At 54.7% G+C, this 70,653-nt stretch overlaps 1 protein-coding gene and 1 pseudogene across 1 annotated transcript; both read right to left on the reverse strand.

The window, feature by feature from the left end:
* Window positions 1-25,568: 25,568 nt before the first annotated feature.
* LOC142823926 (endogenous retroviral envelope protein HEMO-like) lies at window positions 25,569-28,412 on the reverse strand (annotated as a pseudogene).
* A 3,403-nt stretch (window positions 28,413-31,815) lies between these two features.
* LOC142823927 (uncharacterized) lies at window positions 31,816-46,616 on the reverse strand. The gene is made up of 2 exons (XM_075915710.1): window positions 46,392-46,616; window positions 31,816-33,687 (listed from the first exon to the last, which is right to left on the reverse strand). Exon 2 carries the CDS (start codon window positions 33,679-33,681, stop codon window positions 31,930-31,932), a length of 1,752 nt encoding a protein of 583 aa, XP_075771825.1. The 5' UTR covers window positions 33,682-33,687; window positions 46,392-46,616; the 3' UTR covers window positions 31,816-31,929.
* Between the last annotated feature and the right edge of the window lie 24,037 nt (window positions 46,617-70,653).

The raw sequence follows: 70,653 nt of genomic DNA on the forward strand, positions 1-70,653 counted from the left end.
CCAGGTGCAAGCCTGCCAGCACCCAGCCAGCAGACCCTGCACCTGGCACGGATCGAGCCACCCACCCGATGCCCCCCAGCCCTCCCCCTCTTCCCGGGACCAGGCTGGCAGCTCCCGGGAGCTTGCCCGGGACCGCAAGAGGCGGGCACCCGCCTGGGCTAGTGCGGACATCGTGGACCTCGTCCACGATCTCCGCACTAGGCACAGGAACGTGGCCGGCTAGGGCAGGAGAGCTGCCAGCCTGGCCACCCAGGAGCAGGAGTGCATGAAAATCAAGGTGGTCCACTAAGACCCCCGACCCTGAGCCCTGAGCTTACAATGGCCGTCCTGGGTCAGACCAAAGGTCCATCTAGCCCAGTAGCCTGTCTGCCGACAGCGGCCAACACTAGGGACCCTGGAGGGGATGGACCAAAGACAGTGACCAAGCCATTTGTCTCGTGCCATCCCTCTCCAGCCTTCCACAAACCTTGGGCAGGGACACCACTCCTACCCCCTGGCTAATAGCACTCCATGGACCCAACCTCCATGACTTGATCTCACTTCCCTTTAAACTCTGTTCTAGTTGTAGCCTTCACAGCCTCCTGCAGCAAGGAGTTCCACAGGTTGACTCTGTGCTTTGTGAAGAACAACTTTCTGTTACTAGTTTGAAGCCTGTTACCCATTCCAGTCCTTTGGTGTCCTCTAGTCCTTCTTTAGGGGAACTAATGAAGAACATTTCTGTATGCACCGTCTCCACCCAACTCATGCTTTTAGAGACCTCTATCCTATCCCCCCTCCGTCTCCTCTTTTCTAAGCTGAAAAGTCCCAGTCTCTTTAGCCTCTCTTCATATGGGACCTGTTCCCAACCCCTGATCATGTTAGTTGCCCTCCCCTCTCCCAGCCTCTCTCTTCCCCTCTCCCACCTCCTTTTCCCAGTCTCCCCCAGTTTTGTTCAATAAAGACAGATTCAATTTTTGAACACAATTGTCCTTTATTTTGTACATCAAGAAAAGGGGCTAGGGAAGGGTAAGTGGAAGGAGGTGAGGAGGGAATGGGGTACATGCCCCCGATGGGGAGGACTGGGCTGGCTCTGTAGGCTTTTGGGGTGGAAGCTCTCCTGCAGCCCCCCGATTGCCCCCTCTCCCCAGATGGCAGCCTGTGGCAAGTGCAGCCGGTCTGATGGCTGAGTGGTGTGATGTGCCCAGTGTGGGTACTCTGGGCACTCCAAGCCAGGACTGCTTTTTGCAAGCGGGGCACCCCTGAGAACTGTCTGTCCGGGGTGGGGGTCGGGACCCTTTAAGCACAGCCCTTGGCTAGCCTGAGACAGCATCTCCACGCTCTTAAGTCTTCCTCTGATGCCCTGCCGGCACTGCTTCCGGCCATCCTTAAGCCCGGTTCAGGGTCCACTTAATGTGAACATGCTAGTTCGAATTAGCAAAACGCTAATTCGAACTAGTTTTTTAGTCTGGATCTGTTAGTTCGAATTAGCTTAGTTCGACTTAACTAATTCGAATTAAGTTAGTTTGAATTAACGTTGTAGTGTAGACGTACCCTAAGGTACCACAGGACTTCTCTATGATGAGTCTGGCTCAATAGGCTGTGACCCTTTGCCTCTAGAAAAATAAGAGGTCTTGTGGAGGGGCACAGTGTTTCACGAGGCATAAGGGAGCGGTTGACAAAGCGGTTGATATTTAAATCCCGGGCTTCATTTGCAAGTTCGATTGCCTACATTAGCCACCCTAGTTCGAACTAGGGTGGCAGTGTAGACATACCCTTGCTGATTAATCAAGTGGCCTCTGATCGAGCCCTCATCCATGAAGTGCTGGACCAACTAAAATCTCTTACCCTCTGGTCTCCTGAGCCTGAAGTAATGAAAACCCTGAGGGCTATGGGCTGTCTGCCAAAGATGATGTACAGAGATGATGTTGAGGCTTATCTCCTATCCTTTGAGAGAACCGCTCAGCAAGAGGCATGGTCCGAGGAGCAATGGGCCAACATACTTGCCCCATTTCTATTTTGAGAAGCCCAGAAGGCCTACTATGATTTGCTGGCCGAGGATGCAGCTAATTGTCCTCAGCTGAAGGAGGAGATTGTCAAGGCTGTCACTCTGAATGCAGAAGGTGGGGTCCCACAAGATAGCTTCAAAACCTCACCTCTACAGGCACTGGTTACAAGAACTTCCCCCCAGAATCACAATATGCAGATTTTGGGGAACTTGCTGCCACCATCAAGTGCTTTTTGATCCCTAAAAAAGCCAGGGGGTGAACACTTGAAATCACCCCCAGGGTTACTCTAAGCTCTTTTGCCCCCAAAAAGCATGAAAAACAAGCTGCAGTCTCTGGTAGCTGACCCCTCAGTCTGAGGCCTGCAGATACCCACAGACAGACCTTCCAGGACACAAGAATCAAATCATCACCTTAAAAGAAGTGGTTTTTATTACAAAACACAAGCTAAACTTGAGAAAGCAAACTTGGTTGCTAGATGTTACAGAGCAACTAAGGAAAACAAATTTAAAAAATAGAGAAAAGTCTCTGGGCCCAATGCTTAGATGGTAGTAAATGGGGAGGGGGAGACATAGAATCACACAAAGTAGTTCAAACCAAACCACAAAATAAAGAAAAAATACCCTGAATGCGACTGGACTCACATTTCCCTGGTCCTCACTTCTAATTTTCTCTTTGTTCAGTCAGATCCCATGCCCTGAATTTCATGGGGGGCAGGGGGCATGGCAGTGCTGCCTGGGTTTAAATTATTCTGTCTCTCTCAACTCCTGGTTTATTTCTCCCACACAAAGAAAGCAGGCAGGGAACCTATATCCAATTCAAATTTCAATGCTCTTTCTAGTGGCCCAATCCTCCAATTTGTCATTAATAAAGATATTGAACAAAACCGGTCCTAGAACTGAACCTTGGGGCACGCCGCTAGAAACCGACCACCAACTGACATCGAGCCATTGATCACTACCCGTTGGGCCCAGCCTTCTGGCCTTCTAGCCATCTTACCGTCCATTTATCCAATCCACATTCCCTTAACTTGCTGGCAAGAATATTGTGGGAGACCGTATCAAAAGCCTTGCTAAAGTCAAGGTATATCACATCCACTGACTTTCCCATATCCACAGAGCCAATTACCTCATCATAGAAGCTAATCAGATTGGTCAGGCACGACTTGCCCTTTGTGAATCCATGCTGACTATTCCAAATCACTTAAAGTCTCTCTTATCCCAATTAAATCATATTTCTTGGACTGGGCCAGGGCCTCCAGTTCTTCCTGTTTGTTGCCCAGGCTTCTCGCATTAGTGTCAAACACTTCAGGTAACCAGTTGATCGCCCTATCTTCTCCATTCGAATCAGGGGTCCTCCTTTCTTGCTCCTTCCTCTCTGCATTTCTTCCCGGTATCCGACTTTCCCACTTCCCTCAGGGTTTTGGTCACCGTCCCCCGACAAACCTAGTTTAAAGCCCTCCTCACTAGGTTTGCAAGCCTGCCCATGAAGATGCTCCTTCCTCTCTTCGTTAGGTGGATCCCATCTCTTCCTAACAATCCTTGTGCCCAGAACAGAGTCCCATGGTCGAAGAAACCAAAGCCCTCTCTCCGACACCACCTGCGCAACAACACATTTACGTCCTCAATTCGACGATCCCTGCCCAGTCCCTTCCCTTCAACAGGGAGGATGGACGAGAACACCACTTGCACTCTGAATTCTTGGATCTTTCTTCCCAGCGCTACATAATCCGCAGTAACCCGCTCAAGGTCATTCTTGGCCGTATCGTTAGTTCCCACGTGGAGAAGCAGGAAGGGGTAGCGATCCTAAGGTTTGATCAGCTTGGTAAGCCTCTCAGTCACATCCTGAATGCGAGCTCCCGGTAAGCAGCACACCTCTCGAGATTCCAGGTCCGGACGGCAGAGGGATGGCTCAGTCCCTCTTAGGAGGGAGTCCCCGACCACCACCACCTGTCGTTTTCTTTTGGGGGTGGTGGCCGTGGAACCCCCATCCCTAGGACTACGCATCCCATGCCTTCCAGTAGATGGTGTTCCCTTCTGGTTTCTTCCTTGTGAGGTCCCTTCCAAAGCTTTCAGCACTGCAGAGCCTGTGGCGAGAGCTTGAAAGCGATTACTTACCTCTATAGCATTGGGGGATTCCCATGTTGGCCTTTTTCCCTTCTAGAAGTTACATGCTGCCACTTCTCTTCTTGGTCACGTACTGCCCTCACTGGCTCCTCTGCCTGCCATGCTTGAAGGATTAAATGCTGCCTTCTATTGAGGAAGTCTTCATCCTCTCTGATTGAACGTTGGGTCGACACTTGGGCCTCCAGTCCTCTCATTTTTTCTTCCAAAACGTCGACCAGCTTGCACTTCGTGCAGATGAAATCCGTTCTTTCTTCCGGGAGGAAGACAGACATGGCACACGCTGTGCAGGTAACAGCAGCAGACCCATCACCATCCATTGCTGCTGTCCTGGAAAAGGGATTTAAAAAGAAAGGCAAGAGAACCTCCCGCCCTTCCCTCTCCCCTTCCCAACTCGCTCTCTAAACTCCCTGTTAGCACTCACCTGTTCACAAGCTCCTTGATCGCTTGCCCACTGCCTTATAAAGCCCTGGAGTGCCTGAAAGTCCCTCCCCCTACCAAGGCTCAGCCAATCAACAGAGTCTTCTAGAATTCAAACTTTATTTAGAAGCCAACAGTTTCCACCTGCCAATCACAGCACCTACCAATCATAGCCAATCACAGCACAAACTCCATCAAGGGGAGGGGGAGGGCAAAGGGGGGCAAAATGTTCCCATGAAGGTGATGCAGTTTGGCCTATTGATTAGCGAGTTTAATAAGTAAACAGGTAGGGACCATCAAATCGTGAAAGTAAATCCGTGGTTGCGCAGGTGTTATTTGGTTTCTTCAACCATGGGCCTCTGTTCCGGGCAGAAGGATTGCTAGGAAGAGCTGAAATCCACCTAACCAAGAGCGGAAACAGCATCTTTGCGAGCAGGCTTGCAAACTGAGGAGGGATTGAAACTAGGTTTGTTGCGGCATGGTGACCCCTGAGGTAAGTGGGGCAGTCGGACACCAGGAAGAAAGAAGGAAGGAGTAACAAAGGAGCCCCCCCCCCACATTCAACTGCAGAAGGTAGAGCAATCAAATGGTTCTCTAAGGTGCTTGTACACAAATGCAAGCAGCCTGGGTAGCATTAGCAGCCCAGTAAAAGAACTATGATTTAATTGGCATAATGGAGACTTAGTAGAATGACTCGAGCACTGTCATGGAAGGGTAGAACGAGGGGGTGGAGGCGTTGCATTGTATGTAAGTAAGCAGTATGCTTGCTCACAGCTCCAGTATATAGAGAGTCTGCATACAACATTATCCAACAATTATCATAGCTGTCAACACGTTGCATACAGGCAGTCCCCGGGTTACGTACAAGATAGGGACTGTAGGTTTGTTCTTAAGTTGAATCTGTATGTAAGTCGGAACTGGCGTCCAGATTCAGCCGCTGCTGAAACTGACCGCCAGTTCTGACTTACATACAGAATCAACTTAAGAACCCCAAGCGTCCCCAAGTCAGCTGCTGCTGAAACTGATCAGCAGCTGATTCCAGGAAGCCCGGGGCAGAGCAACTCTGCCTCAGGCTTCCTGTAGTCAGCGCAGGTCAGTTTCAGCAGCGGCTAAATCAGGACGCCTGGGGCAGAGCAGCTGGGGTGCTGCTGGGTTGCTCCAATAGCGCCGCTCCTCGGCACTACTGGACCAACCCAGCAGCACCCCATCTGCTCTGCCCCAGGCGTCCTGATTCAGCCGCTGCTGAAACTGACCAGCAGCGGCTGAATCAGGACCAGAGCAGCTGGGGTGCTCCTGGGTTGGACCAGTAGCGCCCAGAGCGGCACTGCGGGACCAACCAGCAGCACCCCAGCTGCTCTGCCACAGGCGTCCGGAGAAAAGCCTAGTCTGCTGGGGGGGGGAGGCGTACTAGCTGCGCCCCCCCCCACCCCAGCAGACCAGGAAGACACGGGCGGTGGACCGAGACGCACCGTGGTCCCACCGCCTGGGTCCTCCGCGGCTTTGCTCCCAGTCTCCCTGGTCTGCTGGAGACCAGCAGACCAGGGAGACGAGGACGCCGGCAGCGGGACAGCCGCGGGGCGTCTGGGCTGTCCCGCTGCCCGAGCCCCCCCCCCCCCTCGGCTTTGCAAAGCCGCGGGGAAGCCGGCAGCGGAGCCTCGCTGCCCGAGCCCCTCCGCAGCTTTGCTCTGCGTCTTCCTGGTCTGCAGACCAGGGAGACGCAGAGAAAGCCCCAGAGTACACGGGCGGCAGGACCGCGAGGTCCCGCAGTCCGTGTACTCTGGGGCAGCCCCATTCGTATCTGCGGATCCGACGTAAGTCGAATCCGCGTAAGTCAGGGACTGCCTGTACTTACTTAGCCGCCGCTTTTGCGCAAGAGACTCTTGCGAAAAAGGAGCTGTGTACACTGCTATGTATACTATTCTTATACTTATGTGATTTTTTTTGCATTTAAAGTTTATATGGGCTCTCTATGGATGCCCCTTGCTTCTAATATATTTATAGAATGTCTTATTGGTTCTGTTGGGATTTTGTGGTTCCCAGAGTGTCAGGTGCTGGGCAGAATCAAGGGTCTTCCATACTTCAATTCAATTCAATTCTTTATTCAATGTGCACAAGGGGAGAGCCCCTGGTACTAAAATCAGCCAGAGCCCCTCGAGCAAGGAGCCCCTCCCCTTGCTGTTTTATAGCACATGGCAGTTACATAACAAGTTATATAACACAAACTGAATATATAACAATCAACTGAAGACCTGTGGCCTAATTTTCAAACCGCCTGATCATCTTTCTTTCTCACGGCACTAAAAGGGAGTTACACATGTTCAACTGCACTGGAAAAAAAAAAAGGCTAGTGGAGTGATATATGAGGGTTGCATTCATAGGGATCTGTTACATGGGTGGGGGAAAAGCCTGCTCATTCATCATGGTGAAGAGCTTCAGAACGTTAAAGAGCCAAGAATGTATGTTAGTAGAAGAGAGGCGTTCAAGGAGTTAGTAAAGTGCAACATGTCATAATCAGAGGGTGCATCTTAGTTCAGGTGCAGAACATACATACTAGGAAAGAAATGGAAAGAAAAGCAACAAAGATTAGTTTGTTTAATTAAATTAAGAAATGTGTTAGTATCAGGTGAGCGAGAGCTCTGGTGACTTAAAAAGGAAATGAAAACCTTTTGTTAGTAAAGTCATTCTAGGATCCCTAGTCAGCAACAGAATCCAGATGCGGATTACAGTCAAAAACACCTCTGAAAAATCAGCCCGTCCTCTAGTTACCTGCCAAGACCAGCTGTCAAGGCTGTTCCCCACTTTGGTACGATGAATGCAGAAGTGGGGGCCCGCAAGAGCACTCCAAAGTCTTGTCTCTACAGGCTCTGGTACAAAAACTTCCCCCCAAAATCCTAATACACAGCTTTTGGGGAATCCGCTGCCACCATCAAGGGTTTCACGAGGCATACCTGCGCCAGTCGACAAAGGCTTCCTTGTCGACCGCGGCGCGTCCAGACTGCCCCGATCTGCCGACAAACAGCTGATCATCAGTTGGTCGGCAGAGCGCAGCAGCCATTTAAATTTAAACAAAGCCGCGAGTATTTAAATCGCAGCTTCATTTCTTTCTGCCAATCAGCCTAATCTACATGGCTCCATCGATGGAGCCATGTAGTTTAGACAGAGCCCAAGGGTATTGTATATTGTGCCTATGCTTAGGAATGTATGTGTTTTATGCAAAGCATCATTTAGCCGGTACGTATGTGTGGGGAAACCCGCTGAGCTCAGCGCCCCCCCCCCCCCCCCCCCCGGGTAGTTAATCAATTTCTGGAACATCTTCTATTTGTTCTCGGAGAGTGTCTGAGGGGAGGGTGAGCTCAGCAGATGGAGGGTCAAGGTACAGGTATGTGATAAACAGGTTTATCTATGGGAATGTTAAACATGATCGGTTAGGCTGAGTGTAAAGAATGTGACGAGACTGGACAAAGGTTCATGTGAAGCAACCACTCTATGCTATAAAATACTGAGGAGGGGACTTGCCCCTCGGAGAGAACCTGTCTGGTTTTGTACTGGGGTGGTCACCCTTTGTGCACATCAAATAAAGCTTTCGACTGAATGCCTCTTGAGTCTGGCAAACACCTGACTCATATGGTTGCCATTGGGTACCACAAAAATCCCCAAATGACCCAACACCTTTGGGACTATGCAAGGTGGTGGCTAGGGCCTGAACAAAGGTCTAGTGCACAAATAACTGAGGCGGTAGTAGTGGAACACTTCACTCACATCCTCCCAGCTGGAGGATGTCAGGTAGTGGGCAGGCCACACACTGTGTTTGGGCTGTGGGTGACCCCTACTGGCCTGTATCTGTAAGCACTGAACAGCAGGGGGCACTGCTTGAGGAGCCTAGGGTCACGTAGACAATGACCAAACCGGTTCTTACGTGTTGAGGGCAGAGACTGAACAAAGGCAGTGAGTGTATGGGAAGAGTCAGTTTTGGACTAGGGGAAACCATGAAGGAGCCAGACAAAGCAGGAGGTTGGGAGTCCAGGGGCCTAGGCACCCCCAGCTCAGGACATCCTGGCCCTGACGCCTGTAGCCACATCAGGTTTATGCTGTGTTCTACCCTGAAGACGCAATAAACCCTCTCTATTTTACTGGCTGGAGGAGACTGTTCTGGCTGCTACGGGGGTGCATGATCGGGGGGAACCCCGACACGCCATCACATAAGGAAAGAGTGGGTACGCAGACATCGGCCCACAACCCTTTTAGAAGCAGTGGACCTGATGGAGGATTTTATGGCAGTGGAACCTCTGGACCACCATTCCAGAAAGCCGGAGGAACCAGCAAGGAAGGCCCAGCTCCCCCAGATGCAGCCCCTACTGATTCCTCAAGGAGACTTGCAATTGAGGATTGTTCAGTGTAAGTCAAAAGATTTTTATTATAACTCTCCTACCTTTAGGGGTCCTGCATGGTGAGAGGAGGTTACCCCGCTCCCCCCCATGGGAGCTGAGCGACCTGACCACCAGTGGGGGACAGGATCGTTGTTTCGAGTGTGGTCAGGAAGGACATTTCCTCCAGGCTTGCCCATTTATGGACTGAAGGGGTGGGTAGCGGGATCTCGAGTGTGAAGGAGAGGCCCGGAGGCACTTAGAGTCCCGGTGGTCATGGGGGGGGTGGGGCGGTGTCACCATGACAGCACTCATAGATTCTGGGTGTAGTTAGCCCTTGATCCAGAGTGACTTGATACCTGATTCGACACAAAAAGGAACCCCATTTATGTGCAGTGCGTCCATGGGGACCTCCACTGCTAGGGTGAACTGTGTAATGGGGATCCAGCCAGCCTTTCCAGCGGAGTGGCACCCAGGCTGGCTTACCCAGTGACGTGGGGGGGGCGAGATTGGCCCTGGTTCGCTGAACTAGTGTAAAGGGCTGCCCAGGATTTTCAAGCCAGGGAAAGAGGGCAGGCAGTGCAATCAAGGCTGTTGAGGAAAGACCAACGGGCAGAAGACCATGGGGAGGGGACCGCCAGGACAACAGTAATCCCGCCAGACCCTTGGTAGAGGAAGCTCAAAGGGCACTTGAAGGAGAGGGAGGGACTGTGTACGGAAGCAGAGAGAAGAGCCTACCCTCAAACAAACACGCCTGGGAACAAGCCTCGGGGGGCAGGGGAAATCAGGCTGGAGGGAGTAATACTCCAACAACTCAGGGCCCCCACTTTGAAATTTGGAATGACCACCTTGTGGCGGCGCGTCGTAGTTCCCTCGCCTCCTGCACCCCCCCTCCCCCCGTAGTGGCACCAGCCAGTAGAATAGAGGAAGTTTATTGCTTCTCCAGGATACAGCACAGCACAGATGTCATCTGATTGCAGAGCAGGCCTAGGATGCCTCAGCCCCCTTGAGATGGGGGAGACTGGGCCCTTAAATCCTAGGCTGCTTCCTCCATGCTACCAGACAGAAACTAAACACGTCCCTTCCAGCCCTGCCCCCCAGCCAGGGGCTGACCTCCCCTCCTTCCTTTGTTTTGCTCCCTGGGAGGTAACCGGTCGAACAGGTTACCTCCCTGTCCCATCAGCTACTCTGCTGGGCCATGGTAAAGAAAGCAGCCAGTGGGGGGGGGGGGGGGGGGTGGTCACCCACAGCCCACTGCCCAGCATAGCAACCAGCAAGGTACCAACACTACATCACACACCTCTATTGGGGTACATCTACACTACAACGTTAATTCAAACTAACTTAGTTCGAATTAGTTAATTCGAACTAAGCTAATTCGAACTAACGGATCCAGACTAAAAAACTAGTTTGAATTAGCGTTTTGCTAATTCGAACTAGCGCGTCCACATTAAGTGGACCCTGAACCAGGCTTGAGGATGGCCGGAAGCAGTGCCGGCAGGGCATCAGAGGAGGACTTAGAGCGTGGAGATGCTGTCTCAGGCTAGCCGAGGGCTGTGCTTAAAGGGTCCCGACCCCCACCCCGGACAGACAGTTTTCAGGGGTGCCTCGCTTGCAAAGCAGTCCTGGCTTGGATTGCCCGGAGTACCCACACTGGGTACATCACAGCACTCGGCCCGGCTGCACTTGCCGCAGGCTGCCATCTGGGGAGAGGGGGCAATTGGGGGGCTGCAGGAGAGCTTCCACCCCCAGAAGCCCGCAGAGCCAGCCCAGTCCTCCCCATGGGGGCGCGTACCCCATTCCTCCCTCACCTCCTTCCACTTACCCTTCCCTAGCCCCTCTTCTTGATGTACAAAATAAAGGACAATTGTGTTCAAAAATGGAATCTGTCTTTATTGAACAAAACTGGGGGAGACTGGGAAAAGGAGGTGGGAGAGGGGAAGAGAGAGGGTGGGAGAGGGGAGGGCAACTAAAATGATCAGGGGTTTGGAACAGGTCCCATATGAAGAGAGGCTAAAGAGACTGGGACTTTTCAGCTTAGAAAAGAGGAGACAGAGGGGGGACAGGATAGAGGTCTCTAAAAGCAGGAGTGGGGTGGAGAGGGTGCATACAGAAAAGTTCTTCATGAGTTCCCATAAAGAAGGACTAGAGGACACCAAAGGAAAGGAATTGGTAGCAGGCTTCAAACTAGTAACAAAAAGTTGTTCTTCACAAAGGAAAGAGTCAACCTGTGGAACTCCTTGCTGCAGGAGGCTGTGAAGGCTAGAACTGGAACAGAGTTTAAAGGGAAGTGAGATCAAGTCATGGAGGTTGGGTCCATGGAGTGCTATTAGCCAGGGGGTAGGAGTGGTGTCCCTGCCCAAGGTTTGTGGAAGGCTGGAGAGGGATGGCACGAGACAAATGGCTTGGTCACTGTCTTTGGTCCATCCCCTCCAGGGTCCCTAGGGTTGGCCGCTGTCGGCAGACAGGCTAGTGGGCTAGATGGACCTTTGGTCTGACCCAGGACGGCCATTGTAAGCTCAGGGCTCAGGGTCGGGGGTCTCAGTGGACCACCTTGATTTTCATGCACACCTGCTCCTGGGTGGCCAGGCTGGCAGCTCTCCTGCCCTAGACGGCCACTTTCCTGTGCCTAGTGCGGAGGTCGTGGACGAGGTCCACGATGTCCGCACTAGCCCAGGCGGGTGCCCGCCTCTTGCGATCCCGGGGAAGCTCCCGGGAGCCGCCAGCCTGGTCCCGGGAAGAGGGGGAGGGCTGGGGGGCATCGGGTGGGTGGCTCGATCCGTGCCAGGTGCAGGGTCTGCTGGCTGGGTGCTGGCAGGCTTGCACCTGGCACAGGCACCGTAGCCAGCCCGTGCCCCTTTAAGGGGTCCGGGGCCAGGAGGGGGGCAGACGAGTTTCCCTGGTGTTGGCCAGAGTGGCCACCAGGGAAAGCTGGGGAGGGCTAGCCTCCCACTAGTTCGAATTAAGGGGCTACATAGCCCTTAATTCGAACTAGTAAATTCGAACTAGGCTTAATCCTCGTGGAATGATGGCCTGAAGCGTGGGTGGGAGGGAGCTGGCCCGCCACCCGTCCCCGACCACCAGGCCAGAGCTCTTGAACAAGTTGATCCGGGCGGAGGAGGTTGCCGAGCAGACGGCTTGGCAGGCCTCCACCTGCGCCAGGACGCCCGGGTCCTGGACCACGAGGAGCACATCATCGGCATACGCCGACAGGACCAGCCGCAGCTCCGGCTCCCGAAGCACCAACCCCGTCAACCTCCTACGGAGGAGACAGAGGAAGGGCTCGATCGCCAGAGCGTACAGCTGGCCCGACAGCGGACACCCCTGACGTACCCCCCGCCCGAAGCTGACCGGCTCGGTCAGGGTCCAGTTGAGCCTGACCAAACACTCCGCGAGGGCATACAGCACCCGGAGAAAACCCACAAACCGGGGCCCGAAGCCGAAGGCCTGCAGGGTGCCCAGGAGATACCCGTGGTCCATCCTGTCAAATGCCTTCTCCTGGTCCAGGGACAGGAGGGCCAACAACAAACCATCCCTACACCCATGCTCCAAGAGATCCCGGACCAAATACAAGTTATCGAAGATGCTATGGCACGGGACGGTGTAGGTCTAGTCGGGTTGGATCACGTCCGCCAGCACGGACCGCAGTTGCAGCAAGATGGCTTTTGCTACGACCTTGTAGTCTATGCTGAGGAGCGAGACGGGATGCCAGTTCCGAAGGTCGCGTAGGTCCCTCTTCTTCGGTAGCAAAGCGAGCACGGCTCCCCTGCACGACAGAGGGAGGACCCTGCTCTCCAAGGACTCGGCCCAGACGGTGACGAGGTCTGGGCCGCAGACATCCCAGAACACGCGGTAGAACTCCACGGTCAGCCCGTCCATGCCCGGGGTTTTATTGTTGGGCATGAGACGCAGGGCTTCCGAGAACTCGGCCAGAGTGAGAGGCAGCTCCAGCCGGTCCCGGTTGCCCGCGCTGACAGTCAGGAGCTCGGTCCAGAGCGCCCTGCAGGCGTCAGCTTCGGTCGGATCCGGGGAGAACAAACTGGCGTAGAAGGCCCTGGCCCTTCCACGCATCTCCGCCGGATCCGTGATGGGGGTGCCGTCCTCTGCCAAAAGGCGGGTGACGTGCTTTTTAGCCCCCCTCTTTTTTCCAGAGCATAGAAGAAGCGGGAGCCGTGATCCATCTCCCGAAGGAGGTGGATGCGAGATCGAACGAACACACCCCGGGCCCTGTAATCTTCCAGGGCCCAGAGCTCCTCCCGCCTCTCCCGGTACGCCTCGCGGAGGGGTGGATCCTCAGGGTCGGATACCAAGCTTCAAAACCTCCTGGTCCAGCTGTTCTATCGCCGCATCCCTCCGCCGGCTGGCGCCCTGTGAGTAGTCACGGCAGAAGAGCCGGGCGCGCACCTTCCCCACGTCCCACCATCGCCGCTGCCCCCGCCAGGCCTGCCAGAACTCCCGGAAAGATGCCACGAAGCCCACATCCTCCAGCAGGCTATTGTTAAAGTGCCAATAGGTCGGTCCCAGCCTCTCCGAAGTCAGAGAGGCTTTCACGGCCACCAGATGGTGGTCCGTGAATGGGGCCGGCCGGATGCTGGAGGAGTGGGCTCGTGCCAGATGGAAACGGGAGAGGTAGATGCAGTCCAACCGGGAGTGGCTCGACACCTTCGTCCAGGTGGAGGACGATAGGAAGGTGGTGTTGTCGTCCCGGTGGTGGTCTCGCCAGACGTCCACCAGGGAGTGATGTTCCACGATCTCCCTGAGGACGCCTGCTGCAGCCTGGCAGTTCGCGAGTCCTACACGGTCCCGGTCATCGAGGGTGGTGTTAAAGTCCTCGCCCAGGACCAGGCACTCGCGAGGATCCAGAGTGCCGAGGAAGGTGGCCGCCTGCCGATAAAAGGTGACCTGGTCCGGGCCCGCGTTCGGGGCTTAGACGTTGACCAGGTTCAACGTCAGCCCCTCCACGCCGGCCTGGACATGCAGCAGGCAGCTCGGGACAACCTCGGCGGTCCCCAGCACCTTGGGCCGTAGGGCAGGAGAGAACAGGGTGGCCACCCCGGCCGAGCGAGCGCCGAGGTGGCTGAAATGCACCCCGTCCCCCCATTCCAGCCGCCAGCCAGCCTCGACAGCTGGAGTCATGTGGGTCTCCTGCAGGAAAACCGAGTACCCCCCCCCCCGAAGGAAGGAGAGCACCCTGCTCCTGCGGAGACCCGCCCTACAGCCCCGGGCGTTCAACGTTGGTGTAATTCATGATGAGGAGTGGGGTGGTTCCTCACGGGCGGGGTGATCATCAGCCTCCCGCAGGCCCCGCAACAGGCCGCTCCCCGACCCGAAGGCGAGGAGAGCGTCACGGAATTTGCGGTCCCGCCGGTAGGCCGCGATGTCCTGCCTCTTGGTCCCTCTCCCCTCCTGCAAGAGGGCCCTTGTGGCCCCCAAGATGGAATGGCAGTCCCCCCAGCGCTGAAGGGCGAGCTCCACCTTCCCTTTAGCCCCGCGGGTTTCCACAAGGAATTGGCGGAGCTCGGTCCCCAGCGCTGAGGGGATACTGGGCGTTTCCTCCGTCTGGGCCCCCTGAAGGACCTCGCGGGCCACAGAGATGGGCAAACTGGGGTTCGAGCTCCGGCGCGGCGCCAAGAGCGACGGCGCTGCACTGCCCGCTCCTGACCCCGGCAGAGGAAGGGGTGGCGGAGGGAACAGAGCAGCCCCTATGGGACTGGGAATTGGGGACACAAATACCACCCCCTGAGAGGGAGATTGCGGGGGAGCGGCTTCCACAGCAGGGGCGGGAAGAAGGGCGGGCTCAGTGCCGGGCAGTGGGTCAGGGGTAGGAGAGAGAACACCAGTAACGGTTGGGGAAGGATCGGGAACGGTGTGACAGACCAGGCCGTGTCTGGGCACCGCTGAGGGCGTCCGCTCAGGGCGAATTGCTCAAATTCGGGGCTCCTTATAGCCCCCAGACTGGTGACCTCTCCAAACAGGCCACAAACCAGTCCCACAGAGCGCTTCAGCAGCCTGCCTGAAGCCTCATGAGCAAAACTCCTCCTACACCCCAGCAATATCCGTGCCCCAGATGGCCCCGGGCCTATACACAGGTGGGGGGTCCTAGCACCCAATCCCACCTACCCCGAACAAGTCCTGTCCGGTTCCAAGAAACCAGCCACAGATCCCTGGTCAATTTACCCTCTGGATCTTACCCACAAATCACGCTGGGCCAATCCTTTAGCATCTAACAACTAAAGGTTTATTATTCCAATAAAGAAAAGCATGAGAGTAAAGTTGTTAAAGAATAGTACGTTACATGCACCGAATCTCCCAGTTCTCGATGCAGGCTCTAGCAGAGATGTTGCAGCTGCTGGTTTAAAAGTTCTTGTTGCGCATCCTAGGATCAGGATGGGTCCACAGGTCTTTCGCGCTCTTCGATCCCTGCAATGCTGCCTCTGGGATGAAGTGCTGAGCCGAAGACAAGATGGAGACCACCACATGGCCTATTTATCCCTCCTTCCTCGTCTCTTCTTGGCTATCGCAGGTCACCTGGTCCCCGGCTTATTCCTGTGTTCACTGCTGGTAGCCCTTAGGTATGAGTCACCACTCCTTCTTTAGGTGTGTCCTTGGCCCATTGAGTGCCATTGTCCCACAGGGCCTTGCTGATTAGCATGTCCATAGGCCAGTCCCTGCCCAATGCTCAACCACATGCAGGGAAATATTCAGTATCCATACAAGTACATGCTTATAATTGCACACACAGACATTATACAAACACATAAACAGCGTACATAGGATTAGCAGACAGTGAGCTTCTATTCAACATCCCACATGGCCCCCCTTTTATACCATTTTCTGGGGCCAACACCCCCACCTATGGGTGCAGCAGCAATCTGGCTGTTCCCCTCAAAATCCAGTAACGTGACAAACGGGAAGAGACTCGGGGCTGGAAACAGGTTCATAGAGGGCAGTGTTGGGACCAAGGGTGTGAACGGGAGGGAGAGAAGGTTCAGGGCGGGAGGGGGAATGGGCACTTTGGACAGGGTCAGAGGGAAGGTCCCACGAGTGTGGGCCACCGATCTGCGGTGCCTCCCTAGTGGGAACCAGGGGGCCAGGAGCAGGAAAGGTGGATGGTCATCCTGCCCCATCCGCAGAGGAATGGGTGTCCCCAAGCTTCAGACCCGGCCGCTCGGCACCGGTCGGCACCCCTAAGGGCTCGGCGGTTTCGGCCCCGGTGCTCGAGTCGGCCGGGCTGGTAGGTAGCACCAGGGGCGCCCCGAGTGTGAGGACGGGGTCAACCACCTGGGGCTTAGGGTGAGGATCAGGGTCAGGGAGAGGAGGGGGCAGCACCACAGAGGCGCCGCCCAGACCGAGGCCCGCTGGCAGAGGGTCGTCATCCCCCTGGGTAAGCGGGGTCAGACCCAGGGCCTCGATTGCCTCGAAGATGGAGCTCAATTCCATCACCTCGGCCCAGGAGCCTTCCCCGCCAGCCGCCGAGGCAACACTTACCCCTGCGGTGACGGCGGGGGGCTCAGCTGGTACCAGGGCTGGGGGAGCTCCACCCGAGGCCTTCTCAGGAGCAGGCTCCGCAGGGGGGACGATGCCGTCCCCCCTCGCTGCCACGGCATCCTCGGCCGGCACCTCCTGCCAGCACTCGTCGGGGGCGATCTCGGCAGTGCTGGCCCCCTCGGGATCTTACAGAGGGGGGCCTTCCCACCCTCTGCACCTCTCCCCCAGCCCCCTCTTGGTGTCTCAGTCCACCACCACCCTGAGAGCAGATGAAAGGCTCAGTCCCAACAAACCAACCCCCTCCACAGTCCAACTAGCAGTCCTCGTCTCCCTTGGTGGGGTGCAGGTGGTAAGGCAGTAGCAGCAGCAGCGGGCGGGCAGCAGCCAGGTGGGGAAGCCTCCGGATGGTGGGTGCTGGTGGGGTCCTCCTTCTCCGGAGCAGAGGAAGGGGGGGGCAGCCGGCAGGCCCCCCCTCCCCTCAGACAGTAGGAGCAGCTGGTGGTGGCTGTAGGCGGCAGCAGCAGCGTTGTCCAGGGGGAGCAGCCTAGCAGCGTTGGGTTTTCAGCAGGCAGGCAGGGAGTGACTGGGTGGGGTGGGGTGGGGAGGACTCAGGAGCAAAGGGGAGAAGGAAGAGAGCAGCACCTGCTGCCTCTCCTCCTTCTCTGGAGTGGGCGCCCACTGATGTGGAGGTGGAGGAACCCCTCCGGGAGCCATTTTGGGCACAGAGGAGCCCCTCCTCGTCACCGGACCAGAAGTCAGTGGGCGGGGCTTGGACTATAAATAGCCATGCTGCGAGCTCAGTTGGGGCCCAATCTCTGGAGGAGCAAGAAACCTGCATAGAGCTCCCTGCCTAGGAGGCCGAGACCTGGTTGGGGCCTCCAAGTGCCTCTGACTCAGAGGCCTTCTCAGAACTCCCTGCCTGGGAGGCAGAGACTTGGCCCAGGCCTCCGAGAGCAGCTGCCCCGGAGGACTTCCCTGAAACCCGACTGCAGCCTGTATCCCGGAACCGTGGGAGCCCGCAAGGACAGCCAGCTGGACCGGAGCCTGAGGACCACCAGAGCCCGAGGATGAGCCCACACACCGCCACCTGCTGTGGTCAGAGCACTAGCTGGAGCCTCTGGACCTGAAAGAGTCTGAGAGCTGGGTAGGACTGCCGGGACCCCAGCTGGATGAGACTGACTTTGACTCCCCGAGTGACCTGCTGGAAGTCCAGGTACCTACTGAGGGGGAGAAGGGAAGTGGTCTGGGGGTAGTGAGGGCTGTTAAAGGCCTTAGGCCAGCGAGTTGCGGGCTGGAGCCCCTACTGAGCCTGCAGCTACTTTGCTGCTTCTAGGGCCCTAGGCTGGGGTGCAGTGGAGTGGGTGGGCCTGTGCCGCCCCCCCCCCCCCCACCTACCGGGTGGCAGTCTCCCCCTCCCCGCTACCACAGGCAAACAGCCTGCCACCCTCCTGAACAAGGAGGCCCCAAACCTGTGTCTGTTTGTTGCCTCGCCTTAACCTACGGCCGGGGCTCCCTAGACTGCTAAACTAGGGTATGTCTACACTACAAAGTTAATTCGAACTAACAGACATTACTTTGAATTAACTTTGATAGGTGCTACACATACAAACTTAATTCAAGCTAGCGGAGCGCTTAATTCAAACTAGGTAAACCTCATTCCACGAGGACTAACACCTAGTTTGAATTAAGGGCTGTGTAGCCACTTAATTCGAACTAGTGGGAGGCTAGCCCTCCCCAGCTTGCCCTGGTGGCCACTCTGGCCAACATCAGGGAAACTCTTCTGCCCCCCTCCCGGCCCCAGAGCCCTCAAAGGGGCACGGTCTGGCTACGGTTCTCGTGCCAGGTGCAAGCCTGCCAGCACCCAGCCAGCAGACCCTGCACCTCGCACTGCTCGAGCCAGCCACCTGCTGCCACCCAGCCCTCCACCTTTTCCCAGGACCAGGCTGACAGCTCCCAGGAGCCTGCCCGGGGCCACAAGAGGCGAGCGCCCGCCTGATCTAGTGCGGAGATCGTGGACTTCATCCTGGTCACGGGGGGAGGCCTCCAACGTCCACAATCTCTGCACTAGGCACAGGAAAGCGGCCGTCTAGGGCAGGATAGCTGCCAGCCTGGCCACCAAAGGCCACATGCAAACCCAGGAGCAGGTTTGCATGAAAATCAAGTTGGTCCAGTGAGACCCCCAACCCTGAGCTTAGAACATAAGAACATAAGAACGGCCGTACTGGGTCAGACCAAAGGTCCATCTAGCCCAGTATCCTGTCTGCCGACAGCGGCCAACACCAGCTACCCCGGAGGGGATGGACCGAAGACAATGACCAAGCCATTTGTCTCGTGTCGTCCATCTCCAGCCTTCCACAAACAGAGGCCAGGGACACCATTTCTACCCCCTGGCTAATAAAGTCATGGAGGTTGGGTCCATGGAGTGCTATCTAACTTCTCTTTAAACTCTGTTCTAGTTCTTGCCACAGGAGGCTGTAAAGGCTAGGAGTTCCACAGGTTAACTGTTTGCTTTGTGAGGAAGAACCTTCACTTATTAGTTTGAAGCCTGCTGTCCATTCATTTCATTTGGTGTCCTCTAGTCCTTCTATTATGGGAACTAATGAAGAACTTTTCTTTATGCACCCTCTCCACCCCACTCATGATTTTATAGACCTGTATCATATCCCCCCTTAGTCTCCTCTTTTCTAAGCTGAAAAGTCCCAGTCTCTTTAGCCTCTCTTCATATGGGACCTGTTCTAAACCCCTAATCCTTTTAGTTGCCCTTTTCTGAACCCTTTCCAAGGCCAAAATAGCTTTTTTGAGGTGAGGAGACCACGTCTGTACACAGTACTGAAGATATGGCGTGCCATAGTTTGATACTTCCCCTCCTCCTTCTTCCCCTGGCTTCCCCCTTCCAGCTCCCTCCTCCCAGGTTTCCCCCTCCCCTCTCCCACCTCCTTTTCCCAGTCTACCCAGAGGTTAATCTCCTCCCCCCCCCCCCCCCAGTTTTGTTAAAGAGAGTTTCTATTTTTGAACACCCGTGTCCTTTATTTTGTACATCAGGAAGGGGGGCTAGGGAGGGGTAAGTGGAAGGAGGTGAGGGAGGAATGGGGTACGACCCCCCGATGGGGAGGACTGGGGTGGCTCTGCGGGCTCCTCGGGGTGGAAGCTCTCCTGCAGGGCCTCCTGGATCCTGACAGCCTCCTGATTGACACCCCCCCCCCCCCCCCCCGGATGGCAGCCTGCAACAAGTGCAGCCGGGCTGATGTACCTCATCAAGGTAGACAAGCAAGCGGAAACCCCTGAGAACTGTCTGTCCGGGGTGGGGGTCGGGTCCCTTTAAGCACAGCCCTCGGCTAGCCTGAGACAGCAGCTCCATGCTCTAAGTCCTAATCTGATGCCCCGCCAGCACTGCTTCCGGCCAGCCTTAACTTCGGTTCAGGGTCCACTCAATGTGGACATGCTAGTTCAAATTAGCAAAATGCTAATTCGAATTAGTTTTTAGGTCTAGATGCACTAGTTTGAATTAGCTTAGTTTGAATTAACTAATTTGAATTAAGTTCGAATTAGTGCTGTAGTGTAGACACACTCATATGCACTCACACATGCAGGGTATATGTGAGTGGGGGTATGTCTACACTACCACCCTAGTTCGAACTAGGGAGGTAGTGTAGACCTACCCTGTGAGAGTGAGTGTGAGTGTGAGTTAATGTGCCCCTGAGAGAGAGAATGAGTGAGACAGAGAGCAAGTGTGTGAGTGTGTGACGGAGCGAGTCAGTGTGAATGTGAGAGAGCATGTGTGTGTGTGTGTGAGTGAGAGCATGAGACTGAGAGCGGGTGTGAGTGAGTTTCAGAGTGAGTATGAGAGTGTCAGTGTGCCTGAGAGTGAAAGTGAGTGAGCGTGAGTGTGAGTGTGCACGTGAGACAGTGAGAGTGAGACAGAGCGAGTGTGTGTGAGTGCATGTGAGTGTGTTAGAATGAGTGAGTGACAGCGTGATAGTGAGTGTGTGTGTCAGTGTGAGCGTGAGTGTGAATATGTGAGTGAGAGCAAGAGTGAGCGTGTGAATGTGTGAGTTTGAGCATGAGTGAGAGAATGCGACAGAGCGTGAGAGTGAGTGAGCATGAGAGTGTGTGTCAGTGCGAGAGTGTGAATGTGTGGGTGAGCATGAGTGAGCATGTGAGAGAGTGTGGGTGTGAGAGGGAGTGTGTGAGAGACCATGAGAGTGAGTGGGTGTGAGTGAGCGAGAGAACATGAGAATGTGAGTGAGCATGAGAGAGAGCGCATGAGTGTCAGTGTGAGCATGAGTGTGTGACTGTGGGTGAGCATGAGAGTGAGAGGGAGTATGTCAGAGTGAATTTCAGAGTATGAGAGTGAGTGTGAGTGTCACTGTGCCCGTGAGAGTGAGTGAGACAGGGTGAGGGTGAGGGCGTGTGTGAGTGTGCGTGTGAGTGAGACGAGTGCGAGTGTGTGTGAGTGAGCGTGAGTGTCAGTGTGAGCGTCAGTGTGAATATGTGGGTGAGCGTGAGTGAGCATGTGAATGTGTGAGTGCAAATGAGCATGAGAGCATGAGTGACCGAGTGTGTGTGACTGTGTGACTGAGCGAGTGTGAGTGAGCGTCAGTGAGTGTGAGTGAGAGCGTGTGTGTGAGTGAGCACATGTGAGTGAGAGCGAGTGTGAGAATGTGTTTGAGAGCGAGAGCAAGTGTGTGTGTGTGTGTGTGTGTGTGAGCGAGAGAATGAGTGAGTTTGAGTGTGTATGAGAGTGAACGTGAGTGAGTGAGAGTCAGCATGAGTGAGCATGAGAATGAGTGACTGCATGCATGTGAAAATGAATGCATGTGAGTGAGCGTGTGAGTGAATGTGTGAGAGGGAGTGTGAGTGAGCGTGGCAACTAAAATCTGTAACAGATGCAGGAGTCAGTGGGAATCAACGCTGTGTTTACAAAACCCCAACTTCTCCATAGTAAGGGACAAAGGCATAAATGTAGCAGAATACCTGAACGTAGATGGAGAAATACACGACTGTCTCATAGACAAGGAAGAGGAGGTGTTAGGAATAGTCTAGGAAGAACCCTTAGAGAATGCAGACATGATTTTGTATATTGATGGGTCGCGGAAGTGTGAAGATGGGGTGCCAGGCAGTGGTAGTCAGTGATGGGATGGTGATAAAGGCTGGATAGCTGGATGGTTCAAGGTCAACTCAGGAGGCAGAATTAACAGCCCTCACTATAGGCTCTAAGGGTGGGAGAAGGCAAACGACTTACAGTGTACACGGACAGCAGGTATACTTTTGGGGTAGTGCACAACTATATGGATGTATGGTCATGCAGAGGTTTTATAACAACAACTGGCAAGCCCATTAACAATATAAATGCAGTAAAGGAATTGGCAGAAGCGGCCAAATTACCCTCCGAACTAGCAGTAGTCGAAATAAAAGCACATCACAAAATCTCAAGCGAAGAACAAAAAGGAAACTATTGGGCAGACAGATGAGCTAAGGAAGCTGCACAGGCAAAACCAGCAGGGGTCAGCACAGCCTCAGTAGCCGAGGAGGTGGATCTGAAAAGGTTACATGAAACCTTAAGCCCAGAGGAAGAAACTAGGTTAAAAGAGCAAGGCTGTAAATATAAAAATCACCTATGGTACAGGCCAGGGGGTGAGCAGTTAGTGGCCCCCCAATACATACAAACCCTGCTGCTCCATGCCATCCACTCCCCAGCCCACCTAGGATGGAGGCAAATGAAAGCTGCGCTGGAGCAGTGGTGGTGGCCTTCCATGGAAAAGGATGCCCAGCAATTTCTTAAAAGATGTGTAATATGTGCTCAAGTGAATGTAGGAAGGAGGAAGAAAATACCCCTGAACCATCAACCAAGGCCAAAGGACCATGGCAAAATTTTCAGATTGATTTTACTGGACCCCTGTGTAGGCCAGTTAGGCTGCCCGGAGGGGTGCCTTCACCTCTGGGCCAGTGGCTGGCCAGTCGGCCCCACTGCACAAAAACCCTAAATAAACCCTTAAGTCAATAGCTGCAAACACCCGGCCTGGTCCAGGTCGAGGCGAGAGGCAAAGAGTCCTGAGCCCAGCCTTGCTTCAGGCTGGGCGAGAGGCAAAGAGTTCTATAACAGTTTGTCCGGCACAAAGTCCTTGTCCTGGTGCAGGGTGGACAGCAAACAAACATACCCAGTTATCCCACAGTCTAGCAGGCCCAGCCTTACTTCAGGAAGGCCGTACCCAAATGCCCTGGTAAGTAGTCCAGTCCCTGGCTCAGGGCGAATAGTTCACAGCCCCCCGGGTTACCAGTCTTAGGGTATGTCTACACTGCCACCCTAGTTTGAACTAGGGTGGCTAATGTAGGCATTCGAACTTGCAAATGAAGCCCAGGATTTAAATATCCCAGGCTTTATTTGCATGTTCCCGGGCGCCACCATTTTTAAATGCCCGGTAGTTCGGACTCCCTGCCCGCGGCTACACGCAGCATGGACTAGGTAGTTCAAATTAAAGCTCCTAATTCCAACTACCATTACTCCTCCTGCAATGAGGGATATTTAAATCCCGGGTTTCATTTGCAAGTTCGAATGCCTACATTAGCCACCCTAGTTCGAACTAGGGTGACAGTGTAGACATACCCTTAGGAGTCCTGCCTCTGATGCCAGCAGGGCTACAATACACCCAGTTTCAGCATCCCTGGCCCTAGGTCAGGATGGGCAATAATAAACAGTTTACCAGGTTTCAAAGGTCAAGCCTGATCTCAGGCAGAGCCAATAATCCCTTAATTAGGAAGGTCTAGCCCTGGTTCAGGGCAGGCCACAGGTAACAAGATATAAATTCAATTAGCCCTGGCCCTAGGTCAGGGCGGGGCAGCACACACACAGGTTTACCATTTCAGAGGCCTAGGCCTTGTTCCAGGCGGGGCAGCAAACAAACAGTCCAACCGTTTAGTAAGCCCTGGCCCTCAGTCAGGGTGGGCTACAATAACCCATGGGTATAAGTTCAGAAGCCCAGGCCTTGTTCCAGGATGGGCAACAATTAAGCAGTTTAACAGTTTGAAGGGACCTGTTTTAGGGCGTGGTAGCAAACAAACCAGGTTGGGGGGCTCCTTGTTCAGGAGGATGGCAGGCAGTTCGTCTGCAGTAGCAGTGAAAGGGAGACTGCCACCCGGTAGGTGGGTGGCAGGGGGGGCACAGGCCCGCCCACTCCACTGCACCCCAGCCCAGGGCCCCAGAGGCAGCAGAGTAGCTGCTATGGGCTCAGCGGGGGTTCCAGGCCGCAACGCGCTGGCCTCAGGCCTTTAACAGCCCCCACTAACCCCTGGGCCACTTCCCTTCTCCCCCTCAGCTGGTACCTGGACTTCTGGCAGGTCACTCGGGGAGTCAAGGATGGTATCCTCAAGTCCTCCGCTGCTTTCAGCACCGGGTCTGCCCCGTGGAATAATGGCCTCCAAAATGTAAGGCCCTTTACCGGGTCCGCCACCACGGCCGAGGCCCCCACCACCCTCACCAATGCCCGCACGTAGGTTTCGACGTGGGGCGAGGCAGCGACCAGGAGGCAACGGACGCCGTGCCTCCTGGTCACAGTCTGGAAAGGGCCCCGGCCGCCAGGGATGGAACCGGAGGCGGCAGTTGGGGCAGATGACACAGCACATGGGGGGGGCGACAGCGGCCACCTGGGCATACGCTCTGGGGGCCGTAGGTGGATCACCCCCAGAGCCGGTGGGGGGGAACAGCAGGGGAAGGAGGGGCTGCGGCAGATGGCTGGGCCATAGTGGGCGGGGCGGCCTCGGCCGCGGGAGGTTTGGCCTTCTGGGCTGGGCTTTTGCCCTTCTTCCCACCCCAGCCTTTCTTACCGTCCGAGGTAGAGGGCCCGCCCATATGTCAGTCGATGGTCAGGGCAGTGCGTGCGTGTGTGTGTGTGTGTGTTATACACCCGAGTCTTCAACTGTTGGGACACAAGGTCCTGTCGCAGCGGGTGGCCTTAAGGAAGACCGACGGGTGCCCCGAGAAGTTTAATGTCCGTGTCTTTGACCACTAGGACCGGGTCCCGTTGCGGCGGGCAGCCAACAGGCTGACAGACCCCCCACAGTTTACAGGGAGAGCTTATTACACCTCAGATTTTTGACTGCTAGGATACATGATCCCTTCGCAGCGGGCAGCCTAGGGAAGGCTGAGAGATGCCCCATGGATCTGTCCTCTGGAAGCGACACGATCCAAATGCCCAGCTCTGCCTGTATCTGTCCCTTATGACCGGCTGAAGTTCTTTTAAATTGTGCTTGGTTCTGATACAGCAACTGAAGGAGTCAGGTTAAAACTTAACCAGTTACAGGTTTATTAAAAGGGCTTATAAAGCATGTGGTTACAATGGCTATTGCTCTACTTCTTAACTGCTAGCAAATATAGATCTTAAAATGGTTACAAAGGAAAAGGAAGATAGGAAATAATGGTACCAAGTGACAGCTTAATCTTTAAAGAGCTCTAACACTATGTACATACTTAAACAAAGGGACACATACAGGTACAATTTTTACCCCTTTCTGTGCCTCTCGACTCCAGCGGGTCAGGCCAGGGCTGGTCTCTCAATTCCTAGGAAAGACGAATACGAGGTGGACGTCCCCATGGAACCTCGGGAGGTCAAACACCTAACCCGACCAGCAGATAGATGGTAGATTGACGCTCAGAGTAAGTGTGCTGCTGGACCTATCTTTATACCCCTGGGGGCCCGTATCCTCTTTCTTATCTAAGATGCCAAATTGTGTTGGTCTGTCTTTGTGACGCCAGTTCTTACAAGGGAGTTTCAAATAATTTACACTTGTAAGAGAGAGAACTAAATTAGGAGTACTGGACATTCTTTGCTGGGTGGGAGATTCCTCCCCCCCCGGACAAGTGTGTGATCGTATCAATATAGGTTTCAGTCAAGGGCACTCCTTGGCAGCCTCTTGGTCAGCGATTAGTTTGACCACCCTCTTATCTCTGCTTACAGTTGTCCAGGGTCACTTGTGAGCTGGCATATCTGGGCTGGCATATCTGGGCCTCCTGTCAAGGCTTCAAAGACTATGCTGATTTTACTGCTCTGTGTGCCCTGTATGCTTCCAGGCAAGCAAAGATGGATGTTACAGGGGGGGTTCATGTCTGGCTACATTCCACCCCCTGATACGACACACCACGTCCCAGGATACAAGATGGCGGTGATGCCAGCACCTTTTGCCCACCTTGGGGGAATCTAAAAGTGCCTGATGGTCTGATTAGGGGGTTCAGGATCGAGGAATTGGCTGGGATCCTTTCCTAGTGCTGTATATCGAATGTGCACAGAAGAGATAGCTACATTGACTAGGCGTTTTACAATACATAAGGTTATGTAGAAAATGATTACAGCAATTACAATAGTTAAAACAGTGGTTATGATGGAATGTAAGAAAGGAGTTAGGGAAAGTCCCAACTGTTGGGCTAACCAATTTAGCCATGAGATTTCCCCATCCTTGGTTACAGCATGTAGCACTTTAACTGCATCCTTTATAGCAGACACGTCTTGTTCAATCTGCCCTGAATGGTTCACATAGAAACAACAAGATTGATTAATCACAGCACATACTCCTCCTTTCTGGGCTAAGATGGCATCTAATGCTAGTCTATTCTGTAGGGCAAAGCGGGCCACTGATTGGATCTGTTTGTTGAGTAGGCCCAGGGCATCTGCAGTGTGGTTAATGCTATTTCTAGTTGCCCTGACACATTTACTATGGCTTGTTCAAGCTCAGCTACTCCAAGCCAGGGCAAGAATACACGGGTAAATCGATGGAAACCTGTAGGACGTCTCACAAGAGGGTTAATAGTAAATTTCCTCTTGGATCGGTGCAAGAAGCTTCCAAGGTTTGTGATACCTGGAGCTGTAATGTGTGGGTGTACCGTTAATCCTCCAGGCACAGCATGTCCCAGAGAGCACCCAGAGGCTACTGGCAGGTATTTGTAGGCCTTAGTCCCACAGATGAAAAATAATCCAGGCTCTTTGTTAAGGATAGGGGAATATGATCCCTTATACCATCCCCTTCCTGTGTGTCTCTCCTTTGGGGCATGGTACACAGCACAGTAACTACTATTAGTGAAATAGTGATAGAAATGTAGCCGTGTTATTCTGGTGATAGAGCACTGGAGAGCGAACAGCAGATCTTACAGGATCTGGTCTGGTGGCAAGAGGTTTGCCTTAGCACACTGGTCAGGCAGCAGGCTACTGCCATTTACCAGTGTAGGGTTGTAAATGTATCCAGTGCTAGGGACTATAAAGAGGGAATTATTGTACCAGGCCCTGCTTTCCTGGTACTGGCTAAAATTCAAGGGGATAATGACAGCATTGCTAATGCCAAACAGGGGTCTGTGACCAAGGGAGACATTAATAACATTTCCCCAGCAATTTAGTGTTCCCTGATGTGTGTCCTGGTCTGAATAAATATCCCAGGCTCCTAGTTTCTTATTGAAGGTTGCAATGTGGGTACACTGGTGGTCCTCAAAGCTACCCAGCTGTCCACTGCCTTCCTTACTTTCAAAACAAATGGGGTACATTTCTTTGGAGGTTCCAGTTACATATTCTACTGGTTTGCTCCATACCGTCCGTTGCCACGTCCAGTGCCACCCCTTTAACCTCCCCCCAGAGTCATTTTGAGGATTGCGGTGGTCGCTGTCATCGAACCATACCGGTCCCCATCGGAAGATGTCGCGCTTGTTCCACCAGTCGTTTGGGCTGAGAGGGACAAACTCAATTCCCAGTCCGGTAGAGGAATCCAGTAGGGTGCACATCCAGCAATCCGTGGCGGCAGCAGCAGCAGAAACAATGGTTTGAATAGCACCTTTGAGCGGATGTTCTGGTACAGCAGTAGCAGTTGGAATGAAAAGGAGAGCCATGGCAAGTGGGAGTGCCACATCTCGCTTCAATAGTCTATGACTAATGATGATTACAAACACTACGACAGCAAGCTGTGTGTGGGGGGTGTGTGTGTGTGTGTGTGTGTGTGTGTGTGTGTATGTATGTATGTGTGTGTGTATATATATATATATATAGTTCATAATGGCTTTCTGACTTCAAACAGGCGTTGGGAGGGATGCACCCTACCGGAGCACTGTTCGGGGCCATTGCCTCAGTTTCCTGTAATAAAACATAAGGTTCGCCGGTCTTGGATACAATCCAAGCCTCAGTAATGGCTATTGGTGTTAGCCCAGCGTCTGCAGTGGTCCAGACTCCTTTTCCCTTCTGGGAATGCAGTACGCGGGTTTGTGTTCCCACACTGGGGTGTTTGATTACCACAGTGTCTTCAGGTGCATATTTAGAATCTTTGAGTGGTACAGTGGGGCTAGGAGGGGTTCTCCCTGTAGGGAAAAATCCTTTGTTGATCAGTGTAAGGCACCCCAGCGGAGAAGGGGGGGGGAACCCCCTCCCCTCGATAACCCTCCTCTCTGGTCGCCCCTCTCGTCCCAATATAACTCCAATTACGCCTGGTATCGTTGCGCCTCTCCAGGCCCAGGCCGCGCACCAACCTACCCAGCTGGTTGGGGGGAAGGGGTCCGGGCCCGCCCTCGCTCTGGACCCCGACCCAGGGCCCTAGAGTCAGGACACCTGTCCTCACTCAAAACGGGGGGGGGTCTGGGAACCCTAAACTCCCCCGCTCACGGGTTCCGCAGCCCCGCCCTGGGCTGCTTCTTCCCCCCCAGCCAGAGTCTACCTCTAGCCCTGACCCCCCGGGTTAAACTGCACCCAGGGCCACCAGTACCTGGTTCCGTCCGCCTCCGCCGGGGCCGCTCCTCCCTTCCCCAGGCCTTCCCCTTTTCCTGGCCCGGAGTCCATTTTTAAATTCCCCGCTGGGCACGGGGGGATGACGGGCCGCCCCACGTCATCGGCCTGCGTCCTGCCCCCGGGGCGCGCTGGTGACATCACCCCCGGCACCGTCCCGAATGGGTGCCCGCCCCCCCCGGAGTCCCCGCGTCCAGGTCCGGGTGCCGCTATCGCCCGTCCTGGCTCGGCCGGGGCTTCCTGCCCTGGTACGGCTCCGGCTCCGCACCCGGGTTGCCACGGGCCCGCGGCGGTTTCCGGGGCTGGTGGGGCTACCCCGCCACACACCTTCCCCCTCAAGTCTTGTGCTCTCCTTACCGTATCGCCCCCCGGAGTCTCGGCTATTCGTGACAGGCACTCCGCATTGCCATTCGTGGTTCCTGCCCGATGCGTCACCTGAAATTGGTAAGGTTGTAGGCTGAGGTACCATCGCAAGATCCAAGGGTTCGTCTCTTTCATGTTCTGCATCCATTGTAGGGGAGCGTGGTCCATCACCACGGTAAATTTACCCCTTAAAAGAAAATATCGTAATGAATCGATTGCCCACTTCAGGGCCAGGGCCTCCTTCTCGATAGTCGCGTACCCCTTTTCCCGGGGTGTCACATTACCGAATTGGAGGGAAGCAGCCTGATCGCTGCTGCACCCCTAGGTGGGGGTGTTGGCCCCAGAAATTGGTATAAAGGGAGCCATGTGGGGTATTGAATGGGAGCTTATTGTTTATTGAACTTATGTACGCTATTTATGTGAGTGTATAATGTCTGTGTGTGTAGGTAGGAATCTGTAATCTGTGTGGAAGCTGAATATTTCTCTGAATGTGGTTAAGCATTGCTATGGACAGGCTGAGTAGCGAAGCCCTGTGGGACAATGGCTCTCAATGGGCTATGGACGCACCCAAAGAATGGGGTTTGTCACCTGAGAGCAGCCAGCAGGGAACATAGAGATTGGCCTCTGACCAGGTGACTCGCTGCATACAAGAAGAGGCCAGGAAGGAGGTATAAAGAGGCCATGCGGCCAATGCCATTTTGTTCTCAGCTCAGCACTTCATCCCAGAGGCAGCATTGCAGGGATCGAAGAGCCCGGAAGACCTGTGAACCCATCCTGACCCTAGGATGTGCAACAAGAACTTTTAAACCAGCAGCTGTAACATCTCTGCTAGAGCCTGCATCGAGAACTGGGAGATTCGGTGCATGTAACGTACTGTACTTTAATAACCTTACTCTCAGGCTTTTCTTTCTTGTAATAATAAACCTTTAGATATAGATTCTAAAGGATTGGCCCAGCGTGATTTGTGGTAAGATCCAGAGGGTAAATTGACCAGGGATCTGTGGCTGGTTTCTTGGAACCGGACAGAACTTGTTCGGGGTAGGTGGGATTGGGTGCTAGGACCTGTGTATGAGGCCCGGGGCCATCTGGGGCACGGATATTGCTGGGGTGTCGGAGGGGTTTTGCTCGGGAGGCTTCAGGCAGGCAGCTGAAGCGCTCTGTGGGACTGGTTTGTGGCCTGTTTGGAGAGGTCACCAGTCTGGGGGCTATAAGGAGCCCCGAATTTGAGCAATTCGCCCTGAGCGGACGCCCTCAGCTGTGCCCAGACATGGCCCGGTCCGTCACACGGGGAAAGAGTTTGCGACTCAGATATAAGATAGGGTGACCGTCACCTCCCTCCTCCTGTGTCAGTACGGCCCCCAGTCCCGCCTCTGATGCATCGGTCTGTAAGATAAAAGGTTTATCGAAGTCTGGCTGCGATAGCACTGGAGTGCATACCAACTGATTTTTCAGCTCTCGGAAGGCTGCCTCACAGGCCAGCGTCCATCTTACTTTCTCGGGTTGTCCCTTCCGGGTGAGATCTGTGAGGGGGGCGGCTAACGATGAAAAGTTAGCTATGAACCGCCTATAATAGCCCGCCAAGCCGAGGAACTGCCTTACCTTCCTTTTTGTGGTTGGGGTGGGATACTCCCGTACGGCCCGCACCTTATCTACCAAGGGTCGGAGCTTCCCTCTCCCCACTGTGTACCCCAAGTATGAAACTTCTGTTTTTCCAAACTGGCATTTTTTTGGGTTGGCCGTTAGCCCTGCCTGTTTTAGGGCTTCCAGTATCGCGGTCAGATGTTCTAAGTGCTTTTCCCAGGATTCGCTGAATATTATGATGTCGTCAATATACGCGGCCACGTAGTCCTGATCGTCTCTTAAAATTCGGTTCATGAGTCTTTGAAATGTAGCTGCGGCCCCATGTAGTCCGAACGGCATATTTCTAAACTGGTACAGCCCAAAGGGAGTGGCAAAAGCCGTTTTCGCTTATGCTTCTGATGACAACGGGATTTGCCAGTAACCCTTTGTCAGGTCGAGAGTCGACAGATAGGTGGCTCTTCCGAGGTGGCCCAGCAATTCGTCTATTCGCGGCATGGGATATGCGTCAAAGCGGGAGATGGCATTCACCTTTCTAAAGTCTATGCAGAACCTCGTCGACCTGTCGGATTTGGGTACTAGGACAATGGGGCTTCGCCATTCACTATGGGATTCTCGTATCACTCCCCACCCCAACATGGCTCGGAGCTCCTCCTTTACGGTATCCCACAGCTTCCGGGGGAGCGGGTGCATGTTATCCCGCACTACTTTGCCGGGTTACGTCTCTATCTCGTGTTGTATCAGGGTGGTCTGCCTGGGTCGACTTGTCAACACCTCTCTAAACCGCTCAAGAAGGTGGTATAACTGTTCCTGTTTCGGGTGGGGGAGCTCCTCTCCGACCCTTATCCCTTCCACCCTGACCTCCGGCTCCCCCCATGGGCCGAATTCAATGTCTGTTGTCCGTGGGTCGACTAAGAGGGCCTCCCGTGGGTTCCACTTCTTTAATAAGTGATAGATCTGTGTTTCCCCCCTACTCCTATTCACCCGCACCTTGTAGTCTACGGGCCCTACCTTTCTTAATACCCGAAAGGGTCCTTGCCAGTGGGCTAGCAATTTAGAGTCCCCGCTGGGGAGTAACAGGAGGACCTGGTCACCTGGCTCAAATTCCCGCATCTGGGCCTTCCTATCATAGTACTCCTTCTGCCCTTCCTGTGCTCTTTTCAGGTTCCCTTGAGCCCACCCCGCCAATTCGTGCAGGGTTTTCTTTAGCTTACTCACATACTGGGCGGTCCCTAGGGTGGTGGAAGTGGTGGCTTCCCACCCTTCTCTCACGAGGTCCAGAATTCCTTGAGGTCGCCGTCTGTATAGTAATTCGAATGGGGAGTATCCCAGGGACGCCTGGGGTACTTCCCACACAGCAAACATCAGGGCCGGGAGTAACTTGTCCCATTCGCGAGGGTCGTCCTGTGCGAACTTCCGCAACATCCCCTTTAGGGTGCGATTAAAACGTTCCACTAATCTGTCCATTTGAGGGTGGTACACTGATGTCCGAAGTTTTCTGATCTGCAAAACCTTACATAAATCTGTCATCACCTTGGACGTTAGGTTCGTCCCTTGATCTGTTAATAATTCTTTGGGTAACCCGACCCACGAGAACAGTTTTACCAGTGCCTCTGCTTTCTTCAAGGGAATCGCCTCCGGCCAGCGCGTGGCATAGTCCACGACAACTAAGATGTAGCTATGCCCCCACCCTGATATATCAAGGGGCCCCACCAGGTCCAATGCGACCCGATCGAATGGGGTCCCGATCCCCGGGGAGAGGGACCTACGGGGCCGGGGGTGTTCGACTCATGGACGTCTTCTGGCACTGTGGGCAGGAGGTGCAGAAGCTTTTAATTTCTTGGTATACCCCGGGCCAGTAAAACCGCTATAATACCTTCTGTTGAGTCTTTTCCGTCCCTAAATGCCCAGACCACGGGTGTTCGTGGGCTAATTCCAGGACCTTCCATCGGTACGGCCGCGGGACCAGGAGCTGCCACCTTTCTTCCCCGGGAAGGTCTCCCCGTGACACCCGGTACAGGCGGTCCTCCCTTACCTCGAACCGGGGCCCCCCGGGTTGGTTTGACGGCTCTTCCCGTTGGGGCTCATCCGTCGTTCGAATCTGAGCCCAGGCGGCCTGCAGGGTGGGGTCTTCCCGCTGCTGTGTAAGGAAATCTCCCTCCTCCACTTCCAGGCGTGTGAACACCGGGGTTCCTTCAGTTATTGGTTGTGGGCCCGGAGCTTCCCGTTCCTCTTCTCCCTGCGCTACCAGTGTTCCCTGTTCGGGTTCCCCGTTCCTCGCGGCGGTGTTTGCCCCGCCCCACTGGCTTAAGAGTCTCTTTAAACCTGGCCAGTCTCGCCCCAGCAGGAGTGGGTATGCCAGTTTGGGGCCCACCGCTACCACGCATTCCTCCTCTAGCTCCCCATCCCTTATCCGTACTCGCGTCGTGGGGTAATAATGGACGTCCCCATGGACGCACCGCAGAGCTACGGGGGTGCCCCTCGCTCGAACTGGGTATATTACATCCCTCCTGACGATGGTCTGCCCGCACCCCGAGTCTAATATAGCCTCTACGGGGTTCCCATTGACCCATAGTTTCCTTGTTACCTGTGTGGGGCTCGCTGCTCCTCTGTCCGGTCCACCCCCTCGCCTCTGGCCGAAGGTGCAATCCATCAGGGTACAATCTCTTTTGTAGTGTCCCTCCTGGCCACATTGGTAGCAAACCACCTTTGGTGCTCCTTCCTGTGTGGAGAACCCCTGTCCGGTATCGGTCGCTCGGTCTACCCTGGCTTCTCCTGATGGCCGGCTCCACCGGGGTGCCAACCTCCTTTCTGGGAGGGGTCCTAAGGGGCCTCGCCGCCCTTCTCTGCCGCGCATGGGTCCGGCAGGTTTCGGTGTGGCTGGTTCACCCTTCCTGGGCTCCCGCTGAAGGCCGCCGGTCGCCTTTCCTTCCACCCCTTCCGCGGCTAGGAAGTGCTCCATCAGGGTTACGGCTTCGTCCAGGGTCTCCGGTAGGTGACGGCGTACCCATAGCTGCCCTTTCGTGGGGAGGATACGGATATATTGCTCCAGGGTGACCAGGTCGGCTACCTGGGTCCCTGTCTTGTTCTCGGGTTCGAGCCACCGCGTGCCTGCTTCCTTCACCCGCTGAGCCACGGCCCGCGGTCGCTCTTGTAGGTCGTATCTAGCTTCGCGGAATCTCCGTTGATGTGTCTCCGGGGTGACCCCTAGCTGGTCGAGGACCGCCTCTTTAACTTTATAGTAACATAATGCGTCGCGGGTCGACATCCCCCGGTATGCCAGCTGGGCCGGTCCCGACAGATAGGGTGCGAGGAGGGTCGCCCAATGTTCCTGTGGCCATTTGGCCGTGGTGGCCACCCACTCAAAAGTAACCAAAAATGCCTCTGGGTCATCTTCCGGTCCCAGCTTAGTCAGGCGTATGGGCAACTGCGCCCCAATCTCCTCGCCCGCTCCCGGCGACCCGGTTACGACCCCAACTGCTGCTCCCCACAACTCCCTCGCTGCCTGGTCCTGTCGCTCTTGGAATTGGGTCAGGAGCTGCTGCAGGGCCTGCATCTGTTGTTGCTGCTGCACCTTTTGGGTCTCCGTCCACCATTCCAGAATCTTATTGGGTTCCATGTTCCCCTAGAAACCAGGGCTACGTTAACCCTCGCTACCTTCCCCCTGGACCCCTATTTCGGGGTCTTTCCTGCCCACATTCTCCACCACGTGTAAGGCGCCCCAGCGGAGAAGGGGGGGAACCCCCTCCCCTCGATAACCCTCCTCTCTGGTCGCCCCTCTAGTCCCAATATAACTCCAATTACGCCTGGTATCGTTGCGCCTCTCCAGGCCCAGGCCGCGCACCAACCTACCCGTCTGGTTGGGGGGAAGGGGGTCCGGGCCCGCCCTCGCTCTGGACCCCGACCCAGGGCCCTAGAGTCAGGACGCCTGTCCTCACTCAAAACGGGGGGGGGTCTGGGAACCCTAAACTCCCCCGCTCACGGGTTCCGCGGCCCCGCCCTGGGCCGCTTCTTCCCCCCCAGCCAGAGTCTACCTCTAGCCCTGACCCCCCGGGTTAAACTGCACCCAGGGCCGCCAGTACCTGGTTCCGTCCGCCTCCGCCGGGGCCGCTCCTCCCTTCCCCAGGCCTTCCCCTTTTCCTGGCCCGGAGTCCATTTTTAAATTCCCCGCTGGGCGCGGGGGAATGACGGGCTGCCCCACGTCATCGGCCTGCGTCCTGCCCCCGGGGCGCGCTGGTGACGTCACCCCCGGCGCCGTCCCGAATGGGTGCCCGCCCCCCCCCCGGAGTCCCCGCGTCCAGGTCCGGGTGCCGCTATCGCCCGTCCTGGCTCAGCCGGAGCTTCCTGCCCTGGTACGGCTCCAGCTCCGCACCCGGGTTGCCGCGGGCCTGCGGCGGTTTCCGGGGGGTGGGGCTACCCCGCCACAATCAGACTGCCTGTAGGGGTCTGCCGATCGTTTAATCTTTGCACCACAGTATCTAATCTGTTTCCCCATTTGCCATCTGTGGGCCTCAAGTGGGCTTTCAACAGTTCATTCCAGCGTTCGACCATGCCATTAGACTGAGGTCGGTACAGGAGGTGAAAGGTCCATCGGACTCCGTTGCAGAGGGCCCACTCATTTACCAGTTTGTTTCAGAAATTGCTTTTGCTTACCCAACCTGATGGGCAACAGGGTTGTCTACGATCATGGGACTAAACCACTTAATAGCCCTTGTCCCAACACCCCAGGAAATCCAGTCTGACAATGGCTCACATTTTAAGAACAATTTCCACTCCCAGTTAAAACATACTTCCACCCTTGTTTACTGGGGTATAGGGGACCAATATAATCTACTTGCCAAGTTGCCCATAGTACTTTCCCACCTCTTAGCCTGGCAAACCATTGTCCTTCTGTTATGTTTCCTGAATCCAGCACAGAGGGTTCAAGCTTGTACCAGATCCCTAGCTTGTTGGTAAGTGATAGGCCACCCCCTGGCATGTGCCTGCCGCACCAGCTCATCGCTTCCTGTGTGTCCAAAGAAAGCAAGCAAGAAAGAAAGAACAGAAACAGTGGACAGACAGAAAGAAAGAACAAAAAGGACAAAGAAAGAAAAAAAAACGACAGAACACAAACATGGACAGAAAGAAAGGATGGACAGCGAGAAAGAAGGAAAGAACACAAATGGACAAGAAAGAAAACACAAATGTAAAGAAAGAAAACGAACAGAAACAATGGAAGAAAGCAAGCAAGAAAAGAAAACTGGATGAAAAGGACAAAAAAAACACAAATGGAAAACGAGAAAGAAAGGAACACAAAAATGGACAGAAAGAATGAACAACAGAAACAATCGACAGAATGAAAGAGATCAGAAAAATGTAAAGAAAGCACGAAAGACAGAGAAAGAAAAAGAACACAAAAATGGACAAAGAAAGAAGGGTATGTCTACACTACAAAGTTAGTTCGAACTAACAGACGTTAGTTCGAACTAACTTTCCTAGGCGCTACACTAGGGCTCCGTTAGTTCGAACTTAATTCGAACTAACAGAGCGCTTAGTTCGAACTAGGTAAACCTCATTTTACGAGGATTAAGCCTAGTTCGAACTTACTAGTTCGAATTAAGGGCTGTGTAGACCCTTAATTCGAACTAGTGGGAGGCTAGCCCTCCCCAGGTTCCCCCTGGTGGCCTCTCTGGGCACAACCAGGAAAACTCTTCTTCTCTCCCCCAGCCCCGGGCCCTTAAAGGGGTAGACTCTGGCCAGACGGCACTGGAGTCAGACAGCCCTGCCAGCAGTCTCTGCCCCTGAGCCAGTGGCCCCACCATGAGCCAGGCAGCCAGTGGCAGCGAGCCGTCCCCTGCCCAGTCCCCGAGCACCCAGGGGCCGTAGACGGCGCACGGCCCCCTGGACTAGTGTGGAGGTCATGGACCTCATTGAGGTTTGGGGGCAGGCCCCCAATCTCCAAGATCTCCGCACTAGGAGGAGGAACGCGGCTGTCTATGGCCGCATAGCAGCCGCCATGGCCCGCAAGGGACACAGGCGCACGCAAGAGCAGGTGCGAATTAAGTTCAAGCAGCTGCGGCAGGGGTACGCCAGGGCCACAAGGGGCGGCGCCGCTGCAGGGGCTGCCACCTGCCCCTACTTCGCTGCCCTCCACCAACTCTTGGGGGGCAGGGCGGTCCGTGCCAGCCCGGGGGACAGCGAGCCGGGACCAGAGGGCCCTGACCTGGGCACACCGGAGGGGCCACTGCCAGCTGTTCCAGCAGGGTCGTCCAGGGAGACCGTACCGGGGAAGTAGTTTGAATTAAGTAGTTCGGGGGGGGGAGGTGGGAGGGAGACCAGAGACCGCACGCGTGGGCCATACCTTCCACGGATCACGCAGACACCTGTGCACGTGCGAGCACGTGCCATGCCACCCTTGGGCAGGTGGCTCCAGCTGCGTGACACCCAGGGGCCATTGCCCAATAGGCACATGCTTGTGCAAAGAGACGTGACATGCTCCCGACCCCGGGGCAGGACCCATCAGGATGCTTTCCCTTCACATGTCCCCTCTACACGGAGGCAGGGGACATCTCCCCCTTCCCCCCGCCGCCCCGGCCACACTATACATGGCACAGGGACATGGGTGCGGTCTTGGGGCAGCTCCCCGTCCCGGGGAGAGCCAGACATCCTGACCATGGCCTCTGTACAAGCACAGAGGCTGTGACGGTGCAGGACATGGTCACCCTCACGTTGCGGGGTGGGGGAGGGGGCTGGGCATCATCCTCTGCGTCCCCAGGGAGAACTGACCACTTCTCTTCTTTCTCTACAGCTGCACCAGCTGCTCGTGCAGGGCGCACCACCCCGCCCGGGACATGCTCCCGCACCCGCGGCCTGCTCCGGACCACCAGCACAGAGCAGGAGTACCGGGACCAGCACCTGGGGGCCCTGAGAGCCGTGCACCGCACACTACAGGCCTGGATGCGGGAAGACCTGCAGGTCCGCCACGAGCTGCTGGCTGAGCTCCGAGGGCTGAGCACCAACCTGCAGCTCCTGCTGCAGAGCATGGTGCCCCGTGCTGGTCCTGCGCCTGCTGGCCCCCCAACTGCTGTCCCTCCTCCCACTCCTGCCCCCCCTCCCACCTCTTCCTCCTCAACCCCCACAACCTCTTCCTCAATGTCCACACCCCCCACCTCAACCTCCGCACCCTCCACCCCATCCCCCCGGGGACGCCGAGGCCCCCTCCCTCGCCGTGCTGGGAGGCGGTTGGTCCGGCGAGACCCCCACCCCTAATCCTTCAGTTTCCCCACCCCCTCCTTTCCCTTGCTTCCCCCTTTCAGCTCCCTCCTCCCAGTTTTCCCCCTCCCCTCTCCCACCCTCTCTCACCTCCTTTTCCCAGTTTCCCCGAGTTTTGTTAAATAAAGAGAGTTTCTAGTTTTGTCCACACGTTATCTTTATTTTGTACATCAAGAAGAGGGGCTAGGGAAGGGTAAGTGGAAGGAGGTGAGGGAGGAATGGGGCACGAGCCCCCGAGGGGGAGGACTGGGCTGGCTCTGCAGGCTTCTGGGGGTGGAAGCTCTCCTGCAGCCCCCCAATTTCCCCCTCTCCCCAGATGGCAGCCTGCGGCAAGTGCAGCCGGGCTGATGGCCGAGTGGTGTGATGTGCCCAGTGTGGGTAGTCCGGGCACTCCAAGCCAGGACTGCTTTGCAAGCGGGGAACCCCTGAGAACTGTGTATCTGGGGTGGGGGTCGGGTCCCTTTAAGCGCAGTCCTGGGCTAGCCTGAGGCAGCATCTCCACGCTCTAAGTCCTCCTCTGATGCCCTGCCGGCACTGCTTCCGGCCATCCTTAAGCCCGGTTCAGGGTCCACTTAATGTGGACATGCTAGTTCGAATTAGCAAAACGCTAATTCGAACTAGTTTTTTAGTCTGCATCCGTTAGTTCGAATTAGCTTAGTTCGAATTAACTAATTCGAACTAAGTTAGTTCGAATTAACATTGTAGTGTAGACGTACCCGAACAAACAAACAGTGGACAGAAAGAAGGAAAGAGAACAGAAAAATGGACAAAAAGGACAAAGAAAGAAAGAGAAAAAAGACAGAATGAACACAAAAATGGACAGTGAGAAAGAAAGATAGAACACCAAAATGGACAGAAAGAAGGAAAGAAAGAAAAAACAAAACTGGACATAAATTACAGCGAAAGAAAGAACAGAAAAAGGGCAGAAAGAGGGGGGAAAAAAGAACACAAATGGAAGGAAGGGAAAGAAAGAAAGAACACAAATGGAAAGAAAGAACAGAAAAATGGATAAAAGGGACAAAGAAAAGAAAGGAAGACCACAAAAATGGACAGAAAGAAAGAAAAAAGAGACAACTACCCAATGCCATTGTGGAGGCAGGAAAAGGGAATAAGGGAATTTGTGTGCAGCCATCTTGGTCTTGTTAACAAGAGAGCAAGAGTCAGGCTAAGTCTGTGGCCTGACAACGCGAGATCTGTAATTAGACGCTGCCTTCGCCTCTCGCCTCCATACGGAGATAAGGATAGAACGCTGACTCTGGTAGGGACCTTGAGATAAGGAGCATCTGGGTGGAACTAAATAACTGTTAGCCATTGGATTTGTAATGGGAAGGAGACTAATTGTTATTGTTATTATATCTAATAGACAGTATATAAACTGCTTCATAATTGCTTGTATTCGAAGATCTGCCTCGGGGGGGGGGGCTTCCCCCCTGTCCGAACCAGTTTTTCCCTTGCTGCAGCTCGTAATAAAACTGCCTCTGGCTACTTGTTGCTTACAAACTCAGAGTGAGGACAATGTTTTCTTCCACACCATGCACAGATGAGCTATTGGAGAAAATGGGGCATGCCCAGTTCATCTCCTCCCTAGACTTAACCAAGGGTTACTGGCAGGTATCTCTGGAGGAAGCAGCCAAGGAAAAGTCAGCCTCATTACACATGCAGGGCTGTATGAGTTTAATGTTCATCCTTTCGGGCTGCACAATGCACCTGCAACCTTCCAAAGGCTTGTGGCTGATCTACTAGCTGGATTTGGGGAATTTGCACTGGCCTATCCGGACGATCTTTCCGTATTCTCAGATTCATGGGCAGAACACCAGCCGACAGAGGGATGCGGTGATAGAGCAGTTGGAATGGGAGGTTTTGAAGCTTGAGGGGCACCTGGCATCTGAATCCGAGGATCCACCCCTCCGCGAGGTGTACCGGGAGAAGCAGGAGGAACTCCGGGCCCTCGAGAATCATCGGGCCTGGGGTGCCTTTGTTCAATCCTGCATCCATCTCCTTCAGGAGATGGAGCGCGGCTCCCGCTTCTTCTATACTCTGGAGAAGAAAAGGGGGGCCAAAAAGTACATCACCTGCTTGTCGAAGCAAAAGCCTCACTCAGTTTACGTGGCTAAACAGACAGCTTTATTGATCAGTAAAGCCAAGTGAGCCAAACATGGTCCCAGGAGAGCCGGGCCCAGTAAGGCTGCTAATACAATCAATTCTAGTATCTTTATACCCTTAACCAAACAGTCTGACGTCAGGGCATCCAATTACAGAAATCATCAATTAAACTTGGAAAAACAAAGTCTTATCAGCAAGATGGTGACAGGTACGAGGGAGTACATCTCCTGTCCCAACCAGCCCAATTAACACATTCCAATAGCCCATTCTGTAGACCTCTTCTCACGGGGTGACAAAGTTCACTCTGGTCTACGTGCCAAAGAGAAAAGCTGAAATGGTTTCTGTTATACAAGATGGCTTCTAGCTAAGTATGAAATGGTTTCTACAGCTTCTACATGCTTTTTGGCAGATTACAGCACCCCCCCCCCATCACAGATCCGGAAGAGATGCGTGCAAGGGCCAGGGCCTTCTACGCTACTTTGTTCTCCGCGGATCTGACCAAAGCCGATGCCTGCAGGGTGCTCTGGAGTGAACTCCCGACGATCAGCGCAGGCAACCGAGAGTGGCTAGAACTGCCTCTCACTCTGGCCGAGGTCTAGGAAGCCCTCCGTGTCATGCCCACCAACAAAACCCCGGGCATGGATGGGCTGACCATGGAGTTCTACCGCGTGTTCTGGGACGTCCTCGGCCCAGACTTCGTCACTGTCTGGGCCATGTCCTTGGAGAGTGGGGTCCTCCCTCTGTCGTGCAGGTGAGCAGTGCTCGCCTTGCTGCCAAAGAAGGGGGACCTCCATGAACTTCGGAACTGGCATCCCGTCTCGCTCCTCAGCACGGACTACAGGGTCGTAGTGAAAGCCATCTCGCTGTGGCTGCGGTCCGTGCTGGCGGACGTAATCCATCCCGACCAGACCTACACCGTCCTGGGCCATAGCATTTTTTATAATTTGTACTTGGTCCAGGATCTCTTAGAGCTCAGGTGTAGGAAAGGTCTGTTGTTCGCCCTCCTGTCGGTGGACCAGGAGAAGATGTTCGACAGGATGGATCACAATTATCTCCTGAGCCCTCTGCAGGCCTTCGGCTTTGAGCCCCGGTTTGTGGGTTTTCTCCGGGTGCTCTACGCCTTCGTGGAGTGTTTGGTCAGGCTCAACTGGACCCTGACGGCACCGGTCAGCTTCGGGCAGGGAGTACGTCAAAGCTGTTCAGTGTCAGGCCAGCTGTATACTCTGGCCAGCGAGCCCTTCCTCCGTCTCCTTCGCAAGAGGTTGACGGGGTTGGTGCTCCGAGAGCTAGAGCTGCGGCTGGTCCCGTTGGCGTACACCGATTATGTGCTCCTCGTGGTCCAGGACCCAGGTGACCTGTCATGGGTGGAGGCCTGCCAAGCCGTCTACTCAACGGTCTCCTACGCGTGGGTCAACTGGGTCAAGATCTCTGGACTGGTGGTACAGGCCGGGTGGCAGGCAGGCTCCCTCCCACCCACGCTTCAGGCCATCAGGTGGAGCGCAGGTCCTCTGCTCTATCTGGGTGTCTTTGTATCCACGATGCATTCTTCTCCGCCGGAGAACTGGTAAGGTTTGGAGGCCAGGATGGGTGAGTGGCTGCAGAGATGGACAGGACTGCTCCAGTGTCTCTCCCTGTGTGGGAGGGCCATAGTGCTGAACCAACTAGTCCTGTCCATGCTCTGGCACTGTCTCAACACCCTGAGCCTGGCCTCGGAGGTTCTGGCCACACTCCAGAGGCATACCCCTGGAGTTCTTCTGGCTAGGAATGCACTGGGTCTCTGCAGGGGTCCTGTGTCTTCCCCTGGAGGAGGGGGGCCAGGGCCTGGTCTGCGTGTACAGCTAGGTCTGGACCTTCCGCCTCCAGGCTCTGCAGAGACTCCTGTATAGGGCAGGTGGTCTGGCGTGGAGCCTTTTGGCACACACCTTCCTCCGCCACCTCTGAGGGCTCTGATATGACTGGCAGCTCTTTTTCATCCATCTGACGGGTCTTCCGCGAGACCTCTCAGAGGTGCCGGAATTCTACCAGGAACACCTCCAGACATGGAAGCTGTTTTCAGTGACCAGGTTTTTTGTGGCCACTGAGGGAGCAGACTTCCTCCCGGACGCCGCCCTTGCTCACCGCCCTCACGATGCACTCACAGCACTCATGCTGCTCTCGCGCTCAGCCCTCCACGGCGCCCTCACGCGCTGCCCTCGCTCGCTGCCTTGACACTGTTAGGCCCTAGAGAATTGGGCCTAGTGCAGTTAAGACAGATCAAGGAAAGAGGTTAACAAAGGTTTCTGGGTAGTCCCTGAGCAGAACTAGAGACATGGTTCAAGCAAGGGACGCTTCCTACATACTTGCTTGAGTTGCAGAAGTAAAATAAGTGAAAGGCTGCATTCCTATACCGGTTGTGATGGGAACAGCTAGTTTGAGAACTGATAAGGTAACTCCCTGTTTCTGTTCTCACCCTGATCTTAACGAACTGTCTCTGCCCTCTGTTTGTTTTAACTCCCTGTCTCCTTGTTGTTTGGTACTTGCCTTCTGGGCTGATAAGAAAGCTGTTGACGCATTATGAATTGCTTAAGGCCATGAAGTATATGCATTAACACTAGAAGCTTCTAACTAATTAAGGGGGGCTGAGATGCTTGGGCAAATGTTTTATGACGTGACGGAACTGTCTATATAATCTTACTTGTTACTGAAATCGTGGCTGGTTCACTTGGGAGATGGGCTGCTCTCTATTGTAGTGCGCACTATTCAATAAAGAGCTTGTGATTGGATCTTGCTGGTGTTGCCTGTCTCTTTGTGGTCAGACAATGAACGGAGGCCATCCGGGTTCGAGTCCCCGACAATGCCGCCCTCGCTCACTGCCCTCACAATGCACTCACAGAGCTCACGCGGCCCTCACTCTCATAGAATCATAGAATAATAGGACTGGAAGGGACCTCAAGAGGTCATCGAGTCCAGCCCCCCGCCCTCAAGGCAGGACCAAGCTCCGTCTACACCATCCCTGACAGATGTCTATCTAACCTGTTCTTAAATATCTCCAGAGAGGGAGATTCCACCACCTCCCTTGGCAATTTATTCCAATATTTGACCACCCTGACAGTTAGGAATTTTTTCCTAATGTCCAATCTAAATCTCCCTTGCTGCACTTTAAGCCCATTACTCCTTGTCCTGTCCTCAGAAACCAAGAGGAACAAATTTTCTCCTTCCTCCTTGTGACACCCTTTTAGATATTTGAAAACCGCTATCATGTCCCCCCTTAATCTTCTTTTTTCCAAACTAAACAAGCCCAGTTCATGAAGCCTGGCTTCATAGGTCATGTTCTCTAAACCTTTAATCATTCTTGTCGCTCTTCTCTGTACCCTTTCCAATTTCTCCACATCTTTCTTGAAATGTGGCGCCCAGAACTGGACACAGTACTCCAGCTGAGGCCTAACTAGTGCAGAGTAGAGCGGCAGAATGACTTCACGAGTTTTGCTTACAACACACCTGTTGATACAACCTAGAATCATATTTGCTTTTTTGGCAACAGCATCACACTGTTGACTCATATTCAACTTGTGGTCCACTATGACCCCTAGATCCCTTTCTGCCATGCTCCTTCCTAGACAGTCGCTTCCCATCTTGTATGTATGGAACTGATTGTTCCTTCCTAAGTGGAGCACTTTGCATTTCTCTTTATTAAACCTCATCCTGTTTACCTCTGACCATTTCTCTAACTTGCTAAGGTCATTTTGAATTATGTCCCTATCCTCCAAAGAAGTCGCAACCCCACCCAGTTTGGTATCATCCGCAAACTTAATAAGCGTACTCTCTATCCCAATATCTACATCATTGATGAAGATATTGAACAGTACGGGTCCCAAAACAGACCCTTGCGGAACTCCACTTGCTATCCCTTTCCAGCAGGATTTAGAACCGTTAACAACAACTCTCTGACTACGGTTATCCAGCCAATTATGCACCCACCTTATCGTGGCCCTATCTAAGTTATATTTGCCTAGTTTATCAATAAGAATATCATGCGAGACCGTATCAAATGCCTTACTAAAGTCTAGGTATATGACATCCACCGCTTCTCCCTTATCCACAAGGCTCGTTATCTTATCAAAGAAAGCTATCAGATTAGTTTGGCATGACTTGTTCTTCACAAACCCATGCTGGCTATTCCCTATCACTTTATTACCTTCCAAGTGTTTGCATATGATTTCCTTAATTACTTGCTCCATTATCTTCCCCGGGACAGACGTTAAACTGACTGGTCTGTAGTTTCCTGGGTTGTTCTTATTCCCCTTTTTATAGATGGGCACAATATTTGCCCTTTTCCAGTCTTCTGGAATCTCCCCTGTCTGCCATGATTTTTCAAAGATCATAGCTAAAGGCTCAGATACCTCCTCTATCAGCTCCTTGAGTATCCTGGGATGCATTTCATCAGGACCTGGTGACTTGCTGACATCTAACTTTCCTAAGTGACTTTTAACTTGTTCTTTGTGAATCCTATCTTCTAAACCTACCCTCTTTCTGCTTGTATTCACTACGTTAGGCAGTGAACCCGCCACGCGGCCCTCGCTCGCCACCCTCACGATGCACTCGCCACCCTCGCTGACTGCCCTTCACAGTTCCCTCGCTCACAGCCCTGACACTGCCCTCACTTGCAGCCCTCACTCTGCCCTGACGCAGCCCTCGGTCACTGCCCTGATGCTGCCCTAGTGCCGCCCTTGCTCACCACCCTCACGCAGCTCTCTCAGCCCTCGCTCGCCGCCCTTGCTCACCGCCCTGATGCCACCCTCACTCACCTCCCTCACGATGCACTCACAGAGCTCACGCTGCCCTTGCTCTCAGCTCTCCACGGGGCCCTCGCTTGCCTCTCTCTTGCCGCCCTCGCTCACCGTCCTCACGCCGCCCTCACTCTCAGCCCTCCACGGTGTTAGGATTGAAAGTTTTATTCTTTTTTATATTTGTATTTTAGGTTTAGTAATGTAAGGTGATATATATATATATATATATATGTCAATCATATTTAATATTGTAGTAAGTCCAATCCGTTAAGTATATATCTCCCATATTTCCTTGTTCTAAAGTTTACTAAGTAAAGAGACAGGATCTCATATTGTGACTATGTTAATGAGATTAGAAATATTGAAGGCCCAGGCCTTCGATGTGAATTGTTTTGATTTTGATTTTTCTTAATATAAAACAGTACTGTTTACTTTTGAAGGATTTTGTGAAAGACTGTTTGTATGAATGAGATACAGTGTGAAGGTCATCGTTAGAGCCAGATGGTCAAGAGAGAAGGGGAAGAATGCAGGGTGAAAAGAAACATATCAGTGTCCGAAAAACCATCAGTGCATACCCACGGTCAAGAATTGATCAGATTGGCAGAATTAAGGGCTCTAAAGGTGAATGTGGGGTGCTAGTGTGGGGGGTGGGACCCTGTCACAGGGGCCCAGAACTGGATGCAATACTCCAGATGTGGCCTCACCAGAGCTGAATAAAGGGGAATAATCACTTCTCTAGATCTGCTGGCAATGCTCCTAGCCTAATGTAGCCAAGAAAGCGAATGGAATATTAGGTTGCAAGGGCACACTGTTGACTCATATCCACCTTCTCATCTACTGTAATCCCCAGGTCCTCTTATGCTGACCTGCTACTTAGCCATTCAGTCCCCAGCCTGTAACAATGCTTGGGATTCTTCCGTCCCAAGTGCAGGACTCTACACTTGTCCTTGTTGAACCTCATCAGATTTCTTTGGCCCAATCCTTTGATCTGTCTAGGTCACTCTGGACCTTATCCTTGCCCTCCAACATATCTATCACTCCCCCTAGCTTTGTGTCATCCGCAAACTTGCTGAGGGTGCAATCCATCCCCTCAGCCACGTAATTAATAAAGATGTTGAACAAAACTGGCCCTAGAACCCATCCTTTGGGCACTCCACTTGAAACCGATCGCCAACATGACATTGAGCCATTGATCACTACCCATTGGGCCCAACATTCTAGCCAGCTTTCTATCCACCTTACAGTCCATTTTTCCAATCCATACTTCCTTAACTTGCTGGCAAGAATATTGTGGGAGACCGTATCTAAAGCTTTGCTAAAGTCAAGGTATACCACATCCACTGACTTCCCCATGTCCACAGAGCCACCAGTTACCTCATCATAGAAGCTAATCAGATTGGTCAGGCATGACTTGCCCTTCGTGAATCCATGTTGACTATTCCTGATAACTTTCCCCTCTTCCAAGTGCTTCAAAATGGATTCCTTGAGGATCCCCTCCATGATTTTTCTGGGGACTGAGGTAAGGCTGACACGTCTATAGTTCCCTGGATTGTCCTTCTTCCCTTTTTTAAAGATAGGCGATACATTTGCCTTTTTCCAGTCATCCGGGATCTCTCCTGATCTCCACATGTTTTCAAAGATAATGGCCAAAGGCTCTGCAATGACATTTGCCAACTCCCTCCGTACCCTTGTGTCACGGGGCTGCCTTTTTGGCCACTCTTGGAGGGCAGGGATAGGACCCCGAGTCCCTATAGAAAGTCATGTTGACACAGGGCCCACCGGCCCGAGCCTCTCCGCAACGTCACCAGGGTGGCCCCTTTAAGGCAGGGCCCGGCAGCCAACCGGTCGGAGTCTTTGTGCAAAGTTAGTGACTGTCTCTTTAACACAGGGCCCACTGGCCCAAGTCTCTAGGCACAGCCACCAGTTGGCCCTTTAAGGTAGGGCTCACTGACACAAGTCCCCACGCACCGTCACTGATCAGCCTTTTATGATGGAGCTGCAGGGGCTGTGACGGCAGGTCACTGATGGGTTGAGGCTGCACCCCTGGTAGGGGGACCCGGGCCCACCCTACTCCACCGGGTCCCTGCCAAGGGCCCTGTGAGCTGCAGGACGGCCCGCCACTCCCTCGGTGGGGGAATCCCACGAAAACGCGCCAAGGTTCCCGGGGCAGGAGAGGCTGCTCCTGCACCCTCCCTGGGCCACTTCCTACCTTGTCAGACAGGGTCTCTTCTCACGTACTCGTGAGGTCATCCACATTCCCGGGGGCGACTTCTCCTCTGTGGACGACCGCGGAGACGTCCCAACTGGCCCCGGCGTCTTCGCTGGCTTCTCCTGGAGTCGCGGGCTGATGCTGGTCAGCAGCTCCCTTCCTATGTCCTTCCCCTCCAGCCGCCAGCCTAGACTGAGCCTCTCCTCAGGCTTTTATAGCTGAGCTGCAGCCTGGGCATGCTCGGTAGGGCTGTGGGGACAGGGCCTCTGCAGCCAGGTATCCCTGGCTGAACCCTGGGAGTTCAGTGCGGGGCTGCTTCACCCTGTCACACACCCTCCCCCTTAAGAGGGTTGGCAAGGGGGGGCGTTGCCGCACCGTCTTCACCAGTCCTTGAAAAAAGTCTGTGACGGACCCGGCGGGGTCCGCACTGGTGGCCGGGGGAGAACCCCCCCCCTTAGCCGGAAAAGCGGCCGCCGCGGCCGGCGAGCACACCGGCGCGGCGGCACCGGAGTTCGGACGCCCGGCCGCACTGACAGGGACCAGGAGCGGGAGGTGGGGCAGAACGCGCGCGGCGGGGAAGCGGCCGGCTCTGCCGCCTCGGCTGACGCTCCAATGCAGGGCACGGGAGCACGTCGGGGCCGCCGCGGGGGTAGGGACGCCGCGGGGGCGGGGCCCACCGCCCAGACGTCATCCTCCAGTGACCACAAAGGCCAGGGACGACCCGGCCTGCGGGGGGGAGTGCAGCGGCAGACGCCCTGGCGTCCAAGAGCCCCAAAACCCCGACCCCCCCGGGCGATGAGGAAAAACAGGCTCGGCAGTTGGCGGCTCGCCTTGGGACTGCCCGGCGACTTCGACGTGGTGAGTGACCCCAGCCGTGCTCCGCTACCGGGGCAAGCCAGCGGGGAGTGGAAGGAGCCCGAGGCAGGGCCCTTTTGGCGCCCGTGGGCGGGCGAGTTGAGGGCAGCAGCCCCGTCCGCCGTGGAGGGCGACAGCTGGTCGCCAACCGCCACTTAGGGCCTCGGGCTGGGACCCGGAGGAGAGAGAGGGACCGGGTCCCCCACTCCCCTTTCCCCTCGTCATCACTACCTACAAGCAATTCCCCTGAATCCTTAAACCCGTGGGGCCAAGACCGCAGGAGGACATTGGTCCAAGGTCAGGCCCCGCGCCGACACTGTGACCCCCCCTCCCCTCAAATCCGAGGAGGGGGGGCCCGACGAAGGGGTTGCCGAACCCCCTCAGCCGTTAGGGGCAGAGGGGTGATCGCCCCCTCACCCGGACGTCAACCCTCGGACCCAGGTAGGGGTCAGAGAGACAAGCCCAGACGGTGGGTTCGCAGGGCCCCGCCCCCTCCCCAGACTTACTCAAGAGCTGAAGGGGGAGAGAGCGAGGAGCTCGCACCCGCAAAAATCCGTCACAGTCTGCATTAGCGTGGGCTTTTCCTGGGCGATGCACCACCTGAAAAACAAAAGGCTGAAGCGACAGGTACCAACGCATGACCCACATATTAGAGTCTTTCATGGCATGGAGCCATTTCAGTGGCGCACGGTCAGTGACCAGTGTAAATTGACTCCCTAAGAGGTAACACCTCAGGGTCTCTATGGCCCATTTTACTGCGAGGGCCTCCTGTTTTATCGTGGAGTACCTGGTCTCCGTGGGAACAGCTTACGACTAAGATACAAAATGGGGCGTTCTTCATCTTCAACCACTTGGGCCAGAACAGCCCCCAATCCTACCCGCGAGGCATCAGTCTGCAAAATAAATGGTTTATCAAAGTCCGGCTGGATGAGCACAGGTTCCTGGGCTAGCTTCGACTTCAAGGTCCGAAAGGCTGCATCACAGTGTGGAAGAAAACATTGTCCTTACTCTGTGTTTTGTAAGCAACAAGTAGCCAGAGGCAGTTTATTCGAGCAATATTGCAAGGGAAGCCTGATTTGGATAGCAGGGGGGGAGAGACCCCCCCCCCCCAGGCAGATCTTCAAAATACAAGCAATTATGAAGCAGTGTATATATACCTTCCCATTACATATACCAAGGCTAACATTTATCTCTTAGTTCCTTCCTCCCAAATAGTGCCCTATCTCAAGGTCCCTCCTGGAGTCAACATATAGAGAGTACGCTTATTAAGTTTGCAGATGATACCAAACTGGGTGGGGTTGCGACTTCTTTGGAGGATAGGGACATAATTCAAAATGACCTTAGCAAGTTAGAGAAATGGTCAGAGGTAAACAGGATGAGGTTTAATAAAGAGAAATGCAAAGTGCTCCACTTAGGAAGGAACAATCAGTTCCATACATACAAGATGGGAAGCGACTGTCTAGGAAGGAGCATGGCGGAAAGGGATCTAGGGGTCATAGTGGACCACAAGTTGAATATGAGTCAACAGTGTGATGATGTTGCAAAAAAAGCAAATATGATTCGAGGTTGTATCAACAAGTGTGTTGTAAGCAAAACTCGTGAAGTCATTCTGCCGCTCTACTCTGCACTAGTTAGGCCTCAGCTGGAGTACTGTGTCCAGTTCTGGGCGCCACATTTCAAGAAAGATGTGGAGAAATTGGAAAGGGTACAGAGAAGAGCGACAAGAATGATTAAAGGTTTAGAGAACATGACCTATGAAGCCAGGCTTCATGAACTGGGCTTGTTTAGTTTGGAAAGAAGAAGATTAAGGGGGGACATGATAGCGGTTTTCAAATATCTAAAAGGGTGTCACAAGGAGGAAGGAGAAAATTTGTTCCTCTTGGTTTCTGAGGACAGGACAAGGAGTAATGGGCTTAAAGTGCAGCAGGGGAGGTTTAGATTGGACATTAGGAAAAAATTCCTAACTGTCAGGGTGGTCAAATATTGGAATAAATTGCCAAGGGAGGTGGTGGAATCTCCCTCTCTGGAGATATTTAAGAACAGGTTAGATAGACATCTGTCAGGGATGGTGTAGACGGAGCTTGGTCCTGCCTTGAGGGCGGGGGGCTGGACTCGATGACCTCTTGAGGTCCCTTCCAGTCCTATTATTCTATGATTCTATGATATCTCCTAAAGCGAAGCGGAGACAGTGTCTCTACAAATATCGTGCTGTCAGGCCTCAAAGTTAGCAGCAGAGCAAGAGTTAGGCTAACAAACCTAAAATGGCTGCATACAAATCCCTTTTTCTATTCTCTGCTTCCACACTCCCCCCCTTTTGTGCTTTTAGCACAACTAACTTTCTAAACCTCTATTTTCATTAGGCACTGTATTTCTATTTCCAGATCAAGGGGATCTTCCCTACAAATTTTGGTCAGTTATAATGACAATACATGATTAACATAAAACTATTTCTATTACTACATCTTTTACAACAACAAAATATTCCTAGTATCAGAGGGGTAGCCGTGTTAGTCTGGATCTGCAAAAGACCTACGTAAAAGAACAAATGGACACAAATCAAATATTAGGAATGGCAATATACAAAAACCTGTAGGAGAACACTTCAGTTTCCCTGGACACACAATAGCAGGTCTAAAGGTAGCCATCCTACAGCAAAAACACTTCAGGACCAGACTCCAAAGAGAGACTGCTGAGCTACAGTTCATCTGCAAGTTTGTTTAATCCTGAGCTGATGGTGTCAAAGACTGTGAATGGCTAGCTAACTACAAAAGCAGCTTCTCCTCTCTTGCTAGTCACACCTCCAGATCAGCTGCCAGAAGTGGGCCTCATCCTCCCTGATTGAATTAACCTTGTTATCTCTAGCCTGATTCTGGCCTGCATATTTATACCTGCCTCTGGAAATTTCCACTACATGCATCTGACAAAGTGGGTCTTTGCCCACGAAAGCTTATGCTCCAATACATCTGTTAGTCTATAAGGTGCTACAGGACTCCTTGTCGCTTTTGCAAAATATTCCTACAGTAAGCGAAAGCAATAAAATTATTAATATCCCCAATATAATTCTATGATGGTGTTGTTTCATAACCTTAGTAACATAACACAATATATCATAATTAGTACACAAGCGAGATATTCTATAGGCTGTATGGAAAGCATGTTTCTCAATTTGATATGTATTTTGGAGTACATGAATTTGACCTTGCAATTCAGAGATGTTCTGGACCTCTGGTAGGAGTGAAAGCAGATTTTGGAATCGGTCGGATACTAAGGTAATCCAATTAAAGGGTATTTGGAACCTAAGGGTTAATTGCATCTAAAAGCCAATTCTGGAGGGCAGTACATGCTGATGGTACCTGTCCATAAGCATAGAGTCCAGACCCTGGAAGAAACCCAAACCACCACTCAACATCACATTCCCAAGAACGGTCCCCACAAGTCTCTCCTTGGCAATATACAATACTTGGCCTCTTCCACCAGGGCCAGTTCTTAATGTCTTTTGTAGTCAGAAATCTCTGGGCTTTGGTGGTGTCAGCGGAGCGGACATTTCTTTTTTTTTTTTCCTGAAACAGTCGTGGTTCAGCATCATGCAGGGGAGAGGTTACTAGCACATCACCCTGTAACATTTTGGTTCTTCTGGCAGATACAGAATGTATGGTAATACTGTCAGTGGACAAGGGAGAGGTTACTAGCACTTCACTTTGTTTGTGTCTCCTGCTGTATAGACTTATCAGCAATTGGGGTAGGATCATTTCGAGATGGAGGGGTCTTTTTGCAATGAGAAGCATGGGTCCAGGCCGTCAGTACTTGGCACTTTACAGCAGTGTTGGTGGTTAGCAGAACTTGGTAAGGGCCTTTCCAGCATAGGCTAGAGTGGTCTTTCACTGATGGATATAAGAACCTCTACCATCTGAGCTAAAAGCCAGCTGGCTCCTTCTGATCCAAGCTTATTTTCTAGGAATAAAGAAGATAGTGCGAAAAACTTCCACACGGTTTGTTATGGTACCAGCCACTCTGATAAGGCCCTGTTGGAATGTGGTTGTCAGGGAAACCAGGGTCAAGTTTAGCTGTTTGTGTGTTTCCCAGACCTCAAATTTAGGATTTGAGTTGAAAGTTCTCAGCAAGATACCATGGAGTGCCTCAGTTTACCCCTACAGTGCCTTCCTCTTGACTTTAGGGTTCTTTAACCTGCCAGGTTAAATCCAAAGTAAATTAAAACCCCTGAAACTATTGTAAGTGCCGGTACAGCACCAGCACTATTATAAATGTTATAATTGAAACTTCCCACATAATTTGGCAAAACACTACCCAAATCCATCCCCAAGGTATTTCGTCGCCAGTAAAGGCACTGCCCATGATTATAGATTTGACCTCTACTGCCTGGTTGAGTGCTGCAGAATGGTGTGTTTTGGCATGGTCCACGGCTTCCCCTATCTGCGTGTACCTCAGACAGCCAATCCCGATATGCCTTTGGGCATCGGCCACCAACTCCTCGATGTTCACCTGCTGGGCCAGTAGACCCTCCTCTAGGTACTTACTTCCGCCATGCCACTCAGGATCCCATGTTAGGTTACCCGTCATTGCCGAAGTGCGATAGAGCCGCATCCCGTCAACGGTCAGGATCGCCCTGCGAGGGACCGTTATGCACACAGATAGATATTGTAGAGGGGCAGGACCTTCCATTTAGTTCAATGGAGTGATCTGTCTGGGTAGTCAAACACCAGTAGGTACCGTTTATTTGGACCAGCTCGGTGTGCAGTTGTTTCTCTGTGACGACCACATCAAACCTAGATAGATTCGTCATGATGTTATATGGGCAGGTACATAAAATTTCCTTATTAGAGTGGGTGCAACAGTCCCTGGGGTACAGGGAGGCCCCTACACCTTGGCTACGTCTACACTGGCCCCTTTTCCGGAAGGGGCATTTAAATTTCAGCAGTCGTCGTAGGGAAATCCGCGGGGGATTTAAATATCCCCCGCGGCATTTAAATAAAAATGTCCGCCGCTTTTTTCCGGCTTTTAAAAAAGCCGGAAAAGAGCGTCTAGACTGGCCCCGATCCTCCGGAAAAAGTGCCCTTTTCCGGAGGCTCTTATTCTTACTTCAAAGTAAGAATAAGAGCCTCCGGAAAAGGGCACTTTTTCCGGAGGATCGGGGCCAGTCTAGACGCTCTTTTCCGGCTTTTTTAAAAGCCGGAAAAAAGCGGCGGACATTTTTATTTAAATGCCGCGGGGGATATTTAAATCCCCCGCGGATTTCCCTACGACGACTGCTGAAATTTACATGCCCCTTCCGGAAAAGGTGCCAGTGTAGACGTAGCCCTTTAGAATAAGCGATGCCCTTGATTCTATCTATATGCCCCTGGTTTAGTACAAGCAGGGAGGTTACCATTCTGTCTCACTGTGAGTGAGGAATCCCCAGAGGGGCCAAAAAGCAAAAGGTTATACTATGGCCTGTCCAGGTGGGCCTCTGGGTCCTCATAGATGGGTATGGGAGAGATGGGGACTCACCACTTCCACGAGGGCTGGATGAACTCGGCCATCCAATAGGTCTGTTACAATTCCCTGGGTAGTGGTGGCTAAAGCCTGCCCTATTCTCCAACACTGATCTTCTAATTCCTTTAATTTAGTTTCATTAATTAGCAATCCAATCAGTCTCTGGTCCAAATGTCTGGTTATGCCTAGTGAAGTGGACACAGAGTTGGACAGGTTCTTTAAACTACTTAGGATCAATCGGTTGGCTTAGCTGGTGTCTAGGCCTCCACGGGCATTAGACATTACTGACAGAGTTTCCAGACCAAACCAGCCTGCGATGGTATCTGCTAAGCCCCGTTGTTGCCGAATCAGGTGCTTGCCAATTCAATTAGCCAATCTGGCACACTGATGGTCTATATCATTACCAGCCCTGATTCTGGGACAGGGGTCTGTTCGGGGCATGATGCACACTTGGGAGGTTCCATTTTGTTTCTGAGGACCTGGTTGATGATATCCAAATGAGGGCAAGTTAGGGATGGCCATAGTTTAACAAATGATTGTCACGCCTCAGGGGTTACCTTTGTTTGGGCTTTAAGTGGTAAGCCCCAGTGGGAGTCAGTAGGTCCAACTTCAATGGCCTGATGTTAGTGTTTAGCTTCTTTTCTCACAATATTCCATACAAACTCTAACACAGAGGACTGTGTATTCTTTGTCCTCGCAGTGTCCATGTTATTACAATAAGCAAAATAATTCTGTGTGAATGAGGGGGGCCCAAGGCCGTGCATTCCCCATCGCTATTAGTGTGTATTTGTTCTAAGTATGTGACTTGAGGCTGGTTGCATTGACTGGAGTCACTGTTTCTCTTATGGGACCACAGCATGGTTCCAGGATGTTTTAATTATTAATGGGAACCCATGCAATTTCATGATTCTTGAGGCCTTTTAAGGCATTAGGCACCAATGAGTACCAGGGCAAGTGGCTATTATTGCAATGGTGAGGTTACTAGTTCCCTATCGTTGTGGGCATCTGTGTATGGTGTTATAGCGGAAACACCAGGGCTTTATTCAAATATTCTGATGTCCCACTTGCCCGTGTTGTTTTACTTACAGATTTTTTATCTCTGGCCAAGCCACTTTCATGGTTACTGTGCAAGTTGCAAAGCGCAAAGCTAAATATTTCTTTAGTGTGGCAATTAAAGCAAAGCGAACCCAGTGGAGGTTGGTACCCCACTCCCAGTCCTCCTTTTCACGTGGTGCACTCCTTGCTCCTTTCCTTCAGCTTCATAGGAGTAGCAGGAGCTGCAGCAGGAACAGCCTTATGGGTTTTTTTTCACCTGCGGAGACATTGTTAACTTTCTCCTAGCTTAAATAATTACCAAACTATTATCCTTTCACTAAATTTTAAAGTTGCCAATTGATTAAGTTTAGAGTTGCCAATTGATTGGGCTCAATTATTAATTTTGTTTTGTTTAAACTCACTCTTCTGCTTTACTCAAACTATTCTTTCATTAAAACAATATCCTACACACAACAACATTTGCAAGACATTAATTAAAACAACACAAAACAACAACAAACAAATCACAAATAACATTATGTCATGACAGATAGGGAACCATGGTTTTTTTTCTTTTCTTCTTCAGTTGCTCTTCAGCTGGTACCAGCGCTTTCTGATGTTCTGAAAAACAAAGAAAACATTTCTACCCCCGTTGGAGTGGCACATTATATCTTAGAATACTTTTCCTTTACAGATGTCCTTGCTAATTTTGATCAGCCTGCTGTTACCCAATGGTATGCTGTTATTTTGCACACCAGCTTCAGAGGGTTTGAGTGGATTACTTCATTGTTCAATTATTAAGTTAAAGGTGGTATGCCTCAATTCCCTCTTGTACTACAGATCAGGTTTTTAATGTGTGAAGTTTCAAATTATTCACGGGTGGTACTGAGAGGTTTTACTGTTATAGAAACTTTTCCTTAGCACAAGGGCTGTGTCTACACTGGCATGAATTTCCGGAAATGCTTAAAACAGAATAGTTTTCGTTATAAGTATTTCCGGAAAAAGAGCGTCTACATTGGCAGGCTGCTTTTCCAGAAAAGCCCTTTTTCCAGAAAAGCATCTGTGGCCAATGTAGACGCGCTTTTCCGGAAAAGAGCCCCGATCGTCATTTTAGCGATCGGGGCTTTTTTCCGGAAAAGACTACTGGGCTGTCTACACTGGTCCTTTTCCGGAACAGTGTTCCGGAATAAGGACTTATGCCCAAGCGGGAGCAGAATAGTTCTTCCGGAATAGTGGCTGATTTTGTACAGTAGAGCATCGTTGCTTTTCCAGAAATTCAAGGGCCAGTGTAGACAGCTCGCAGCTTATTCTGGAAAAGCGGCTGATTTTCCGGAATAAGTGGCCCAGTGTAGACACAGCCAAGGTGTTTGCTAGTTACTATTCCAGTAAACAAAAGGTTTTCTTTTTCTGAAAAAAAAATCATATACAATGTTGCAGGCTTACTTATGGGGGACAGCGGGCCCCACATTAAAGCAAGCCAAAAGTGTTATCAACTCAGCCTTGAACAGAGACACAGTGAAGTTCCAAAGCTTGGATTCTTAAAACAATGAATTATTTTCTGAGAGTAAATTTAACCTTAAGAGTTGAATGTATAGATTTCATTCTTTTATGCAGTTAACCAGTTGTGTCAATAGAATTCCTTATTTCCCCTTTAATAGAATTCCTTATTTCCCCCTTAATAAAACACATTCCCCAGAACCGCTTTGCGTCTGACCTTGTTGCAGATTCAATAAGTTCGGATGGTGTGAGCCCAAAGAGACAAATGGGTCCACGGGCAGCTCTCCCACCGACCCCAGTAGAGATTTCAAAAGGCCTCTTACCTCTTGTTTGGCACCTTGGTGGTCAAAAGGGGGAACAGTCCACAGTCCTCCGCCACCTCAGCCAGGCATTGCCATCCGAGTCACGGCACCAAATTGTGGAAGAAAACATTGTCCTCACTCTGCGTTTTGTAAGCAACAAGTAGCCAGAGGCAGTTTATTTGAGCAATATTGCAAGGGAAGCCTGATTCGGATGGGAGGAGACACCCCCCCCCCAGGCAGATCTTCAAAATACAAGCAATTATGAAGCAGTAAATATACCTTCCCATTACATATAACAAGGCTAACAGTTATCTCTTAGTTCCTCCCAAATACTGCCCTATCTCAAGGTCCCTGCTGGAGTCAATATTCCTTATCTCCTAAAGAGAAGCGGAGACAGCGTCTCTACAAATATTGCGTTGTCAGGCCTCAAAGTTAGCAGCAGAGCAAGAGTTAGGCTAACAAACCTAAAATGGCTGCACACAAATCCCTTTTTCTATTCCCTGCTTCCACAACAGTCTGAGGTCCACTCGATGCGGTGCGACCGAGGATTCTTTGTGAGGTTTGTAAGGGGTGCCACTATGGATGCAAAGTTCAGGATGAAGTGGCAGCAGTATCCAGCTAACCCCAGGAATTGCCGCACCTGCTTCTTCGTGGTGGGTGTAAGGCAATCCTGCAGTGCTTGGACTTTGTCCACCAAAGGTCGGAGCTGCCCTCTTCCAACTGTATAGCCCAGGTAGCTTACCTCTTGTCCCCAGTGGTACTTTGCCGGGTTGGCCAGGTGCTGAAGGTGTTCTGTCCAACTGCGGATATAGACGACGATATCATCGATATAAGTGGCTGCATAGTCATTATGCGGATTCAGGACTTTATTCATAAGCCGCTGGAAGGTGGCTGCTGCCCTGTGTAGGACAAACCGCATTGTTGTGAACTGGAAGAGTCCAAAGGGTGTCAGAAAGGCAGTCTTTTCCAGCCTTTGAGGAGATTTACATGGTACACCTGCACCTCTCTCCTCCTGCCTGGTAGCCGCACTTCATAATCCACCAGGCCCACCTGCCTCACCACTTCAAATGGTCCTTGCCACTTAGCTAGAAGCTTGGATTCCGAGGAGGGGAGCAATAGCAACACCCAGTCTCCTGGCTGGAAGGTCCGGGCCTTGGCGCTGCGGCTATACTGGGCAGACTGAACCTCTTGGGCCTGACGTAAATTCTCTTGCGCTAAGCAGCTTAATTCCCGTAGGCGGTCCCGCAACCGTAGGATATACTGCATGGAGCCTCAAGCAGTAGTCTCTTGCTCCTCCCAGGTCTCTTGAACGAGGTCTAAAATCCCTCGGGGCTGTCGCCCATACAGGAGCTCGAAGGGCGAGAACCCTGTGGAGGCTTGAGGTACTTCTCTTACCACAAACATCAATGCCAGTAGCATCTTATCCCAGTGGCGGGTGTCTTCCTCCACAAACTTACGTAGCATTGCTTTTAGGGTTCAGTTGAAGCTCTCTACCAACCCATCCGTCTGTGGGTGGTAGACCGAGGTCCTGAGGGTGCGTACATTTAACAACCGGCACAGCTCGGCCATGAGTCTCAATGTCACATTAGTCCCCTGATCTGTGAGGATCTCGTGGGGCAGCCCAAACTGAGAGAATATCTCTAACATCTGCTCTGCAATGACGTAGGTGGTGGCCGTTTGCAACGGGACTGCTTCAGGATATCGTGTGGCGTAGTCCACTACCTCTAAAATATATTTGTGCCCGGTCTGGCTCCTTTCTAGGAGACCCACCAAGTCTAAGCTGATCCGCTCAAATGGCATCCCCACTATTGGCAAGGGCACCAGAGGGGCCCGTGGGACACTTGTGGTACTGGTCCTCTGGCACTCTGGGCACGATGCGCAGTACTCTTGTACCTCGTGGTGAATTCCCGGCCAGAAGAACCATTGCACCACTCTATGTAGAGTCTTTTCCTGGCCCAGGTGCCCTGCCCAGGGTACAGCATGGGCAAGTTGCAATAGGCTCCGGCGGAACTGGCATGGGACCAGGAGCCGGCACACCTCTGCTTGGGTCTGAGGGTCCTGGGCTATGTGGTAGAGGAGGTCTTTCCACACCTCAAAGTGGGGCCATTGAGGCTGAAATGGAGGCCGCTCCCCTCCCTCTGGAAGGCTAACCGCTTGCTCCCAGCCTCGACTAAGTGTTGGGTCATTCCGTTGTTCTTCTAGGAAATCCCCGTCTAATTCTAATTCGACCGGTTGGGGCTCTAACGGGATACTGCTCGTTCTGGGTGCCGGTCCAAGGGGCACGTGGGTCTGAGAGGGCCCTTCCCCTGGGTTGGCCACGGGCAGCCTGCCTAGTAGGCCTCGCCCTAGGACCACCTGATAAGGCAACTTTGGGGCCACCATGACCCAACAATGTTCCCCTCGCTGCCCGTCCTCTAACTTCACCCAGGGTAGGACCTCACATTGCCATGAATGCACAACAGCTGTACTGGGGAGCCCTGCTGGTCAGTCCTGGGCACCACCCCGGCCCTGACAATGGTTTGGCTGCAGCCAGAATCTACTAAGGCAGTGGTATTGGCTCCGTTCACCTGCACGGGCACCACTATCTTGGCCCCATCCCACCGCCGGGCCCTCTGCCCAGCCACCTCTACACAGCCATAGCTACAATCCTGGAAGGGCCACTCCCTCCAACAATGTCCCGCCTGGTCGCATTCACCGCACTGACCTCACTCCGGTTCTGGGGCCCGCATATGTGGCGAGCCCTCTGAACCGTGCAGGGGGTCGGCCTGGTTCAGGAGAACACCCACTCGGCCTTGCGGTCGCACAGCCTCACCATGTGGCGGGGCTATCCCCTGTGGGCATCGGGCTCGCTGTCCCATCCAGCTTGGGTTCCGCTCCTCTGGCCAGCTCCACTTCCAGGGGCCCCCTGGCTTTGGTCCCAGAGTCCCGGCTCTGTCCGCTGCCATGTCATTCTCTACTAAGAAAACGGCCCTCTTGAGGGTCTTTAGGTGATGTCATTGCACCCATTCTTGGCCCTCCTCTGGCAGGGCCTGCAAGAATTGTTCTAATGCCACTGCTTCTGCCACCTGGGCTCCCGTCCGCTGGTCCGGTTCTAACCACCACCAACATACGTCCCATATCCGCTGGGTCACTGCCCGGGGCTGGTCCCCTGACCAGAACCTCTCCTGACGTAGCTGTTGCCAATAAGTCCCAGTGCTCACCCCGGTCTGGGCGACCACGACCGGCTTCACTTCGGAACCTCTTAGCGTCTCCCAGGTGTCCAGCTTCTGGTGGTCCCTCTGGGCGGCTCCCGTCAAATAGGGCACGAGAACAGTGGCCCAACATTCCGCATTCTCTGCTACACACTGCACAAACTTGTTGGAATCCATCCTGTCTCTCAAACAAAAATCAACCACCGCAAAGAAAAAGGAAACCCCCTCCTTTTTTCTTTTTTTTCCTCTGGGGACTAAGTCTGTACCCCTACTTTTCCCCTCGCATCAGGGGAGAGATCGGTTTATACCCACATTCTCCACCATGTGTCACGGGGCTGCCATTTTGGCCACCCTCGGAGGGCAGGGATAGGACCCCGAGTCCCTATAGAAAGTCACGTTGACACAGGGCCCACTGGCCCAAGTCTCTCTGCAATGTCACCAGGGTGGCCCCTTTAAGGCAGGGCCCGTCGACCCACTGGCTGGAGTCTTTGTGCAAAGTTAGTGACTGTCTCTTTAACACAGGGCCCTCTGGCCCAAGTCTCTAGGCACAGCCACCGGTTGGCCCTTTAAGGTAGGGCTCACTGACACAAGTCCCCACGCACCGTCACTGATCAGCCTTTTACGACGGGGCTGCAGGGGCTGCGACGGCAGGTCACTGATAGGGTGAGGCTGCACCCCTGGTAGGGGGACCCGGGCCCACCCTACTCCACGGGGTTCCGGCTCAGGGCCCTGTGAGCAGCAGGACGGCCCGCCACTCCCTCGGCGGGGGAATCCCACCAAAACACACCGAGGTTCCCGGGGCGGGAGAGGCTGCTCTTGCACCCTCCCTGGGCCACTTCCTACCTTGTCAGACAGGGTCTCTTCTCACGTACTCGTGAGGTCATCCACATTCCCGGGGGTGACTTCTCCTTTGTGGATGACCGCGGAGACGTCCCAACTGGCCCCGGCATCTTCGCTGGCTTCTTCTGGAATCGCGGGCTGAAGTTGGTCAGGCACTCCCTTCCTATGTCCTCCAGCCCAGACTGAGCCTCTCCTCAGGCTTTTATAGCTGAGCTGCAGCCTGGGCATGCTCGGTAGGGGTGCGGGGGCAGGGCCTCTGCAGCCAGGTATCCCTGGCTGAAACCTGCGAGTTCAGTACGAGGCTGCTTTGCCCTGTCACACCTTGGATGCATTAAATCCGGACCCATGGATTTGTGTATGTCTAGATTTTCTAAATAGTTCTTAACCTGTTCTTTCTCCACCGAGGGCTGCCCACCTCCTTTCCATACTGTGTTGCCTAGTGCAGTAGTCTGGGGCTGTGTCTACACTGGGCCACTTATTCCGGAAAAGCAGCCGCTTTTCCGGAATAAGCTGCGACCTGTCTACACTGGCCGCTTGCTTTTCCGGAAAAGCAACGATGCTCTACTGTACAAAATCAGCCGCTTTTCCGGAAAAGCTACGCTGCTCCCGCTCGGGCAAAAGTCCTTTTTCCGGAAAAGCTTTTCCGGAAAAGGGACAGTGTAGACAGCTTTTCCGGAAAAGCAGAAGAAACGGAAAAAAGTGGTTTGGATGCCGCAAGACCCCGTAGGAGCCCTGGACTTCCTGGTAACCCGAGCTGTTAAAGAGCTCGGAGGCAGCTGGGCGCCCGTGGCAGGAGCGTGCCGCAGACCCTGCTGCCTGAGCTCTGCCACGTGCCGCTGGGATGCCCAGGATTCACCTCGCAGCCCAACATGGCAGCTCAGGGTGGTGAGCCACCTGCACCCCCAGCTCAGGAGGCCCCCAGGGGCTGCAAACGGCAGGCTCCATCGTGGACACCCAGGGAGCTGGAGTCCCTCCTGGACCTCTGGCAGGAGGAGGAGGGTCTCCATGACCTGCATTCACGCCGACGCAATGTTGACATTTACACCCGGATGGCCGACAACCTTGCGCAACAGGGACATCCCAGCTGCAATTGTGAGCAGGTCCACTCCCAGGTGAAGGAGCTGCGGCTGGGGTACGTGCGGGCCAGTGAGGGGAGGGGGGCAGGACCAGATGCCTGCCCCTACTACGAGAGGATGAATGCGTTTCTGGGCCAGCCAGCCCCACAAGGTCTGCCAGTCCCAGTGGACACCTGCCAGCACCCCCCCACATCATCCGACCCACCGAGCCGGAGGAGGGAGAGGACGGCGGCGCGGCGGCTGGAGAGGAGGCCAGCATTGCCACCCAGCAGGCCCCCTCCAGCAGCTCCTCCGAGGCCAAGGCCGGGGAGGAACCCACTGGTGAGTGTTTGCAGTTTGCACCCCCAAAGGGCGGAGGGCGGGGGGGGGAGCCAGGCGCCCGGAGGGGGGAGGGGAAGAGCATGTCACTCAGGCTGCGTGAGCTGCACGCTGCGTAGCATGAGGCAGCAAGCAGCACGTGCAACCACGTGTAGCCTGGTGACCAAGCGGCACCTGGCCGCGGCAGGCAGCTGCAGGGCGCGCCTGGGACCATGCTGCTCACACATATGCGGCGGGACCAGGGGGAAGGGTGGATGCCGGCTGGAACCAGCCAGGGCCCCAGGGACTCAGCCCAGAGCCCGCACCTCCACAAGGGTGCAGCACACAGAACGGCAACACTGTCCCATGCCTGGCTGTGAGGCACAGCCAGCTGCTCCTGGGAAAACCGCAGCGTCACAGCACTGTGAGCGTGGCCCCCACTGAGCCCCTTGCCTGCTCCCGGTGCCTTGGCTGGCTCCCCGAGGGGAGTCCCCACTGCGGCCACACATGTCCCTGGGCTACACATGTCCCGAGTGGGCCTTACGGGAGGGATAGTGGGAGGGAGAAGGGCCCCTGAGTTTTGCTGCAAGGATGGGACACCCCCCCCAGTCACTCTTCTGGTTCCGTCCAGGAGACATCCCACGCAATGGGATCTGAGAGCCCAGACCACGTCTGCCAGATGTGCTCCCAGGCACTGTGTGAGGATGCATCTCGCGCCCTGTCAAACACCACTGATTAGGCCAAAGCTTTTCACAGTCTCCACCGGCAGGGAGTTCCACAGGTGAACGCAGCACAAGCACCCTCCCGCCCTCCACGGGGCCAGGACACAGACCGGTGGTTACAATACATGGAGGAGGACCCTACTCCAGGGGCGGGCCTCCTTGCAAACATACAACACGGGGGGCAGGGGGGGAACCGAGTGGGCCCAAGCCACACTACTGTGGGGTCACCTGGGCTCAGGGGTGGAGGGCATGAGGTGTGGGGACAGTGTCCGGCCTGCCTGACTGACCCATCCTTCCTTCTCTTCCCTGCAGCGGGACCGAGCACAAGACCCTCCAGTCCGGCAGCAGCGGCGCCCCCAGCTGGCCAACCCCGGAGGTGCAGGCTGCGTCAGAGGGACCAGCTTCTGCGCCGCCACGTGAACACCATGTAGGGAATCCAGGGCTCCATTGCCGAGCGGGTGCAGGGGGACCTGCAGTGGTGGCAGGAGGCCTGGGCTGCCTTCCTCGAAGAGTGCCGAGGGATGCGCAACTCGCTTGACATGCTCACAGCACATTTAGTGCATGCCATCCACTATGGCATGGCCGGACCCCATGCCCCCGCCATCCCTCCCGGAGCACAGCCCATGCCCCCTCCTATCCCTGCCCCTGCCCCTGCCCCTGCTCCTATCCCAACTCCTGCCCCTGCCCCTGCTCCTCGCCACCTCCTGGTGCAGGCTGCCCGGATGCAGTCTGCCCAGCGTGTGCAGGTCCCCCCCCGGAGGAGCGCTCGCAGGGGCTGCCCATCGCAGTAACTGCCCCCCCTCCCTGTCCCAGTTGAAGGTCTCCCCCCCCCGTCCCAGGTGAAGGTCTCCTCCCCCCCCCCGTAAATAAAAAGTCTATTTTTCAGTTCATTCTTGTGTTGGTTCTTGTGTTACTCTAGTAACTGTAAGAAATGATTTGAGATGCCAATTAGCCACCTACATTTAAAAGGGTTACAGAATTTTGGTGTCCACAGTTTGTATCTATCACCGGGGGGGGGGGGCCCTTTTTCAGTGGTCATTGGTTTGTGGCGCATAAAGAAATACTGAGACTTTTCAGTAAAATGTAAACCACAAACTATATTTACGTAGCTAACAAACAAGCAAGAATAGTTAAAAGATGCACACTACAGATTATTAAACATAGTCTAGACGCAGGGAGGACAATTGGGTAGTGTTGCTGGCCACCTCAATCCTTTGGTCCTTCCGGGCCTCAGGAGAGGAACAGCCAGGAGATCCCTCGACGGAAGATGACTGGAATCAGGTACGCTGACTTGAGCCTTCCACACGAACCCTGAATCCTCTTGGCTGTTCTTCAGGACAGGCAATGGTGGCCTAAACCCTAGCCTAAACTAAAAAGAAAAACCCTAACTAAGCCCGACGCACCCGACAAACAGTCACGATGACGGCCGATGTGCTTTGACCCGACGCTTTACAATTGAGGGGAGGTAAGGGGAGGGGGTGGGGGAGGTAAGGGGATGGGAGGGAGTAGTCTGGGGAGACCCAGGCGACCCTACTACGGGGCTTGGGCAAACATGTCCACCAGGGCCTCTCTGATGCGCACCCCATCCTGGTGCGCCTGGCGGACGGCAGCTGTGTGGGGCTGTTCCAACGTCTGTGCCTCGACTTCCATCCATGCAGGGAGGAAGGCCTCCCCACTGCGCTCCACAATGTTGTGGAGCACGCAGCACGCGGCCAGTACCTCCGTGGCATTCCGCTCACCCATCTTGAGACGGGTGAGCAAACACCGGAAGCGGGCTTTTAAACGTCCAAAGGCCAGCTCCACTGGGTTTCGGGCCCGGTTGAGGTGGTCGTTGAACCGGGCCCGGTTCTGGTCCAGCTGCCCCGTGTACGGCCGCATTAGCCAGGGCAGCAGGGGGTAGGCCGCGTCCCCGACGACGCAGATGGGCATAGGCACATCCCCGACAGTCAAGTCCCGCTGGGGGAAGTAGGTGCCCGCCTCCAACCTGCAAAACAGTCCAGAGTTCCGGAGGATGCGGGCATCATGTGCCCGGCTGGACCAGCCTCCGTAAATGTCCATGAAGCGGCCCCGGTGGTCCACGAGGGCCTGCAGAACAATGGAGCAGTACCCCTTCCTGTTCATGAAATGGGCTGCTCGATGCTCCGGGGCCCGGACGGGGATGTGGGTGGCGTCCAGGGCTCTCCCGCAGTTGGGGAACCCGAGGGCAGCGAAGCCGGCCATGGTATCATCCACATCGCACAGGCGGATGATTCGCGGGAGCAGGACGTCGTTGATGGCGTGGACGACCTGCAGAAGGGTGCAGAGAAACACAAGGGAACACATCACATACGGCAGGGGTGAGTGTGCGCTCCCTTGGGCCCCCCCGCTTGATTCCCTCTGTCCTCACACACACACACACACACACACACACACACACACACCAGGGCCCCCCTTGCCCCACGGCCCCCCCCCACCACCAGGCCTGTACAAGGGAGGGACGGCCCAAACCCCTGGGCGACCCAGCCTGGAGTCTTGGCTGTCCCTGGGCCTGGAGTGCAGCACCCTCCCCCCACCCCACTCCCCCTGGGACTTACCTCCACGACGATCACTCCGACGGTTGATCTTCCCACCCCGAACTGCTGTGCCACAGAGCGGTAGCTGTCCGGTGTGGCCAGCTTCCACAGCGCAATGGCGACCCTCTTGTTCACGGGGATGGGTGCCCGCAGCCGGGTGGTGGCTCTCTGCAGTGTGGGGGTGAGCCAGGTGCACAGCTGCAGGAAGGTCCGCTTTTGCATGCGGAAATTCCTGATCCATTGCTGGTCGTCCCATAGTCCGAGGACCACCCGGTCCCACCAGTCGGTGCTGCTCTCCAAACTCCAGACGGGCCTCTCTACGGTGGGGTGCTGATGCGACAGGGTTGCCAGGACCTCCCTGGTGAGGGAGTCCAAGGCGATCTCTGCCTCCTGGTACATGAACAGCGGGGCACCGGCCTCCAGCACGAGCAGCACGCACTTGTACAGCCCCAACAGGGGCGCGAGCAGGCACATGGCCACCCACGGCTCCATGGCAGACAGAGCAGGGCAGAAAAAACAAAACTCAGGGAAAAGCAGTTGGGGGCTGTGACGGGGCGGCCCCGCCCTGCACTCAAGCCCAGGGAAACCACCTGGGGCCGGGGGCGGAGAAGGCCCCACCCACACAGCCCTACTAGGCATGCTCCAAAGGGAGCACAGGTACAAAAGGCTGCTGGCCTGCTCAGAAAGGGCAGACTGTGACCTGAGCTGGAGCTAGCAACCACTGGCCAGAGAGGGAGTTGCTAAGGGAGCTGAGCGTGCTGCTGCTGTGGGGCCTCAGCCGGGCTCGGCCCCAACGCCGGAGCCACCGACTGACCCCCCCGTGACCCAAGCACCAGACCGGACTCTGCCAACTCTGAGGCTGCCAGGGGAAGTACCACTACAGCCAGTCGACCAATGCCAACAGGTGGGACCGCGGCAGGCTGAGAGCAGGGGGTAGGAAGCGACCCAGGGCAGGGAGCCGTAAAAGCACCTGAGGGCTCGGGGCGTTGCAGGGAGGACCCCCCGCCGAGCCAGTGGTGGGAACCACTTGCCACTACTAGGGCCCTGGGTCGGGGCCCGGTGGAGAGGGAGGGCCCGGGCCCCCCTACCCCTGCTGCCCAAGACCCTGGCAAGTGGGGACCGGGGTAACAGACACTGAACTGTGGACTAGGCCGGGAGGCCGTATTTCCCCTAGCACAGGGGCACTGAACTGTGGACTAGGCCGGGAGGCTGTATTTCCCCCAAAAGGGGGCATCACGCTTTGGGGCCGAGGCCCCAGTTGGTTGGATGATGCCTCGGAGGCGGGTGGCAACCCCCGTCAAGGGGGGGGCCCCCGACACGGGCCAAAGGGTGGTGTCCCCAAAACTCAGATGGCAACCACCGAACCTGCTAAGGGTACCAGTCCCTGGCAGAGGCCCCAAGGCACGGGAGCAGGAGACCAACGGCTGTCCGGCGAGACCCCTTTAAGCACGTGTCTGAACGGCGCTCCGGCCCCGCCCCCGGAAAGGCCTTTGCCCTCTTCAAAATGGCTCCGGGCTTCTGCTTTTCTGGAAAAGCGTGTCGTTATAACGGTAACTCCGGGGCCAATGTAGACCCTCCTTTTCCGGAAAAACTTAAAACGGAAAACTGTTCCATTTTAAGCATTTCCGGAAAAAGGTGCCAGTGTAGACACAGCCTGGGAGCTGACCTCCGTGAAAACAGAGGCAAAGAAAGCATTGAGTACTTCAGCTTTCCCCACATCATCTGTTACCTCCCTCATCCAGTAAGGGCCCCACACCCTCTCTGATCACTCTCTTATTGCTGTCATGCCTGTAGAAACCTTTCTTGTTACCCTTCACATCCCTTGCCAGCTGCAATTCCAATTGTGCTTTTGCCTTCCTGATTACTCCCCTGCATTTTCGAGCAATATATTTATACTCCTCCCTAGTCATCTGTCCAAGTTTCCACTTCTCTTATGCCTCCTGCAAGGAGGTTTACAGGATCTGTCGAAAAAGGCTTTCTTTCTCGACAGATCTCCCTCTAGACAGCCGCTTTTTTGCTGACAAAGTGCTGAGTCGGCAAAACGCAGCAGCCATTTTTATGCAAATTCGGCACGGGATATTTAAATCCCTGCCTCATTTACAATGTCGACCTGCCTAATCTGCATCCCTCTGCTGACAGAGGGATGCAGTCTAGACATACCCTAAGAGATTAGGGGTAGGCTTCACACAAAGCAGTGGTTCTCAACCTCCAGGCTGCTGACCGGTGCAAGTCTGCAAACCGCTGGCTTCCAGGTCATGGCACACTGCCCGAGCGCTGGGGCACGTGTCATGCTAGGATCCAGCAGCAGCAGCAGGCAGGGGCTCTGGGAAGCAACACTGAGGTGTTGTGGTAGGACCCAGCGGCAGCAGCAGGCAAGGAAGAAGCAATTGCCGGCTCAGGCCTGGCAGCAGGGAGTGACTTGCAGCCTCTGCTTGCAGGGAATCTGGGGCCAGGCTCCAGGCCGGAACCCTGAGCCCCAGCAGGGAGGGGGGAGAGGGTGCTTGTTGGTCCCCGGGACCCAGGCTGCAGCTGGAAGGGGGACTCTTCAGCAGGGTCAGTCCTGCTGCTCCCTGGGACCCTCTCCCAGGGTAGCTCCCCAGCCTTGTTCCCTCCGCCACCCCCTCCCTCGCCGGGGACGGGCAGCGCGGCGCCATCGGTGTCGGCGCCGCGTCGGGGATCAGATCCCTGTTTGCCCTTCTCCATGGCCCGTGAGCTCCACACGGGGGCCCGGACGGAGGAGAATCCTGGTTCCCCCTTGGCGCTGAGGGGCGAGCTGCGCCAATTCCTCACGGATAACCGTGGGGCGAAAGGAAAGGTGCAGCTCGACCTCCAGCACTGGGGGGACTTCCATCCCATCCTCCAGGCCACTAGAGCCCTGTTGCAGGAGGGGAGAGGGACCAATAGGCAGGACGACACGGCCTACCGCCGGACCCGCGGATTCCGAGATGCTCTCCTGACCTTTGGTTCGGAGAGCAGTCTGCTGCGGGGCCTGCGGGGGGCCTCCAATTCACTTGCCCGTGAGGATCCACCCCAGCCCTCTCAATGCAGTATACCACCATCGCGACGCTGAACGCCCGGGGCTGTAGGGCGGGTCTCCGCAGGAGCCGGGTGCTCTCCTTCCTGCGGGAGGGGGGGTACTCGGTGGTTTTCCTGCAGGAGACCCACACGACTCCGGCTGTCGAGGCTGGCTGGCAGCTGGAGTGGGGGGACGGGGTACATTTTAGCCACCTCGGCGTTCGCTCGGCCGGGGTGGCCACCCTGTTCTCCCCTGCACTACGGCCCGAGGTGCTGGGGACCGCTGAGGTTGTCCCGGGCCGCCTGCTGCACGTCCGGGCCCGCATGGAGGGGCAGACGTTGAACCTGGTCAAAATCTATGCCCCGAACGTGGGCCCGGACCAGGTCACCTTTTACCGGCAGGCGGCCATCTTCCTCGGCACTCTGGATCCTCGCGAGTGCCTGGTCCTGGGCGGGGACTTCAACACCACCCTCGATGACTGGGACCATGTAGGACTCGCGAACTGCCAGGCAGACATCCTCAGGGAGATCATGGACCATCACTCCCTGGTGGACGTCTGGCGGGACCACCACCCGGACGACAGTACCACCTTTACTTACGTCCGGGTGGGGAATGAGCGGTCAAGCCACTCCCGGTTGGATTGCATTTACCTTTCCCGATTCCATCTGGCACGAGCCCACTCCTCCAGCGTCCGGCCGGCCCCGTTCACGGACCACCATTTGGTGGCCGTGAAAGCCTCTCTGACTTCGGAGAGGCTGGGGCCGGCCTATTGGCACTTTAACAATAGCTTGCTGGAGGACGTGGGTTTCGTGGCGTCCTTCCGGGAGTTCTAGCAGGCCTGGCGGGGGCAGCGGCCTGCCTTTCCCTCGGCACGGTGATGGTGGGACGCGGGGAAGGTGCGCGCCCGGCTCTTCTGCCGTGACTACTCCCGGGGCGCCAGCCGGCGGAGAGATGCGGTGATAGACCAGTTGGAACGGGAGGTCTTGAAGCCTGAGAGGCGCCTGGCGTCCACCCCCAAGGATCCACTCCTCCGCGAGGCGTACCGGGAGAAGCGGGAGGAGCTCCGAGCCCTGGAAGATCACAGGGCCCGGGGCGCTCTTGTTCAATCGCGCATCCAGCTCCTTCGGGAGATGGATCGCGGCTCCCGCTTCTTCTACGCCCTGGAGAAAAGGAGGGGGGCCAAAAAGCACGTCACCTGCTTCCTGGCAGAGGACGGCACCCCCCTCACGGATCCGGTGGAGATGCGTGGAAGGGCCAGGGCCTTCTACGCCAGTTTGTTCTCCCCAGATCCGACCGAAGCCGACGCCTGCAAGGCGCTCTGGACCGAGCTCCCGACGGTCAGTGCGGGCGACCGAGACCTGCTGGAGCTGCCTCTCACTCTGGCCGAGTTCTCAGAAGCCCTCGGTCTCATGCCCAACAATAAAACCCCGGGCATGGACGGGCTGACCGTGGAGTTCTACCGCGTGTTTTGGGACGTCCTCGGCCCAGACCTTGTGACCGTCTGGGCTGAGTCCTTGGAGAGCGGGGTCCTCCTTCTGTCGTGCAGGCGAGCAATGCTCGCCTTACTGCCGAAGAAGGGGGACCTCCGCGACCTACGGAATTGGCGTCCCGTCTCGCTCCTCATCACGGACTACAAGGTCGTAGCGAAAGCCATCTCGCTGCGACTGCGGTCCGTGCTGGCGGACGTAATCCATCCCGACCAGACCTACACCGTCCCGGGCCGTAGTATATTTGACAACCTGTATTTGGTCCGGGATCTCTTAGAGCTCGGGTGTAGGGACGGCTTGTCGTTCGCCCTCCTGTCCCTGGACCAGGAGAAGGCGTTCGACAGGATGGACCACGGGTATCTCCTGGGCACCCTGCAGGCCTTCGGCTTCGGGCCCCGGTTTGTGGGTTTTCTCCGGGTGCTGTACGCCCTTGCGGAGTGTCTGGTCAGGCTCAACTGGACCCTGACCGAGCCGGTCAGCTTCGGGCGGGGGGTGCGCCAGGGGTGTCCGCTGTCGGGCCAGCTGTACGCTCTGGCGATCGAGCCCTTCCTCTGTCTCCTCCGTAGGAGGTTGACGGGGTTGGTGCTTCGGGAGCCGGAGCTGCGGGTGGTCCTGTCGGCGTACGCCGATGACGTGCTCCTCGTGGTCCAGGACCCGGGCGACCTGGCGCGGGTGGAGGCTTGCCAAGCCGTCTACTCGGCAGCCTCCTCCGCCCGGGTCAACTGGGTCAAGAGCTCTGGCCTGGTGGTCGGGGACGGGTGGCGGGCCGGCTCCCTCCCACCCGCGCTTCAGGCCATCAGGTGGAGCGCGGGTCCGCTGCTCTATTCGGGCGTCTATTTATCCGCCACACATCCTTCTCTGCCGGAAAACTGGCAAGGTTTGGAGGCCAGGGTGGGTGAGCGGTTGCGGAGATGGGCAGGACTGCTCCGGTGTCTCTCCCTTCGCGGGAGGGCACTGGTGCTAAATCAGCTGGTCCTGTCCATGCTCTGGCACCGGCTCAACACCCTGCGCCCAGCCCCGGAGGTCCTGGCCAAGCTCCAGAGGGCAGCTTTGGGGTTCCTTTGGCCGGGACTGCACTGGGTCTCTGCAGGGGTCTTCTGTCTCCCCCTGGAGGAGGGGGGCCAGGGCCTGATCTGCATGGGCAGCCAGGTCCGGACCTTCTGCCTCCAGGCCCTGCAGAGACTCTTTAGTGTAGGTAGTTCGTCATGGAGTACCTTGGGGTGCGCCTTCCTCCGCCTCCGCCAAGGGCTCCGATACGACCGGCAGCTCTTTTTTTATCCACCCGAGGGGTCTTCCGCAAGACCTCTCAGAGCTGCCGGAATTCTACCAGGACCTCCTCCAGACCTGGAAGCTGTTCTCGGCGACCAGGTCCGTTGTGGCCTCCGAGGGAGCAGACCTCCTCGCGGAGCCCCTGCTCCACAATCCAGCCTTGTGCGTGCAGGTGGCGGAGTCTCCCTCGGTGCGCCGGAGGTTGGTCCTGGAAGAAACCACCACGGTCGGAGACCTCCTGGACTACGACAGGGGGGACTGGGTAGATCCCCGAGCTCTTACTCACTGCATGGGGCTCTCTGCCCCCCCGAACCCCCCCTGCGCCTACTCCAGGAGGTGAAGGTGGCCTTGCCGCGGCCCGCTCTCGACTTCCTGCAGCTGTCCCTGTGAGAGGGTACGCCCCACCCCTCCCTTTCTGCAAACCCTGCATCCTCAGTTATTGGGCCCCTGTTCCACAGCGCCCCCCCCCCCCCCCCAGCTTCCTCATCCCTGGACCCCCAGCTGGCTGCAGAATTTGCAGCTGGTCTGTTTCCAAACCGCGCCAAGAAAATATCTGTACATGCTCGTGCTCCACACTGTGCATTTCCTCACTCGTCTCTTGCCCCAACAGCAAGTGGCAGGACTGCTTAATAC

This window comes from Pelodiscus sinensis, unplaced genomic scaffold (assembly GCF_049634645.1).
Source record: "Pelodiscus sinensis isolate JC-2024 unplaced genomic scaffold, ASM4963464v1 ctg38, whole genome shotgun sequence".
Taxonomy (NCBI): Eukaryota; Metazoa; Chordata; order Testudines; family Trionychidae; genus Pelodiscus; species Pelodiscus sinensis.

Excerpts from the sequence above, each read along its gene's own strand:
- LOC142823927 (XM_075915710.1), bottom strand. The coding sequence starts at position 33,681 with ATGGAACCCAATAAGATTCTGGAATGGTGGACGGAGACCCAAAAGGTG.